Here is a 68,618-nt window from a genome sequence, read left to right on the forward strand (position 1 = left end):
TGCTGCGGCGACGCGAAGGGCGACGATGGCGCTATGGGCGTGGAGAAACGGCGGCGAGATTGAGAGAGGGAGACTGGAGCTTGGTGTGGGGGAAAAGCTCGGCGGCTGGGGGTATTTATAACCCCGGGGGAGCAACGGATAGGGGCGGCGGAGGCGGAGGCTGGCGCCAGAGACGTTGAGCGACGTGGGACGTGGGGGAAGTGGAGGATCTGGCGTGTGCGGGAGGTGGCGAGAGATTCGGCCGGCGGTTTCGGAGGCGTGCGGGTGCGCAGCGGCCGGAGGTGGAAGGTGACGGGCGGGTCCCGCACGTCAGCGGCTGAGGGAGGAGGGCGAGCGGAGCTGGGCCGCAACGGGGAGATGGGCCGGGGAATGCAGGTGGGCCGGGCGAAGGCGAGAGCTGAGATGGGCCGCCTTTGCTGCTGTGGCTGGTTGCTATCGGGCCGAAAGGAGGAAGAGTAAAGGAGCTGCCCCAACAGACAGGTAAAGGAATAGTGTAGTCTAGCCTTTTTAAACTCAATACAAAATTTGGAATTTGAACTAATCCAAATTCAAACCACTCAAAACAATGCACCAGCATGCAATGCATCAAAGAACTCCGAAGGTGATTTAAATAATTCGGAAAATATATGCATGTGCCTAAAAATGCAAAAGAAACCTTAATTCATTTAAATTTAAAATGGTTCAAAATTTAGGGTGTTACAAATCGGATGTTTGATGCTAATTAGGAGCATCAAATATAGGATAATTACAAAACTAATTGCACAGATGCTAATTAGGAGCATCAAATATAGGCTAATTACAAAACTAATTGCACAGATGGAGTCTAATTCGCGAGACGAATCTATTAAGCCTAATTAGTCCATGATTTGACAACGTAGTGTTATAGTAACCATTTGCTAATGATGGATTAATTAGGCTTAATAGATTTGTCTCGCGAATTAGCACAGGGTTCTGCAATTAATTTTATAATTAGTTCATGTTTAGTCCTCCTAATTAGCATCCGAACATTCGATGTGACACTGCTAAAGTTTAGCACCTAGTATCAAACACCACAAGAAATGGGGTTTGTTTATTTCTTCAATGGTCCTATATGATCAGAAAAAATAATATCATTGTGCTCTCTGGGCAGTAGCTAGCTTTAGCAACCATCCAAAAGCTAAGCATCGGGAATATAGCTAGCTAGCCATCGTCTCATCAATCAAGCAGCATTGGAGTTGAAGAAGGAAGACATCGTCTTCTCGAATCATCTGGCACTTTCACACACATTTTTTTAAGGAGATACTCACATTACACTAGCGCTGCACTACACTACACTACAATAGCCATGACGATCACCCCAGAGCTGGAGGACAAGCAGCAGCAGCAGGGCGTCATGGCGGAAACCACACAACAACCCTCCCCCTCCGTCTTCCTTGACGACCTACCCCTGCTGGCACCCTGCATCATCGACATCGACGGCGGCAAGGACGACTCCTCACCTGAGGACGACGGCAACCTTGTGCTTCCCTACATCTCGCGCATGCTCATGGAGGACATCACCGGTGAGTTCTCGGACCGGTACAACCCGGACCACCCTGCCCTCCTCAAGGCCCAGCAGCCCTTCGCCGAGATCCTCTCCAATGCCATCCAAAAGTGCCCCTGCAAGCAGCTCTCCCAGCCGGCGCCGCTGCGCATGGACACCGTGGAGGCCAAGAGCTTGCAGCTGATGACAGACAAGGGCAGCAGCTGCGTGGACGTGGTGAGCATGGCATTCTTCAAAGGCATGGAGGAAGCTAACAAGTTCTTGCCCATTCCCACAGACAGTGATGAGACGGTCTGGCCCAGCTGCAGGCGGAAGAAGAAGAGGCTTGACAGGGATGATGAGACGACGGCGCAGGCACAAGAGGTTGGCATGAGCACCAGCAAGCAGATGGCAGCATCGCTGCAACCAGCTGAGACGGAGGAGGAAGCAGCTGCACGCGAGATGCTGGACAGGTTGATGCTTAACGGCTACGACCACCCAAGCCTTGCCGCCGACATGCTGGAGCCCCCATACGTTGACATAGGGATGATAGGGAAGACGACGCCACCGCGGGGAAGAAGGCACGCAGTGGACCTGCATACCTTGCTCATTCGATGCGCCGAAGCTGTGGCCAGCAACGATTACCGTGGAGCAGCTGACCTGCTGGAGCGGATCAAGCACCACTCATCGCCGACGGGGGACGGGACGCACCGATTGGCGCACTGCTTCGCCATGGGGCTGGAGGCACGGCTGGCTGGCACAGGGAGCCAGATCTACCGGTTGTTCATGGACAAGCTTACCTCGTCCACGGTAGGCGTCCTCAAAGCCTACCAGTTCCACATGACTTCCTGCTGCTTTCTGCTGGTGCAACACCTCTTCTCCAACAAGACCATCTACAACGCTGTCACCGGGAGGAAGAAGCTGCACATTGTCCACTATGGTCTAGGCCGCGGGCTCCAATGGCCAGACTTGCTGCGGTGGCTTGCACGCAGGGATGGCGGGCCGCCGGAGGTGAGGCTCACCGGTATCGACAACCCACAGCCTAGGTTTCGCCCGGCTCAGCACATTGAGGAGACAGGGCACCGGCTCAGTGAATGTGCACGCCGGATCGGTGTGCCGTTCAGGTTCCGTGGCATTGCAAAGAAATTGGAGGCCGTCCAGGTTGAGGACCTGGATATTGATCCCGATGAGGTGCTCGTCATCAACTCCATACTCCATTTGCAGAGTTTGATGGACGAGAGCGTCTTTGTCGAGAGGTCAAACCCCAGGGACATGGTGCTCAGCACCATCAGGAAGATGAGGCCATCAGTGTTCATCCACGCCGTCAACAATGGATCACACAGCAGCGCGTTCTTCATGACACGGTTCCGTGAGGTTCTCCATAGCTACACTGCACTATTTGACATGATGGACGCCATCGCCCCGAGAGACGATGACAAGAGGCTGCTGGTGGAGCGGGACATGTTCGCAGCGTGCATCACGAACATCATCGCGTGCGAGGGCATGGACCGGGTGCAGCGGCCTCAGAGCTACAAGCAATGGCAGATACGCAGCCAGCGAGCAGGTCTTAGGCAGCTACCATTGGACCCTGAGATTGTTCAAATGCTCAAGGACAAGGTGAAGAAGGAATATCACAAGTCTTTCGTGATCAATGAGGATCAACATTGGCTTCTCCAAGGATGGAAAGGACGGGTGCTCTATGCGCTCTCCATGTGGACGGCAGATGATGACAGATCTGTATTGGCACAAACTTGATCATGGTTTATGGTATGTAGTCCATCAATAGCTTTTTGTCAGTGTAACAGCTACTAGTTCCACAAATAAATTGATCCTAAGTTTTCAAAAAAAAAAAAGATGCACGAATTTCCTGCTGCGCGTCCTGAGTGTTCAAGAAAAGTTCATTTCTGAAGATACAACTTTTCTAGTGTAAAATATTATAACTTCATACTTGGGATGAACTATTTAAGAATAACATGCACCAGGTTTTATATCTAACATAATGGATAGAAGGGTGCACCATCACTGTTTTGTATGTACTTTTGTTTCCTCTAGACATTAGAGAGTATATGTATACCATTGTAAATAAAACCAGACAGCACAATAATCCTTGTGCTAAACCTTATGACTCCTCAATTGTATTGATAGACCAACGAGAAGTGGAATACTACTAACAAAAAAGAAGAATAAAAGGTTATGGAACATGCACATACATTTTTCTCCAATCGGGCAGGTCCATCTAAGATTTCACATTCATGGACATTGATAAGAACATTCAATTTTATAGCACCTTAGCACGACATGACTGTGACGTTAATGCAGATGTTCAAGAGAGGAAGCCTTGGGGTGGATAAATAGGTACTTAGAGACAAGGAAGGACAAAGCAAGCGATAAAATGTGGCGAGGTTATCAAACGATGAAATGTTCAAATACACCAAAATATTGAAAGGGGACACAAGACTGACAAGAGCACAAACAGCGCACCAAGTTACAATACTAAGAATCCAACAAGCACCCACCGTATACGAGGGCATGTTCGCCTAGAGCCCTAGACCCAAGGCAATATGACCTAAGACAAACATCAAATGGACAGGCTTGAGGCAGTTTCCATTGAAAACCAAGTATCGCATGGAAAATGGCAACCACAAACTATGCAAGGATGAATGACAGCATGGATGTTTTTACAAGCAATGTTGACTTGGCTAGAGAGCAAAGAGAAGCATGGAGGATGTCCATTCTCCTGGAGTCCAATTTTAGTGCAACTAGGCAATGAGTTCAGAATATTGACAAGTATCAGAGAATGTATTAGACACTAAATAGTCAATATTGTTCGCTTGAAAGGGGTTGCAAACAATTTTACAATTAAAATAAAATATATGTTGTGATAAGCTACTAACCAGTAATTTCTTTTCCTCTTGGTGGTGGTGATGGTTGTTTTGCCATGCATGTGAACCCTGATTGATTATGGCCTGATGGTGGAGCCATCGAGCCTGGAATATGAATATCAATTATACTGATAGACCGTTCAACAAGTAGCTTATCATAAGCATCTTGGGCGTCTGAGATCTCAGAAATCCAATCATGTTCCTTGACACTATAGTTGATAGATAGGCTTTCCCTTGAAACTACCGCACACAGTGGCCAGGAGCCCATGACCTGAAGTAAAAAGAGAAATGAAGGGATAAAGAAAACATTAGCATGGATACCAATTACCAAACAATCGATATCAACACCACTGAATACTACAAAAAACGAAGAGGCTTGACCAATGATAGGTCCATTGGGATATCAGCATGGATGTGCCAAAATATCCAAAATCCACGCAGCATATACCTTAAAAATATTAGTATGGGACAAGAACAAATATGATACCCCAAGTTACAGCCGGAAAAATCCAAGAAACAAGCACCATATACGAGGATATGGTTGTCTGCAGTCAGATGAGCTGACTTAATGAAGATATTTAATGGACAACAGGTGCAGTATTTACAATGAGGCACAGAAAGATTATAACTTGGTACAGACTTCAACTACAAGAGTACAGTAACCCTTAACTCCTTAACTACAGTTAGTAGTTTTGACCATTTTTAACTGTCCTCAAGTTCAAGAGTATGTCAATACTCATCCTTCAGATGGTTCCACAAGAATTTGGGCAGTCTATGCGTCTAATAAGATTTGGTGACTAAGTCGAAATGCAAGTCTTATAACCATGCATCTGTTTGTTTCATTGACAGATTCTTTACAGGGTGTAGAAGTAACAAAAGACAGTTGGGTACTAACACTAGCAAGCAGGAGGAAATAAGATGTAATTCTGGGTGTTAAACTGTAGGTAACAAAAGAATTTCGCTCAAACAATCACCTAGGTGGAGTCGCACAATAATAAGAAAAGGACATCATAGGTAAAGCCACCACAGGCAAAAAAGAAAAGGTACATGCTCCTTGACAGAATTTCATAGATAATGCAGATTCTTTTCCTTTCATTTGTGGAATGGGTCTAGTTTCAGTTATTTACAGAAATCTGCTGCAAGTCCGCAACTGAAGATTTGCATTGCCTATATTGCAATTACCAGGCATTATTCCAGAGGTAGATCTTCTTCACCAAACCATCTTGGAGGATCATACCCATAACCGCCTGCATGTACATCAGATAACACAGGGCTGAAGTCCCATAAATATGATATGATGCAGACCTGAAAATGTCAAACAAATAGTAATAACTAAGCACCAATAGAACAGCATACCAAGAGGATTACAGCGGCACAGACGCCAAGCAGTCAAGATTGTACCCTTTACAACACCATATCTTTTGTATGCCTGCATAGAGTACTCACTGCAAGTTGGCACATAGCGGCAGCTTGAAGGCAGTAAAGGTGATATTTCCCCTGTTCACATGGAGCTCGGCTGATGAGCAATCAATATAGAGATGCAATTGATCTTAAAAGCAAGCAGAAAACCCACTCAGGCTGCAAGCTGCAAATATGAACTTACGTTTATAAAACTTTAGCATGGATAGTGCCACATTGACTCCCAAATCCTTGACTTCCTCTGCTGAGAGTCACATGTGCACAGACTGTAGTCAAACAGACCTATTATATAGTTCTACGCAAAAAACACAACTACGTTTCTAATAAGAAGCAATGTTCAATGTGTTACCATAAAAAATGTCTCTTATATATAACAGGGCGTGCTCCCATTCCTAAATTCATGTTTTAGAAGAGCCTACATGTGCGGTAACTTTAGAGCACAGTTTTCTGTCAGTGGTTTACATCAGATAAGATCCTAATGCACATTAACCTCATGCACATTTTTAATATCCTTGCCATTGATTCACTTGGGGGAGAAAAGCCCAAGCAAAAATAGGATCCAAGCAATACACCTCATTCACTGGAAACTACAGGCTGGACATGAACTACAGTGTAGGTCTAGAATGGAACAATGGAGGCCGGTGTAAGGTAAGCTACTATTGACTAATTAGTTAATCTCAAGATGTCCTCAAAAAAAAATTAATCTTCAGATAGGAAATTAAAATTGTGACCAAAAGGAAATACAGCACCAAGTACTTAAAAAAAAAACCCCATCAGATAACCATTCCTGAGATTTCAGGAAACCTGATGTCACTACACTGACCTTCGTCGTCAGCAGCACATCGGACTCTCCGCGCCGGAATCTTTCTCCTCTTCTGGTACGAAGCACCGAAAGAAACTAGAGATCAAAGACAAAGAAGCAGGCATGAGATTATTATGGAGAAAACTTTGTGTTCTGGAACCGATTGACCGAATAAATCTTTGAACTCGAGTAACCGGAGCGTGGGACGAGGGGTTCACCTGTGATTCCGGCAAGAGGTTGCGCAGCCCGAACAGGCAAGAAGGAGGCGGAGGTGGAGGGGGCAGCGGCGGCCATGGCGACGGCGGCGCGCCGGCGCGGGAACACGAGCGGGTGGTGGTTGGCGATTTCTTGCAGATTTTCCTTTTTTTTTCTTTTTTTTTGGTTCTCTTACTGGATAATAATAACAGAGTTTGGATAGACTTGTTCGCAGGCTTTGGGCCTTTTGGTGTCTCAACTTGCATGGGCCGGGCCTTGCAAAGAATTTTTGGGCCCACTTCGTCGGCTTGGCTGACCGGTGATGAAATTAGTTTTCCTTGATAGCATGACTGAGAAAGCAACGAATACTGCAAGTCAATTGATTAACAAAAATTTTAGATGCACAAAATTTTTTCTGAAATTTTATATGATTCAGTTGATATTTGTGTTAAAAATGTGATCTGGTTAGAGAAATTTCTTCAAAGCAAATAAATAAAAATCATTTTCGCCGCCGCCGTGAAGAATATATATTCTTCAAAGAATATAGCTACTAGTACTCTATATTCTATAAGTTTAGTGGTGGTTATGCATGTGCTGCAAATTGAAGAGTTTGGACTTTCGAAATGGACAAAGATGACTGCCAAGAACTTGTGATTTAATTACAAGTACTTCATTAGCTACTAAAAGTTATCAATCAGGGGTACCAAATCAAGGTTACATTATATGACCTGGCCTTTAATTTGACGTAATCCAAGTTAGCACCTTTCTGCTGGCTAGGATCATGCACATGGCGGTCACCATCAATTGTTTCTAACTAACAAACCCACATGCTAATGTATGATAATTTTCAAATATTACAATAATACATGGTCAAAATGAGTCATCATATTCTCTCAATATATAGTAGTATTATATATGTGCGCTTGAATTTAAGAATCTGATGAATAATAATCATCACTTAAATCCATGTCTCTGCACCAGTCAAACCAGAGTCGCCACGCATCGTCTGACAAATTTTGTCGGTGTCTGGATAAAATATATTGATCTTGCAAAAATTACGATATCAATGTGCATTAATTTATGCATGCTCAAATCACTGTTATCGTAATTAAGCAGGCAGGTCATTCAGATTATAATATTTTCTTATTCTGATCACCATCTATCATAGCATAGGTTGTTTACACTACCACATACATGTAGCATATATCTTGAATGTTTTTTTCACTGTTTGATCCAAATTGAATAATATTTTGCATTTGTTTATGAAAATATTAATCTAATAAGTTAAACCAAGTGCATGCACAATTTTGTTTTAGCCCGGTGCGTGCTTGTGTTTAATTTGCAGGGTAATTAATTAATAAGCTAGTCGCTGTTAATTGTAGGAGGCAGGCAGGCATGTGATGTGGCTTGTGACGTTGGATACAGCAAGTTCACTGAACCCTGCCTGCAGGGATCAAATCAATAGAATGGAATATATAATGATAATGCTGCTTCCTAGGTTCATGTAGCTACCCTCTCATCTCCTTGCTAGCTAGGGAACACCATTTTGGATGCTGCCTGCGTCGTCACCCAGCGATTAGATGGGTGGTGACTGGTGAGATGCCAACTACAACAAATTAGAGAGACCTCGATCGATCTCCAGGCCGGCTATAAATGATCCTTCTGCTAGCTAGTAGCTCGCGGTTGTGTATTGTGTGTCTTGTGTGTGTGTGTGTGTGTGTGAGGAAGGATCGATCGTCGATCGGACTCGGAGCTGATGAGGAGGAAGAAGATGTACGGCGGCGGCGGTTGCAGTCCGGACGACGACGACAGGATGGTGTGGAACGACGACGATAATAAAAAGCTGGCGACGACGAAGCACATCATCAATGGAGGCGGCGGCGGCGGCGAGGAGGCAGCAGCAGCAGCAAAAGGCGAGAAGCGGAAGCTGCGGCGGTCGGTGTCGATGACGACGGCGGTGGGTGGGCGTGTGGCGAGCGCGGCGAGGGAGCAGCGGGCGCGCCTCTACATCATGCGCCGCTGCGTCTCCATGCTCGTGCGCTGGAAGGACTGACTGTTTGGGCTGCTGTGGGTGTGGGTGTGTGTATGGGCCAGGCCCATCATGTTTCTTATGTTTGGGCTGCTGCTGGGTTGCTTTGCTTTTGCTTTTCGAGAGACAGAGAGAGATGGGCCTCCGCCGTCGCAATTCTGTCTGTTGTGTTATGCTTGGGCCGTTCATTGCGTGCCATCGGCGGCGGCATTTGTTTGATCCGCGTCGTCTTCTCTTCTTCTTCCTCCCCACCACCGTACCCCTAGCAAATAAACAGCAAATCAACTCAATCGACTTGAGGTACAACTCTACAAGTATGGCGAGCACCAGCAACGCTAACTCATGTCGACATGGCTGTGAGATCTGGCTGCTGCTAACTGCCTAGTGAAGAAGACGGAAGTGGAATAATGGATCCACCCAACCAGGAAGGAGGTTCGTGTCGGTCTTAAAAAAAATTGATACCAAACAGATTTATGAATGGAAAGAAATAATACTTGGAAGTTCTGGAAAAACAATGGATCTCCCTTTGCAACGGGTAGGGCTCCTCTTTTACAGTGGCTCATGAGCCACTTCACGTTTCGAAAATATCCTTCCTCCAACACTACATTTCTAGTATATGACGTACATAAAGATCATTGGAGGTAACGTGTACAAATTGAATTCCATCTTCTACCGTGTCGTTGGATCGATCATTACTTATGAATTAACGATCAGGTTTCAGACATGGATCGAATCGAGGGAAATGTTTCGTTTGTCGATCATCTTAGCGATATACTTGACTGACAGATCAGATATGATGCTGCATTATCGATGGAATGCATGTTAGCCGACTGACTCACTACGGGATACAGTAGATTCGTCAGGCACTCAGCAAAGCTCAAAAAGTACTTGGTAAAAGATTTTGCCGACTGTAACACTTGACAAACATCACACGACATCTATTTTAACGACAAAGAGTTTTTTGCCGAGTGTTTTTCTTCGAGCATTCGGCAAAGTGTTTACAGAGTGCTAAATCGACTCTCGCTTGTGTTTTCTCCCTCTTTTTTTTTTACCTGTGTTTCACCAATCTCTCTTTCCCCCCTAAAAAAATCAGTCTCTCTTTCCCCAAAAAACTACTAGTATTGGAAATACATCTTCCTTTTTTTTCAATATTTTTTGGTTTGTTCCAATAATTCTTTTCAACACTCCTCAGATTGAGGGCGAAAACGACCAGTACTCTTGACGCTTCCGTTTTTCTTTTGTCGCCTCTCCTCCCACGCGGCGTTCCGGTGAACGCCGACGTCCCCCAGGTCTTCGGTCGCTCCACGCCGGCGAGGCCAAGCCGTGAGCCACAGCCGCCGATGGTGACCGGCCGGAATGGAGAGCCAGGGCATCGAGGGGCGCTGACGAAAACGTTACGATCTAGATCGAGGAGCACGCCGGACTCCACAGATGGAGATGATCACCAATTCCTTCTCTTGATTTTATTTCTCAATTTCTTTGAAAAGAGAGATAGCAAAATCCTAAACGATTTGTTTTCTCCTCCTAATAAGAAACATTAATCACGAGTTCTATATGTACGTTCAGCGTATGCATGTCAGGCTGTGATTGGATGGACGTACTAACACGCTAGCTATAGCATTAGCAGGTGTATACGCGCGAAGAAGAAGAAGAAGCTCATCATCACCAGGAAGCCGCAGCGCCGTCGTCGAAGCAGAGTCGTCGTCACGGCGATGGCGGCGTCGGCCAGCAATAGTAAGAAGAAGGAGGCCGTGGACGAGACGACGAAGCAGACTGAGAGGGTCGACAGGTGGAGGGGCCTCGCCTACGACGTCTCCGACGACCAGCAGGACATCACTCGCGGCAAGGGCCTGGTGGACTCGCGCCCATGGGCGACGGCACCCACGAGGCCGTGCTCTACGAGTACCTCAGCCAGGGTCTCCGTCACCTGGACAACACCATGGACGGCTACTACATCGCTCCGGCGTTCATGGACAAGCTCGTCGTCCACATCGCCAAGAACTTCATGTCCCTGCCCAACATCAAGGTGCCCCCTCATCCTGGGCATCTGGGGCGGCAAGGGCCAGTGCGAGTCCTTCCAGTGCGAGCTCGTCTTCGCCAAGATGGGGATCAACCCCGTCGTGATGAGCGCCGGCGAGCTGGAGAGCGGCAACGCCGGCGAGCCCGCCAAGCTCATCCGCCAGCGCTACCGCGAGGCCGCCGACATCATCAAGAAGGGCAAGATGTGCGTGCTCTTCATCAACGACCTCGACGCCGGCGCCGGGTGCATGGGCGGCACCACCCTGTATACCGTCAACAACCAGATGGTGAACGCCACCCTGATGAACATCGCCGACAACCCCACGAACGTGCAGCTCCCGGGGATGTACAACAAGGAGGAGAACCCCCGCGTCCCCATCGTCGTCACCGGCAACGACTTCTCCACGCTGTACGCGCCGCTCATCCGCGACGGCCGCATGGACAAGTTCCACTGGGCTCCCACCCGTGTGGACAGGATCGGTGTCTGCAGGGGCATCTTCCGCGCCGACGGCGTCTCCGACGAGGCCGTCGTGAAGCTCGTCGTCGACGCCTTCCCGGGGCAGTCCATCGACTTTTTCGGCGCGCTGCGAGCCCGGGTGTACGACGACGAGGTGCGCCGGGTGGGTCGCCGAGACCGGCATCGAGAACATCGGCCGGAAGCTCGTCAACTCCAGGGACGGCCCGCCGACGTTCGACCAGCCCAAGATGACGATCGAGAAGCTGCTCGAGTACGGCCACATGCTGGTGGCGGAGCAGGAGAACGTCAAGCGCGTGCAGCTGGCCGACAAGTACCTCAGCGAGGCGGCGCTCGGCGATGCCAACCACGACGACGACGCCATCGCCGCCGCCCGCAACTTGTACTACGGCAAGGCGGCGCAGCAGGTGGGCTTGCCCGTGCCCGAGGGGTGCACCGACCCAAAGGCCGGCAACTTCGACCCAACAGCCAGAAGCGACGACGGCAGCTGCGTCTACAACTGACGCATGCATGATGCCTCTGCCCACACTCCTCTTTTATCTTTTTGCAAATTAAGTGTAAACTGCCTTCAATTCATGTTTGAAGTTGACAAGAAACAAGAAACAAGTTTGTAATAGGATACAAAATTTGTGGTGCAATTTAGCTAGGATACAAAATTTGGATGTCTCATCCATCCTGCAGGAGGAGGAGCCAGGGACCATGGTCACACCCAACAAAAGAAAAATGTTTGCTACCTATTGTTAGCCCATGGTCAGTAGATGATAGGAGCTAAATCCAACCGCCCAAACCGCATACAGCCACCACGCTAAGATGACAGGATCTCGTCCTCGCTCGCCATGTTTCGTTTTCAATCTCGCAGTTGCAATGGACTCGACGTCTGCGCTCGGCGCCACAGACTCTAGCTCTGCGACTGCGGCGGCATCACGCCGACGATGGCAAATGGTCGCGGCCGTGATGGAGGACAACATCAACAACTCAAACCAAATGTAAGCGAACTATTTCCGATTTCTAATTTATTGTCTCATACTGAGAGAGAGAGATTGAGATGAAGGTCACGACAAATTCGATTATTGATGGTTTCAACTTAGAGCAAAATGCCAAATTCTTGAATCCGTAAATATTGTCTGTTCTAACTTTCTTGGAAAAGTAATAACATGGCAAGTATGATCAAATTTATAAAATAAAGTACTAACATTTATGATACAAGTATATTAGGTTCTTCATTAAATATATTTTCATAGTATATCTACTCGATGCCACAATTATTTGTAATCCTTTGTATAATTTTGGGTCAAACATTAAATAATTTGACTCTCCAAGAAATTTAAAATGACTTAAAATCTGGAACTAAAAGGATATATACAAATAAAGTACCAGTGAATCACAAATAAATTAGAAACTCCCAGAAAACCTGCATCCAGTGGCCTATCAGTGTCATGCAACACAAACCAAGAGATGGTCTCTTACTCTCTTAGGCCCCCTTTGGTAGGGCTTCGGCTGCGGCTTCTCCACCGAGAGAAGCCGAAGCCCTACTAAATGATCTCCACCAAAACGGCTTCGGGGAAGAAGCCCCTCCGAACCCGCTCTGTGGAGCCATTTGACGGAGAAGAAGCCCAAAAAACCGGCTCCCCGCGGCTTCTTCCCGTCGTTCCCACCCTTGCCCTCGGGGAGCTCGCGGGTGGAGGTGAAGGGTGCGGTGGAGGCGGTCTGGCGGCGCAGTGGAGTCGGAGGAGCGAGGTGGAGGCAGAACGGCGTGGTGGAGGTGGCCTGGCAGCGCGACGCGACACTGGAGGCGGAGCGGCGTGGGGACGGAGGCGCGGCGCGGTGGAGGGCAGGGACGGTGACGCTAGGGGCCGACGGTGGAGCGGAGGCGCTGGGGCGGCCGGCGGTGGAGCGGAGGCGCTGGGGCAGCCGGCGGTGGAGTGGAGGCGAGCGGAGGCGTCGGGACGGGCGGAGGCGAGCGGAGGCGCTGAGGCGAGCGGATAAGGCAGGCGTCGACTTGGCGAGTAGATAAGGTTGGCGGAGGCGGATAAGAATTAAAGGAAAGAGAAAAAAAAGGAGAAAAAAGAAAAAGGAAAAAAATAAGGAAGGGTATTATGGACATTTCATATTTTTATCCATGTTACTCATCTAGGAGAAGTCGTTTTGCCAAACGTTTCTCCATCCAGACTAGGTAAAGTTAAAAAAACTGTTTCATCGAAGAAGCCACAACCACAGCTGTTTTAGCCACAGCTGCAGCCCTGCCAAACGAGCTCTTAGTGTTGCCACTGCAAGCAAGCCATCTGCCAAACCCCATCCTCAGCGTGTGGCCTCCGAGAGATGTGGGAGCTGATCCACAACCACAGGCTCTTCGCTGACCTCCGATCCGATCCCGACAACAGGCCATGGCGGCAGCCGCAGCCGCAGCGGCAGACACACGGCCACCACACGTGCTCCTTTATTTGGCTCTCGGTCTCAGTACTTTGAGAACGAAGAGCAGCTAGCGGCGGCGGCGCATCAGTGACAGATCACTCGTGCTTGCCCTTCCTAGCAAGGTCGCCCAAGGAGGAAGAAGAAGAAGCAGCGCCGCGCCGCAGAGATGGCGGCCGCCTCCTCCTCCACCGTCGTAGCTCCGGTGAGTTCATTCTCTTCCATCATCATCTCATGCATCGATCATACGAGAGCCGCCTGACGATTAGAGTGCAATCCTTCATACAGGCCTCCACCCCGGCCAGCTTCCTCGGGAAGAAGCTCAGGCCGACGCAAGCGACGACGGCGGCGGCCGTGAACTACTACCATGTCAAGAGCTCCAGCGGCGCCAACAGGTTCAAGGTCATGGCCGCCCCGACCCCCATCCCGCTAACCACCATCGCCGAGCTGCGGCAGCACCACTCGCAGCTCGTCCGCCTCGGCCTCGCCTCCCACCCTTCCCACGCGCGCCGCCTCCTCTCCTTCCTCGCCCGCGACCCCGACTCCCACTTCCCCTACGCCGCCCGCCTCCTGGCGCACCACCCGGACCCGCACCCGGCGCTCTTCAACCCGCTCCTCTCCGCCCTCCCGCCGCGCCACGCCGCGCGGCTCCTGGCACTCATGCTCTCCCTGCCCCTGCCCCCCGACCACTTCACCTTCCCGCGCATCCTCCCCGGCGCCGCGCCGCTCCTCCTCGTCGCCCAGCTCCACGCGCTGCTCGTCAAGCTCGGCTTCCACTCCCACTCGCAGTCGCTCAACGCACTGCTCGCCGCGTACCTCGCCAATGCGCGCCCCGACCTCGCCTCCCGTGTCTTCCGCGGCGGGGGTGCCCTAGACGTCGTGTCGTGGACCACCATGGTCGGCGGGCTCTGCAAGCTGGGGCTGGTCGACGGCGCGCGGGAGGTGTTCGACGGGATGCCGGAGCGGAACCTGATATCGTGGAACGCGATGATGTCCGGGTACGTGAAGGCCGGGCGGTTCCTGGACGCGCTGGAGGTGTTCGACGAGATGCGGGCGCGCGGCGTGGAGGGGAACGGGTTCGTCGCGGCGACGGCGGCGGTGGCGTGCACGGGCGCCGGCGCGCTGGCGCGCGGGAGGGAGGTGCACCGCTGGGTGGCGCGGAGCGGGATCCGGATGGATGACAAGCTGGCGACCGCGATGGTCGACATGTACTGCAAGTGCGGGTGCGTCGAGGAGGCGCGGCGCGTGTTCGAGGCCCTGCCGGCGAAGGGGCTCACGACGTGGAACTGCATGATCGGCGGGCTCGCTGTGCACGGGCGAGGCGAGGACGCTGTCGAGGTGTTCGCCCGGATGGAGAGGAAGGGCGTGGCGCCAGACGACGTCACGCTGGTGAACGTGCTCACGGCCTGCGCGCACGCGGGGATGGTCCGCGAGGGTCGCCGCTACTTGGACCACATTGTTCGAAGATACGGCGTCGAGCTGAAGATGGAGCACTACGGCTGCCTGGTTGACTTGTATGGAAGAGCAGGGCAACTGGACGAAGCCAAGAAGGTGATCGACGACATGCCGATGGAGCCGGACGTCGGCGTCCTCGGCGCGCTGTTTGGTGCGTGCAAGCTCCACGGCGATGTCGACTTGGGCGAGGCGATCGGGTGGCGCGTCATCGAGCTGGATCCCCAGAACAGCGGCCGCTACGTGCTGCTGGCGAACCTCCTCGCCACCGCCGGCCGGTGGGAGGACGTGGCCAGGGTCCGGCGGCTGATGGACGAGCGGAATGTGAGCAAGGAGGCCGGGCGGTCCGTGATCGAGGTCGACGGCGAGGTCTGCGAGTTCCAGTGCGGGAGCCTGAGCCATCACCAGGCAGAGGAGGTGTACGCCATGGCCAGGGACATGATGAGGAGGATCGGGGCAGAGGGCTACTTGCCCGACACGAGGGACGTGCTGCACGACGTTGCGTAGGGGAGGAGAGCTGGAGCAGGGGCACCGGATGTCCCAAAAAAACTATTCTCTCTCCTCAAAGTGTCTTCCAGCAAAATTGACACAAACAAAAAGTATCCACCAACAAACAGCCAAGATGACGCTGGAGAAGCTGCTCGAGTACGGCCACATGCTGGTGGCGGAGCAGGAGAACGTCAAGCGTGTGCAGCTTGCCGACAAGTACCTCAGCAAGCAACCAGGCAGCTCCGGCCCAGGTAAGCGTGTTCTTTTCTTCCCTCCTAATTCTTGCACTTCACCAGGTAGACATGCATGGACACCGGCGCGTTGCATTGAAGCCGTCCACCAGCGGCACGTCGTAGAAGCGCCGACCTCCACCACGGTCGCACCGGAGCACGCCGCCGCAGTCGCGCACCCGTGGTGATCAGTGCATTCTGAGCTCAGCCTTCAGAGTAAAGGAGGATGCGGTGTTCTTGAAGAGGCAAGCTGATCCAAATGAGCAATCATAGGGTAACTAAGAAGAGGTATATATATCTAACAGGGATGACAAGCTGGAGGAGGGAAGATCTCTGCTTTAGCAACCATCCTCGGGCGGAGCCTGGATTTAGGTCAGGGGAGCAATGCACAAAGAAAAGTAGAACGGATAGCTATGTGATTATGGATTACTTGCGACGGTGTCAATTTGGAGCGTGGCCGCGGTAGCGTCGCGCAGTGTTTCAACTCTCATATCCGGTCTTCCAGTAGCCAGTCCGACAGTACCAGCGCCACGCAGTTGCGGTGTCCGGCGAACTGGTGAAGGAGAAGATCGAAATACCGAAAATGAATAGTTGAACGGACAGAGGCACGACGCTTGATGTTTAGTATTCCAAACAATAATGAAGGGAGAAGGCGAGCAACGACTAGATAGGCTTAAATGGGCTGCTTCTTATTGGGACTAAAAACAATTAACGTTTGGAATGAATAGGAGGAGGCGAGAAGCTGAACACAGCTGATACATACATGTATATTTAGAGTGGCGTGTTTGGTTGCCTGCTTCTCCCGTAGCCAGGCTCTGTAAATGCAACTGACTGCATGCTCCTTTGGTTTACCGTTGGGCAATAATGTGGACGAACAAGGCGGCTGATGATGTCGTCGCCGCTGCACAGCAGCAGTTGGTGACGACGATCCTGTTGCAGCTCCAGCTGGTTTACGACGACGCACCCGGAGCGCGGAGGCGGCGGCGACGACGGAGGGATCAAAGCGGAGGAGCAGCGAGGGCTCCGGCGGCGGTTGTAGTGTAGGAGTAGGGCGTGACGGCGGCGAGGTTTAAGAACTTGATACTTGGGATGAAATGTTTAAGAATAACATGCATGCACCAGGTTTTATATCGATCTAACATAATGGATATATAGAAGGGTGTACCATCACTTTTTTGTATGTACATTTGTTTCCAGCTCGTCAACTCCGGGGATGGCCCGCCGCCGACGTTCCAGCAGCCCAGGATGCATGACGCTGCTCAAGTACGGCCACATGCATGCTGGTGGCGGAGCAGGAGAACGTCTAGCGCGTGCATGCACCAATGAGCAGCCAAGTACGTCATCACCGCCGGTGGCAACTTGTACTACGGCAAGGCGGCGCAGCAGAGGGGTGCACCGCACCGACCCAAAGGCCGGCAACTTCGACGACCCAACAGACAGCCAGAAGCGATAGATCACTCAGCTCGTGACGCTCCTTTGTCGGTCACGTCGCCACATCCTCCGGCTTCCTGGCTTCGGGCGTCTGAGCTCCCTTGTGGTTACTTTCGATCAGCTCCGGCTTGGCTTCATTTGACGTCTCCGTCTCTGCGTCGTTGATGGTGACTGTGCTGTGCGTGAACTGGCTTCGGCCTCAAGCTTTCTCAGGCCTTCGGCTGCACAGTCATGTAAATATGCGACCTACCTTCTCCTTAGGCGCGGTTGCGAGGTTGGACGGAGCCCTTCTCCTTAGGCGCGCCCGAAGCTCCGTTCTTCCAAAACCCAAGTTGGCTCCTGCAGACAATTCAATTCCGTTTTGGCGATCCCCAACAATGCATGGATCGGCAGTCATTTTCTTAAGGAATCATGCATTATGGACGACAGTGCAACTGACGGAATCGGTGTAGCTCTCAGGTCGTCCGGGAGCAGACGACAAAAACCACCAGTCCCGTACGTGCTCGATCGATCAAACTTGCATTAGCGAGCCGAATGAAAAATGATCGATCGAGTAGAGAGCAGTTGACGGGTGAACACGGGAAAGAAGGAAGCTATCAGATAACCAAGTACTTCAAAAAAAAAAACCCATCAGATAACCATTCCTGAGATTTCAGGAAACCTGATGTCACTACACTGACCTTCGTCGTCAGCAGCACATCGGACTCTCCGCGCCGGAATCTTTCTCCTCTTCTGGTACGAAGCACCGAAAGAAACTAGAGATCAAAGACAAGGAAGCAGGCATGAGATTATTATGGGGAATAATAAAAAGGAGAAAAACTTTGTTCTGGAACCGATTGACCGAATAAATCTTTTTAACTCGAGTAACCGGAGTGGGACGAGGGGTTCACCTGTGCTTCCGGCAAGAGGTTGCGCAGCCCGAACAGGCAAGAAGGAGGCGGAGGTGGAGGGGACAGCGGCGGCCATGGCGATGGCGGCGCGCCGGCGCGGGAACACAAGAGGTGGTGGTTGGTGATTTTTTGCAGATTTTCCTTTTTCTTTTATGGTTCTTTTACTGGATTATAGTTGGCCAGCCGGGCCACCCGGCACGGCACTGGCACGGGCACTATCTGGCACGGCACTATATGGCACGGCACTATCTGGCACGAGTACTTAACCGTGCCGTGCCGTGTAGTGCCGCCGTGCCTAACTGTCGGCACAGGCACGGCACTAACAGGCAGTTAGCGTGCCGTGCTGTGCCACAGGGCACGGCGGCACTGCAGTGCCCGTGCCGGCCTTGGCACTAAGTGTGCCTACCACAAGTCCACAATACCACTCTTTTTACACAGAATTACAAGCACAATCCAAAACTATTAAGATTCACAAGTAGTGGAGAACTTATCTTGTTGTATTCACAAATTTGTAACAAAGTCACAAGTCACAACCCAGTCACACAGTCATAGAGATAACAAAATAACATTTTATTGGGAGCTTTAGTGCAATGGCTGCCTCATTAAAAACCTATCTAGGTAAAACTCACCCTTGTGAGAAACCCTAGACAGGAAAAAAGAGTACAGCCCAACTCCAATTATAAAGTTCATCACAGTCCATGAGTCCAGTACTTAATATTACAGTCCCATTACATAAATGATAACTAATCAAGATAAAGTTCTTCAAAAGCTTCTTCAAGTTCCTTGTCCTCCACCATGTGTTGCAGCCTTGCTTCTACAGCCTCCCAGTCTTTGATGCAGGTGAGCATCTCCACCATGTCAGGCTTTAGCTTCCTCCGCCGCTCCTCGATGATCCTGCCAGTCATACTAAAAGTGGATTCTGAAGATATGGTTGAAACAGGAACTGTTAATATATCCTTAGCCATGGTTGACAACACTGGATATGTGAGTTTGTGTTGATGCCACCAGTTCAAGATGTTAAAATCATCATCTAAATGATTCACTGTGTCACAGTCCAAGTAAGAAACAAGTTCAGAAACATTACCACCTGAAGAACTGGCAGCATGCAAAAGGGCAGTTGCAGATGTATCTCTAGCCATGCTTAGAGTAGCAACTAGAGAATGCATGCCACCAGCAGAACCAACATCATCATCATCATAAATTTCATCCCAAGCAGACCTTTTCTTACCAGATAGGTTAGGAGGTACAATCCTCCTCAACCTAACACCTCCATATTTCTCCTCATACTTGTTGTAGACATCAGTAAGTCGAGCTCTAGTGCTAACCTGGTAAGCACTGTAATCTGTACTGGTAAGGGTACCCAACCTCCTGAGCACTCTATTGAAACCTTTCATTTTAGCTCTAGGGTCCAGGATGAATGCAAAAGAATAAAGCAAAGGTATGTCCCTCCAGTATTTGTTATACTTGTCTATCATAGGTTGAACCACATGTCTGATGTGAGTATCATTAGCATAATTCTTTAAGTGCATAGCAATCTTAACAAGATAATGAATCATAAGTGGAGATGTAGGATAGTACACACCAGACAATGTAACTGTAGCATCATAAAAAAGTTCAAGAAATCTTAGCACTTTTTCTGCCATAGCCCAATTATCATCAGATAAAAGTAACTGATCACCTTCAACCCTAGGATATTGAGCAACTATGAAAGTTGTGAATGGGACCTTATGAGGAAACAAATGCTTAAGCATTAGATATGTAGAATTCCACCTAACTTCCATGTCTAGCTGAAACTTTCTAGGCCTAACACCAGTGGCAATGCAATAACTTTTATATGCAGCAATTCTCTGATTAGATGAGTTTAAGAAAGATATTGCAATTCTAAACTTCTCAATCAATGGCTTAAGAGCAGTTAGAGCCTCCTTAACAATCAGATTGATAATATGGCATGCACAACGCTGATGCAAGAACAAAGAATTAATTGAATGTGCATTGTCATCCCTATCATCATCCACAACTTCAATACCAAGATATTTAGAAAGAACAGGTCTAAGCTTTTGCATGGCTGAAACATTAGATGATGCATTGTCCAAAGTAACAGCAAAAACTTTTTCAGTCAAACAATAGTCATCAAGCACAGATGCAACACGATCAGCAATATTTTGACCATTGTGTGAACAATCAATCAGCCTAAGACCAAGCACTCTCTTCTCTAGTTGCCAATCAGAGTTTATGTAGTGAGCAACAACACTGAGGTAGTCCTCTTTGGCATTACCAGACCAAATATCAGAGGTTAGACACACACAATTAACACCAGCAAATTTCACAATCTCAACAAGCTTAGCCTTGCAATCATTGAAGTATTTTAGCAAGTCTCTAGTGGTGGTTTGCCTAGATACTGCAACAAATTTAGGATTATGAGCAGTTCTAATGTAATCTTCAAATGCATAAGATTCACCCAAAGAGACAGGAACATCAAGCCTAGCAAGCAGTCTAACAAGTTGAGTACGGGCAACTATAGGACAGTACTCCCAATTACGAATACTACCATCAGGATTAAAAGAGATTTGTGACTGAGACATGTGAGTTTTCTCACGCCTTCTAGGGCATCTATCCCTATGGCGGGTGAGGTGACCAGTGCCACCACTAGAGCGCCCAGAGTACTCTTTAGAGCAATGGATGCATTTAGCTCCATACCTTACCTTCTTACCGTTCACCATTTTGAATATCTTCTTGAAATCAAGCCACACGGCCGAGGTAGAGGGGCGTGAGCGCTTACCGTTGTTCTCTTCCCCGTCCCCGTCCACTGCTTGGTCATCGCATGGCTCAAGGATTATGGGAGGTTGAGCCACACGGCCGAAGAGCTCGGCGGCATCCTCGCGCATGTCATCCTCGTCATCATCTCCGGCCAACCCGCAAAGCCGTCTCTCTTGGTTTGACCCACCCTGAACCGTCTCGTCGTCGTCGGATCCGGCCATCGTCACACGCCCGCGCCCCGGTTCCTCAACGGCTACACAAAAAGAAGAGTTAGGATTAGCTGGTTAGGGATAAGGGGTCGATTGAGCAAGGGTTAGGGTTAGGGTTTCCTACCTTGATAGCCGGAGCACCGGAGTCGCCGGCGACGTTGACGAAGCACAGATCCAGCGAGACCGACTACGGATCCGGCGAGTTCTAATGCGGATCCGGCAAGATCGACGCGGGGCCAAGACCTGGCGAGGCCGACACGGAGATGACGAGAAGGACGACGCGAAGCGAGAATGCGAGATCAAGAATAGCCATAGGTGATAGGAGTATACATGGCCGTGCCGTGTGCAAGTGCCGGCGGAGGCCGGAGGCCACCGGAGGGGGAGGAGAAGGGCAGAAAGGAGGGGATCCGGGGAGGGAGGCAGAGAGAGAGAGAGCCGGAGAGTCGGAGAGAGAGAGGAGAGCGAGCGAAGAGAGAGAGAGAGGAGCGGCGCAAATGACGGAATGAGCTAGGGTTACCGTCGCGCGCCGTCGGCCTCCCTTATATACGCGCCCCCGCCAACGGTCGGATCCAACGGTCGGATGGAGCGGGGGCGGCGGATCCGACGGCTGATAGCCGTTTGGCCGTGCCTTAAGCGGGCCGGCCCATTAAGCGTGCCGTGCCCGTGCCGGCACTACGGGCCGAATTGGCGGCCCAGACACGGCACTAACGCCGTGCCGGGCCTGGCACTGGCACGATGGTTCACGGGCCGGGCCGTTTTCGGGCCGTGCTTTTTCGTGTCGTGCTCGGGCTGGCCCGTAGTGTTAGTGCCAAATGGAAATCTATATACTGGATAATGATAACAGAGTTTGGATAGACTTGTTCGCAGGCTTTGGGCCTTTTGGGGGGCTTCCTTCATGCTGTCTCGACATACATGGGCCTTGCAAAGAATTTTGGGCCAACTTCGTTGGCTTGGTTGACCGGTGATGAAATTAGTTTTCCTTGATAGCATGACTGAGAAAGCAACGAATACTGCAAGTCAATTGATTATTGATTAACGGACAATGTAATAAAAAATCAGTTATTTTCTCAAATTTTAGATGCTTCAGTTGAGATTTGTGTGTTAAAACTGTCTGGTTAGCGAAATCTCTTCAAAGAAAAATAAAGAAATCATTTTCGCCGACGTGAAGGAAATACCATAGATTTGTGTGTTAAAACTGTCTGGTCATGCAGCGGACGGTGGGACCTTTGCAACCAATCACGCCCTACACCTACTGTTTCTGCTCTGCTATTTATCTACTGTCTTGATGGTTACTTATTTTGTTTAAGGTAAGGCAAAATGCCTATGATGACAAACTTATTTGCCCAATTAAAACTATATGGGTAGCATCAGATGACCTTGAGCTTGTGAGGGACCATGACATTGATGTTGTTGTTCTTGTTGCCAACTAGTAGTGCATGTTCCTTACTTATGCTTGTGCTGTTCCTTAGCTATTGTCCATTCTGCCTATGCTGTTATTTCTGGTGACATTGCTATTGTTTCTGTTGCCATTCTGCTACTGTTATTGGTCTTATTTTCCTGTTCTGTCACTGATGCTCCAACCTCAAGATCAAGTGGAGTTGAAAATTACATCTGAGGCTATTTTTTTTATAACTTACTATATCAGACTTGCTAGTTTACAGACATATACCTATGCATATGGAGTTACCTATCTTGGTTACCCAAGCAATTTGATGTTGTTGCCACCTATCCCTTGGTACTGCTTGTCCAAGCTTCTGTTGTTTCTCAGATGCTGTCCTGGGATGGATGCTCAAAGGTTGCTATTTCTGTTGGCAGTCCTAGGATGGTTTCTGTTGCCTCTGTTGCTAACTGGGTAACCTGTCATGGAGATGGTCATATTGTTTTTGTTGTCGACCTCTTTGGTACTGCTTGATCTTGGTTGTTTCTGGTTGTGCTGTTGTCATACTTGTAATTCTGTTGTTTCTCAGATGCTGTCCTGGGATGGATGCTCAAAGGTTGCTATTCCTGTTGGCAGTCCTAGGATGGTTTCTGTTGCCTCTGTTGCAAACTGGGTAACCTGTCATGGAGATGGTCATATTGTTTTTGTTGTCGACCTCTTTGGTACTGCTTGATCTTGGTTGTTTCTGGTTGTGCTGTTGTCATACTTGTAATTCTGTTGCTTTTCTGTTGCCACTGTCTTACTATTTGTGGTCTCCAATTCATCTAGTTGTCATACTGTCATTCTGTTCCATGCTTTGTTTTCTCATTCATCTGTTGCTGCAATTGAATCAAGTTTCAATTTGCTCCTCTTTGGTACTGCTTCATCTTGGTTTTTTCTGGTTGTGCTGTTGTCTTACTATTTGTGGTCTGCAATTCATCTAGTGTCATTGATGCTCCAAGCTCAAGGTTAAGACAACATGCAAATAACATCTGAGGCCAATAATTTAATTTCCACTTTTTGTTTTCTCATTCATTTGTTGCTGCAATTGAATCAAGTTTCATTTTGTTCCTCTTTGGTACTGCTTGATCTTGGTTTTTTCTGGTTCTGCTGTTGTCTTACTATTTGTGGTCTGCAATTAATCTAGTGTCATTGATGCTCCAAGCTCAAGGTTAAGAGAAGATGCAAATAACATCTGAGGCCAATAGTTTAATTTCCACTTTTTGTTTTCTCATTCATCTGTTGCTGCAATTGAATCAAGTTTCATTTTGTTCCTAAGGCACAATGGCTTGGTACGTTGTGTACCGTGGTAGGAAACCTGGAGTTTATGCAACTTGGGTAACCTGTCATCAGCAGGTCACCGGTTATCCAAACTGTTGCTATAAGAGTTTTAGTTCGAAAGAGGAGGCAATTGCATCTTTTCTAGAGTGCACTGGTGACGGAGATGTCGATATCAAAGAAGCGACCGACGGTTCAAAAAACACGGCAACTGAAGTTAGTTGGGTCCATATCGTAGCCGGGCTACAATTTATAATTATTATTGTACTCCTACTACTAGTCTATTATCTTTGGAAGTAGTCAAGCACGAGATTAGTCTTTGTAATATTAAAACATCTCATGTTCATCTCATTGTTGGTAACCTCACCAATATGGTGCTAGGGTGCTCCGACCTCATCCTGTTCTCTGTACCAAACACAAGCTAGTGACTCCTGTCGTACACGAGAGCGATACAACCAGAACAACCAAACACAACCTCGCATGATTCAGGACGACAGCAAAATGCAACCAAACAAACCTCCCTGTATCACTCTATTCCGTCTCCCACGATCCAGAACAACCGGTCCATTCTGGACGGTCCGGACCGGAGCAACCAATCACGCCCTTACTGGATAATGATAACAGAGTTTGGATGGACTTGTTCGCAGGCTTTGGGCCGTTTGGGGGGCTTCCTTCATGCTGTCTCGACTTACATGGGCCTTGCAAAGAATTTTGGGCCAACTTCGTTGGCTTGGCTGACCGGTGATGAAATTAGTTTTCCTTGATAGCATGACTGAGAAAGCAACGAATACTGCAAGTCAATTGATTATTGATTAACGGACAATGTAATAAAAAATCAGTTATTTTCTCAAATTTTAGATGCTTCAGTTGAGATTTGTGTGTTAAAACTGTCTGGTTAGCGAAATTTCTTCAAAGAAAAATAAAGAAATGAAGGAAATAACATAGATTTGCCTCAATATAGGTAAGTTTCTTTACAAGAATATAACTACTACTCTCTAAGTGTAGTGGTGGTTATGCATGTGCTGCAAATTGAAGAGTTTGGACTTTCGAAATGGACAAGCTGACTGCCAAGAACTGTGATTTAATTACAAGTACTTAATTAGCTACTAAAAGTTATCAATCAGGGGTACCAAATCAAGGTTACATTATATGACCTGGCCTTTTGACGTAATCCAAGTTAGCACCTTTCTGCTGGCTAGGATCATGCACATGGCGGTCACCATTGTTTCCGACTAACAAACCCACATGCCAATGTATGATAACACGATCGGAATTTCCAAATAATACAATACGTACATGGTCAAATGAGTCATCATATTCTCTCAATATAGTAGTATTATATATTCGCTTGAATTTAAGTATCTGATGAGTAGTAATCCTCAATTAAATCCATGTCTGCACCAGTCAAACCAGACGCCACGCATCGTTCTGACAAATTTTGTCGGTGTCTGAATAAAATATATTGATCTTGAAAAAAATTAGATTTCAATTCATCATCGATCAATGTGCATTTATGGATGCTCAAATCACACTGTTATCGTAATCAAGCAGGCAGCTCATTCAGATTATAATATTTTCTTGCGAAAAATACTATTAACATATCTTGAATGTTTTTTCACTGTTTGATTCAATTGAATATTTTGCATTTGTTTATGAAAATATTAATACAATAAGTTAAGTTAAACCGTACGTGCTTGTGTTTAATTTGCAGGGTAATTAATTAAGCTAGTCGCTGTTGTAGGAGGCAGGCAGGCATGTGGCTTGTGATGTGCGATACAACAAGGCGCAGTTGGGCGCACATCACACGATGAATTCAAAAAAAAAAAAAGAAGAACATGCATACACACATCTAAACCTTACATGGATGCCTGCAGGTTCACTGAACCCTGCAGGGATCAAATTAATAGAATGGAATATGTAATGATAATGCTGCTTCCTAGGTTCATGCAGCTACCCTCTCATCTCCTAGCAAAGCAGATCGAGCTAGGGAACACCATTTGCAAAAGAAAAAAAATGTCCATTTTGTAATCTTCATCTATAAGCCAAAGTCTAGCTTCCAATGCAACCAGCAACTAATAAGAAGCCATTCCCTTTTCAACTCCAAACTAATAAAACTGAGCATTAATTCCGGCCCTGCTAGTTTAGAGCAGCTTGTTGAAGTCAGTAAATAATTTTTAAGAAATATGAAAAAGTTTTTGTTGCACATGTATGATTAGGCTCCTTGAACTTTGCTACTAATAGCATATACGAAGATTATGTACACTGTTAATTACCAGTGATAATTTTTAACTAGCCGGTTAATTTACAGACATGAAAGGAAAATGAAGGTGGAAGTGAACTAAAGCATATGCATGCACCCTTGAGCAGCCATGTGCTCCCACAGTAATTAACAGACGCTGAGGCAGCGATTAATTAGATGCTGCCGGCGTCACCCAGCGATTAGATGGGTGGTGACCGGTGAGATGCCAACTACAACAAATTAGAGAGAGCTCTCCAGGCCGGCTATAAGTAGACAGCTGCTGCTGCTGATGGAAGCCGTAAGGCGCCGTAGCCAAAAATATAAGCAAGTCCCCTGCCTCTCGATCCTTCTGCTAGCTAGCTAGCTCGCGGTTGTGTGTTGTGTCTTGTGTGTGTGAGGAAGGATCGATCGATCGTCGGGCTCGGAGCTGAGGAAGAAGAAGAAGATGTACGGCGGCGGCGGTTGCAGTCCGGACGACGACAGGATGGTGTGGAACGACAATAATAAAAAGCTGGCGACGAAGCACATCAATGGAGGCGGCGGCGAGGAGGCAACAGCAAAAGGCGAGAAGCGGAAGCTGCGGCGGTCGGTGTCGATGACGACGGTGGGTGGGCGTCTGGCGAGCGCGGCGAAGGAGCAGCGGGCGCGCCTCTACATCATGCGCCGCTGCGTCTCCATGCTCGTGCGCTGGAAGGACTGACTGTTTGGGCTGCTGTGGGTGTGGGTGTGTGTATGGGCCAGGCCCATCATGTTTGGGCTGCTGCTGGGTTGCTTTGCTTTTGCTTTTCGAGAGAGAGAGATCTGAGATGGGCCTCCGTTGTCGCAATTCTGTCTGTTGTATTATGCTTGGGCCGTTCATTGCGTACGTAGGTGCGTTGGCCGTCTGAATTAATCATCTCAATCGGCTATTCTCTGTGCGATCCAATCGGGGTTTTAATTTCTTGGTTTACAGCAACGTAACCTACCCATATATAGCTAGCTACCTAGGTGCAACGACGGAAGTGGAATAATGGATCCACCGTACAAACAGATTTGTGAATGGAAAGAGATAACACTTGGAAGTTGTGGAAAAATAATGGGTTACAGTGACCCGTGAGCCACTTTACATTCCGAAAATGTGCTTTCTCAAACGCTACATTCCTAGTATATGCTGTACATAAAGGTCACTGGAGGGTAATGTGTACAAATTGAATTCCTCCGCGTAGTGACGTTTCTCACACCTCCATCCCTCTAACCTTGGGACTTCGCCTTCATGCCAGATCAACTTGTTAGCTTCGTATCATCACCCTCAGCCCGAGATAAATGCCCAACCTCGTGGCGCCCGTTAGCTCCCCTATAAAAGGTGGGGTGCGGGTCACTCAGGGCTACCCTCGCATCTTGCTGTGAGTTTGCGCGCTGTTTGCTGGTGCTTTGAGATTCGTGCTTTCCTCAGTTGTTTTTGTCCGTCTTCATAGCTTCGAAGGTATTGTTCTTATGCATATTTTTCATTCTTGTTTAGCTCTATTGTTTTGCTTTGATTTATTGTTTATGTGTTATTCAGCTGACTCGAATTATGCAAACCGTGAGATTGATGACTCCTGAAGAATTAGCATTGCATGGTCACGCTCCCGAAGGACAAGAGCCTCGCGAGGGTTCTGATCATCTGGAGGAAATCATGCCATGTGTCCACATGCTGGCCATTGATGTCTATGGAAATTACGCGGTCCAGAAGGTTAAGTTTCTCCAACTCAATCCAATATATTTGCGGCATGGTTTCTATTTAACTAGAATTTGCATTGTGAAGCATGTACAAGAATATAATAAATTGAGCATCAAGTCCCGTATTAATTAATCCATTATTTGTTTCACCATCAGGTTCTTGAGTATGGACCGGAATCTTACAAGAGGAAGCTCATCGGCTATCTTATTGAGCATGTGTTACCTACCCCTAAGCTTTCATATGTATGGTTGCCGGGTCACACAGAAGGTAAACCAATATTTCATATTCGAAAATGCATGTGTGTGTGTGTGTGTCTTGTTCTGTTCCTGTGTCAGAGAGTGTTTTCCTACTGCAACAACCTGGAGATCTACGACACGTTGGCGGCAGAGATCATCGAGTCTGTTAACAAGCTGTCTCGAGAGAAATTTGCAAACTACGTGGTGCAGTACCTGCTGGAGCACGGCGGCCAAGCTAAGCGGTCCATGATGGTGAGCAATTTTGCCGGGTACGTCGTGAGCATGAGCTACAACAAATTTGCCTCCAATGTGATCGAGGCATGCCTGACCTTCGGGAGCCAGGAGGACCGGCAGCTCATCACCAACGAGATCATCACCAGGAAGATGGTGTCCGTTGCGGAGGAGCAGCAGGTGGGCGTGCTAGCTGGTGGATGTGGCCAGAAGCAACGTGGCCTATCTAGTCTGATGAGGTTTAAGTATGGCGAGCACGTCATTGCCGCCATCGAGAGCTTCCTCAGCGCCAAGGGTAAGACGCATTCCCTGCCAAGCTAGATGTTCCTCAGCACCAGCAACGCTAACTCATGACATGGCTCCTCCTCCACTCCCGCCCCAGTGAGATCTGGCTGCTGCTAACTGCCTAGCGAAGAAGACGAAGAGGAGGGAGACTGCTGCATCATCCATCTTGTACCGTGTCGTTGGATCGATCACTACTTATGAATTAACGATCAGGTTTCAGGACTTGGATCGAATCGATGGAATGTTTCCTTCGTCGATCATCCCAACAGCATACTGTGACTGCTGTCAGATCAGATGCTGCATCATCGATGGAATGTTAGCTGACTGACTGACATGCAGTGACCGTTGTGGTAAACTAGTTGTTATATATGTCATTACATGATCGATTAGGTTCAGATGCTACACGTATATAGTCTATAACTCTGAACAAAAAGCTTAAAGCACGAACAGAAGATACATAGAGCACAAGGGAACATGCATGGATGAGTGTACTAGCAGATGATGAACTATTTATTTCCTGGATGTGGGCGGCGGGCAGAAGGTGATGAGGTATCGGCTGGCCTTGCAGCGGTTGAGGGAGGTGGCGTCGTCGTAGGCGTAGCTGTAGGCCTTGGGACAGACGGCCTTGAAGACGTGGGCGAAGATGGTGGGGCGGCACCTCTCCGGCGACGCGTAGTCCCCCGTGCAGCAGTACCTGTCGCCTCCCATGGCCCTGCACGCGCTCCGGCACCCGGCCACCTTCCCCTCCCTGTCCCTCACCTCCAGCGCCGACGGGCAGCAGACGTTCATGTCCGCCTGGCACCCGGCCACGCCGCACCCAGCGCCGCCGCCCACCGGGGACATGGACACCGGCGCGTTGAAACCGTCCACCAGCGACACGTCGTAGAAGTGCAGCGCCGACCTGGGGGTGCCCAGCGTCATCTCCACCACGGTCGCCGGCGTGGCGCCGGGGCGGCCGTCGCACCGGAGCACGCCGCCGCAGTCGCCCGTGGCGCAGCTGCCCCGCCCGCGGTCGTCGAAGGAGCAGCCGCGGCGAGGCCACACGCGACCGGACCAGCCCAGCGGCACGTCGAAGGCGGTCTCGTCGCCCGGGGCCAGGTGGAAGCCGCCCGACTGCGGTGTCGGGTGCCCGGCGGTGCCCAGCAGGCCAGGCCATATCGACTCCGCGCAGTTGTTCACCAAGATCAGCTGGATGCCGCCGCCACCACCACCACCACTCGCGCTAGTCACTAGTAACGCCGCCATGGACAGGAAAATGCTGAGGAGCTGGAGCTTAGCCATGGTGCTCTCCTGATCTGTCAGCTATAGCTGCTGCTAATCATATCGAGTCTGCGGTGCTTATATGCATCTGCAAGGTGCAAGATGCTACTCTACGAAGAGGATTGTTATTCATCGCTACACACAGAAAAGATACAAAAGATGCAAAGCATTGCGCCGGCCAGGAGCGAGCTATTACTTAAGTAGTGATCTTATCATCAGCTTTGGCAACTAAAAAGTTTTGATTCTGGCAATGCAACAAGCAGTGTAGTGGCTCCCATGATTCTGTCGAGCCCCGACTCGATCGTATCGATCGTGCAGTTAAAGATAGATGCCAGAATATTACACAAGACAGAATTGTGGTTTCCTGCTTGCATTAGTTGTACTTGCCTCGCTCTAAAGTTTTTCAGGTAAAATCTGATGAATTAGTTTATACAGGATTTTTTTTCCCACCATGACGCCAATGTAGACTATATAGCAGTCCATGTAGGACAGAAGTCAGTAGCAGCTACCATACTACCAACAATGAAGAACTACTCAGCTTCTTCAGTCAGTCAGTGATGAACTTCCTATACATGCAACCGACATATACATTATACCTGCTGACATAAAGGTCAGAGAAAGCAAATTAAAGGAGAGGAACTGCTGGCATAAAGTGGTGTGTTGCCCTCCAACTTAGGACGTCCGGAAGGGATTGCAATGCAATCTCAGGATCTATTCCTTGCTTTGGACTGGGGTTAGCTTCTACCTCGCGTATGCATATATAGTATTTGGATAACCAAAAGAATGAGCCCAGCAGCAAGTTGATGCACGGATCGGACACTTTCCTTCCTACAAGGAATATCTGCCTGCTCCTCCATCTCTTTTGCTTTTCCATCGCCATGCTTTTGTCGAGGCAATCTTGTGAAAAGGGCAAGTGTGTTGCTTACACATCTGATGAAATCATCATGCATGTTTGCTACTGTTATGAACCTTGCTTGAAGGGCCAAATTCCAGCTTGACCGGCCCGCTGACAAATTGGGCCTCTCAATTCTAGAGTACTTTTGGCCCAAAGTATAACCTATAGTACTTTGCTCACTACTAAATAGTGACTAGTATTCTCATGAAAGGAAATCAACAAAGTAAGGTGGCCAACGTAAATTACACAAGAGATTTATATATAATGAAATGATCCACACATAGTTCCTTGTACAAAAGATTAAGAAAAAAAGAAGGCTGAAAACTAAACAGCACGCACAACACAAATACATGTGCGTGTGCTTGCAGTTGCATTGTAGTGATAAGCAACCAATGCAAGGAGATTGCAATGAACGAATGCAATAGCTAATACTATATAGTACAGTAGTAGTAGTACACACAGGTAGCTAGTTAATGTGCAGGTAATCAATAAGTTTGTGGGATTAGCTAGTTAATTACTGGTAGTAAATTAAGTAAAGGAGCAGTAAAATTAAGAGTAATGTGTGTGAGATGTACGCATGTCTTGATGATGCATCTCGTGTGTGTACTTGATTTTAATTTGGTGCGTCAATTATTACCACCATCGTCGTCCTGTGTAGTAGCAGTGCTGCCTTCTTGGGGTGGTGGTGTTGACGATCCTCCGCCGAACAAGCGACGACGGCTAACCGCCGACCTGTTGATGGCCGTATTGTGTGTCACTGAAACTGGGCTACACTGCTGCTCGAAATCCAAGGAGCAGGATGCGTAGATTGCCTGCATCATCCTCAAGCACTCATCGGCGTCTTTCTCGTCCTGCATTGCATGCATGCTAGTATTATATTGAAGAAACAAAAATGCAGTACTGATCTACTGTACATAGTTGAACGGAGGTAGGTGCTGAAGAATGATCGATGGTTTACCGTTGGGCAATGTGGACGAACAAGGCGGCTGATGATGTCGCCGTGCAGCAGTTGGTGACGATCCTGCTCCAGCTGGTTTACGCACCGAAGCGCGGAGGCGGCGATGACGGAGGGATCGAAGCGGAGGAGCAACGAGGGCTCTGCGAGCGAGCGGATGAGGAGGCGAGTTGCGCAGCGAGCGGTGGTGGCCGTAGTAATAATGAGCTGGAGGAAGGAGTAGGGCGTGACGCAGGCGAGGCGCCATTGGAGCGCCTTGAGCAGCGCGAGCTCCATGTCCCGCACCGTCGCCGCCCGGAACCAGTGCCCAAGCACCTCCTCCATCTGCAAATAATCATTTATTCAGAAAAAAAATGTCATGCATACAAGCAAGCAAGCATGGGCATGTGAATGCATGCAATGCGGTCATGTACGTAATAGTACCTGGAGATCGTGGAGCGATGGGATATTGACTTCGTCCAGCTTGCACGCGATGGACAAGCAGGCCACGCTCACCAGTTCAACCATCCACGCCTCCTCCCACTTCTGCTTCATCAATTCATTCAGTCGTTCGTTGCATTGCATCAAGATCGAAGAAGAGGAGGAGGAATGAATGAAATGAACTCGTCATCCGGCAAGCTAAGCTAGCTGCAGATGATTACTTACCAGATGGCAGTTGATGGAGAGGAATCTGTCCAGATAGTTGACTGCGTTGAACGCCGTGGCCGCCGCCAGCCCCAACCGACCAAATGCCTTAGCAAATTGAATTGCATTCGTCAGAAATTTGAAGCAATAATAGATGGAGATAGATAACGTGTAATTGAAAAAGATCAATTTAAAGATAATTACACATTATTACATAGATGATGTAGTGCACTCCTCTTGAGCGAGCGGCGGCCACACCTGCTGCACCCTGCTGCCGCCGCAGATGCTCCAGGTAGCCTCTGCTCGGCGCGTAGCATCCCTGCCTGCCCACCATGTGCTCCAACAACGCAAGAACCTCCTCCTGTTCTGCTGCACCTAATTCCTCCTCGTCTCCTCCGACGACTGACGCCGCCGCCGCCGCCACCGGCCCGCCACCATTACCATCAGCTGGAGGAGGCGTGGAGACAAGGAGAGGGTCCTCGTCGCAGTAGAGAAGATCACTAGCGTCGTCGTGGAGCAGCATGCTCCCCTCCTCGTCGTCTTCCATCCCTACCGGCCCTACATATGGTATGGCTCTCCCCGGCCGAATCGAATCATCCATCAATCGATCGACGATCCGGCCCCCTGTATATACATGGCAAGAACGGAACGGATCGGAGGAGTTACCCTGCTCGTGCGTACGTCGTGGATGGTGGATTGGTGGTTGGTGCCTTAAAGCCCGGGAGAGCAGCCTCATGACCATCCATGACCGCCGTGTAGGCTATAGCTGCATGCATGGCCATGGCCGGCCGCCCGCGCGCACTCAATGCATCATGCAATCCGTCCTGTACGTACTGCATACTCCTAGCTGGTGTATATAGCAGGATCGACGCGCATCCACGTACGTACATCCACTTGCTCTGCCATCACGTACGTGCATGCATACCAAGAATCATGCACTATTGTGCAATCAGCCAGGAAATACTTAATGCGCCCGGCCATTCAATGCCATCCATCCATCTACCTGGAAGAACCAAGCTGCTGCTGTCGTTTAATGCTTGCATGCATTCTGTTCCTTCTGACCGCCGCCGGAAAAGGAAATATCACCGACGTACTGCCATGGCAGGCAGTCATTCAGTGTCAGTACGCCAGTCTAACTCATATCAGCTTGCTGACCAGACCAACAACGCCCATCCATCCATTTACACCGTACTTAGCTTTTACCATTACAATCCCTCTAACGTGCATGTACTCATGTAGTACATACTAGAACAAGCCATATATCATCGATATAAAATAATCACTGGGATTCAAAAATAACGACGTCTGCCTAAAAACAACAATAATGTCGTCTACTTCATATATTATATATATGTAACCTAAAATTTACTTTTGGCAGTGTTGTCACAGCTTATTATTGTTCAACCCTCCGGACCTTTTTTTTTCATCTTTTCCCTCCCCCAACCCCTAGGACGCAGGACGGGCGCTTTGTGTATGTGTTGGCTGCAACGAGTGGGGATGTACGGCACGCGATGTGCGAGGGATCACAGGGAGAGGTCTCGTTACATATGCAGGTGTTTGGTTCCATGGACTAAAGTTTAATCCCTATCATATTAAATATTTAGATACTAATTAGGAGAACTATATATGATCTAATTATAAAACCAATTGCACAGATGAAGGTGAATTCGCGAAACGAATCTATTAAATCTAATTAGTCCATGATTTGGCTGCAACGAGTGGTGATGTAAGGCACGCGATGTGCGAGGGATCACCAGGAGAGGTCTCATTCCATATGCAAAGCTGATTAACTAAGGTCAAAGGGGTCAGTATGGAATTATGGAATGAGAGCTTGGAAATCTTGGTTTCACTCCTCGCTAATGCACTTCCACGGCTTGCCAGAGGTACACCCCTATTTAGTCAGTCGCCGTGATGTTGCTTGGGGACACCACTACGTGCGAGTGCGCTACAACTCTATCTAAGGATGCGTGAAGTTGGAAAATTGCATGCAGGGTTAGGGATTTGAGAAAGGAAAATTGATTTTGGGATAATCAAATAGGGAGATGTGAGAGCCTGAACCTGAGTGGGATGCGATGCGAGCCATGATGAAAGAAGTTGTTGTGTCCACAGTTGGCACTTTTGGTGGAACGAATTAGGACTTAGCATGGATAAGGCTGGTTGTCCAAGATGCATGTAGCTTGTTTTATATCAGGGAAACAAGAATAGCTGAATATCTTCCAATACATTAGTATACACATGTATATAGCACATACATAATTGATTCTTACTGGAAAAATCTTGGATATTCCCGAGAACACAGAGGCATCAACGTGCCTCCGCCCCTGCCGTATCCTCTCTCTTTTGAGGAGAGTGAGAGGGATAAAAACACTACTAGGAAAAATGCGATTAGTACCGGTTAGGAAACCCCTTTAGTACCGGTTTCGCAACCATAGTTCGGTACTAAATGTTGGAGGTATGCCCTAGAGGCAATCATAGAGATGATGATATTCCATTTGTATCCATGATTTGTATATTGTGTTCATTGAATATCCATTAAAGGCTACTTGAATTGATTTGCAATTATGTGAATTGTATGTGAAACTCTTTACTTGTATGGTTATTCTAAAGTTGTCCCTGGTCGGAGTTCATGTGAGGACACACATGAATATTAGACTAGCACATGTATTAGTTGATGACTATGTTTCACAAGTCATGGACATGGAGATGTTGAACTAATAATGTGGACACATGTGGAGACATGTGTTAGGACTGACCCAACACGAGAAGTAGTTCTCTCTTTAAACAACATATACGCTTTGTCCTTAGACCTGAGATTGTCGCATGTATTCTAGATGTGGATTGACCTACTTAGGGGCTATCAAACGCTACACCGTAACAGGGTAGTTATAAAGGTAGCTTTCGGGTTTGTCAAGAAGCATGCTATGAGACATGGTCAATCAAGATGGGATTTGCCCCTCTCTGATTGAGAGTGATATCTCTGGGCCCCTCGAGTGATCGGATCCGAAAATGCATGGCCATGCTACGTACGGTTAAGAGTTAACCTACAAAGGGATTCCGAATCACAGGATCGAGAAAGAGCGGTCGGCTTGAAGCTAGACCAAATATCGTGAGGCAAAGGGAATAGCATGTATATTATGTTGTGATGGTTCGTCTGATATGATCTTCGTGTGCGTATAGGAGTTGGCACGTCTTGCTAGAGGCCGCTACCGACTATTGGACCGAGTAGGAGTACTCGGGCCATGTCTATACGTATCCGAACCCATAGGGTCGCACACTTAAGGGGCTGGAAGCCCAATTCGGATCTGATCCGAGTTGGATTAGGTTTAGGAGTACTAATGGGCCTCGGATCCAGAGGCCCGTCAGGAACCCCTATAAATAGAGGGGTGGGGGCGCCCTAGGGTTTACACCTTTTGGCTGAACACACTTGCCGCGCCTCCCACGCCCTCGCCTGTTGCAACTCGCGGATCTAGCAGTCCGGCTTGCGACGCTTCCTCCCTGCACGTGTGGATACCTTGGAGGTGTTGCGCCTGCAGCACTTGGACGAGCCATCGACGAGCCGCCGACGAGCCACGACGAGCCGACGACGAGCCGCGGCACCGGAGGCGATCTTGCTGTGCACGTGGACGAGCTGCTGAGGAGCTGCTGGACGTGATCGACTACGTACAACTACGTTGATCGACTACGTACGACTACGTGATCGTCTTCACTGCACCGACGCATATCTACATCTTCCGCACCAGTAGTGCGTCGAGTGGTAATCCCGTGATCCTCATACAGCAGTTCTTCCTGGTTATACGCGGTAGAAATTTTGATTTGCGCTAGCGTAGCCTACCTCGTATCCCAACACTAAAGGGGGACCTTTAGTAACCGGTACTAAAGGAATATTAAAAAATAAAAAAAATTGAAATCCCCACTGAGGCCTCGCCGGCCCTGCCCTCCCCGGTCCCCGCCCCGCCGCCGGCCCTCGCCGCCCCCCAGCCACCTGCCCGCCGCCGCTCCGCGCCCGCCCACCGCTCCGCTCCCACCTGCCCGCCATCACTCTGCGCCCGCCCGCCGCTCTGCTTCCGCCCGCCCGCCACCACTCCCGCCATCGCCGCCACGCCCCGATGGCCGCCGCCGCCGCGCCTCGCCCCGCCACCGCTCCTCACCTTAGGCACGAGGTGAGGGGCGAGCGGAGGGAGGAGGAGAGGGGAGGCCGGGGAGGGAGGGGGCCGGTGGAGGGAGGAGGAGGGGCTCCTGGAGGGAGGGAGCTGAGGGAGGATGAGGGAGGCGGAGGGAGAGGATAAGGTGCTAAGGCGTGCGGGAGAGGATAAGGTGAGGGAGCTAGCGTGCGGCAGAGGATAAGGTGAGGGAGGCGGAGGGAGGGAGAGGAGGCGTGGATGGTTTTAGTACCGGGTGGGAAGCCCACACGGTACTAAAGGGTAAAGGGGGGGTCAAGGGGGGCTCCTCGGGGACTATCCGTTAGGCTCGGTACTAATGCTCATATTAGTACCGAATCAAAATGCAACCGGTATTGAGTCTCGGGATGAATGCTCATTTTTCTAGCAGTGAAAGGACTGAGAAAAGATAATTGGGAAAGATGATTAGTTGGAGCTGTAATGTTTGGCCTTAGAAGATTAAGGAAAAAAAAAGAGATTGGGAAAGGAGGACAGGTGGAAAATCGTAGGCAAGAGAAAGAAATGGACAGAGGTACATGGGCTGCAGATTAGCAAAGTGTGCGCTGTCCTTTGTTGCACAGGTTCTCCTCAGAGGCCCAACGCTAGAGAGGCCAATATCTAGGCCTGCGGATCAAATTCCCCAACGGGCCTCAGCGAATAAAGCTGGGCTCGGTAATTGGGCCTCCTCTTGGTCCAGCAACGCTTCCGTATCTCACTCAACAGATCGAATCGTAGCCGCAATCTCCCGATCCAACGGTCAGAAATACCCCAGGCCGGGACGGTAAGTGAAATACCGTTCACCCCGAGCCTCTCTGGCGCGCGCCACGGTGCTCGCCGCGCCGTCGCGCTCGGCATCGCCGGCGCCCGCGACGCAGCAGCACCCTCCCCTAGTGTCATCTCAGCAGCCTTCGGCCCCGCCTGCTCCCCTTGCCGCGCTCCTCCACTCGCCTCCACTTGCGGCGGCCGATGTCTTCCCGCGCCGCCCGGGGCGACACCGCGCAGCCCCGTCGCGCTGCGCGGCTGCCTGCTGGTGTGTGGCAGGTGGCGAGCAGTTGGGCAACCGATCATCGCATCGCCGGCCGACTGGCGTGCTTGGTCTGGATCTGCGTCTTCTTCCTCTGTTTCCTTCCTTCCTTCTTCTAACGGCACCCTGCCTGTACTGTGCGCAGGTCGAAATCAGTGCTCGCGTTGCGCTGCATGCTGGGTGTTTGTCAGAATGCCTGCCTGGCGTCCTCCCTTTTCAGCAGCAGCACTAGCTAGCTGGGGCTGAGAGAAGCAAGGGCACCCGATGGCCTGCCGTCCCAGACCATGCATTTTCATCTCCTCCAATCGGTACATTCTCGTCCTCACACCAAAATTGATGGATGGATTTGATGATCTCGAATAATTTCATTTGGCTGTCACATCCATCTCGTTCTAGTGCCTTCCAGTGTGCAGCAGCATCAACCTTAGCTAGATCAGTAATTTACGGATGCTTTTGCATTCAGGACAAAACTACAGTTGCATTGTGCCCACAAAGCCTGCCATAACTTGCTTGTTCAGTTAACAACCACAAACACATATCAAATTTTGTGAATCACATAGTGTGAATGTTCCAAGGAAACAAACACTGCCACCAATAATGTTCTTGCCTGCTTCTTGAAAACATATATAGTTAATAGCCAGTGCTGCCCCCAAAATTGTGTGGCTGCGAGTTGTAATTCTGAAAATGAGCTCATGGAGCTCTTCTTCCGATATATCTTTCCATGTTGGACTGTTGGTAATGGGCTTGGTCATTAGACGACCTTGATAACCAACTGGTTTCAATTGTAGCATAAAATTTACTGCCCTCCCTTCCCTTTTCTGAAACTGGAGGTGATGTTTAGTTATATGCCACATGATTCATCTGTGGAGCCTATTCCTTTATATCTGAACCTGAAACACCAATATCCACCTGGTTGGCTGGTTTCATTTATCTTTGACCTCTAGATTTTGTTGGTTCTCACTGGGTTTGAAGCACGCTGTTGTTTCGTTATATAGTTTGGTTTCAGAAATCTTCTGAATTCAGTAACAAGCAGAGTTCACATAGGCGTTGATATGATAGACGACATTATGTTATACTCTTTTGTACATCATACCAAATCATTAATGTAGCTTATATATGTTGAGTTATGTAAGTTAGCAAATAAGTAAGAGTATAGAGACTTGAATGTAAAATTGTTTATAAAAGGGGGAAGAGGGGCACCAGCTCTGGAAGCTCTGAGAAATTCCCCCATTTGCTTCTCTTCTATCTCATCTCCAAATCCCCATTGAATCTCTCTAAATCCAACAATATATATCTTTACATTGACAAAAACTTTTCATGCCCAGCTATCACTTGGCCAGATCTGGTATCTTAGTACAAAGGGTAGAACATAGATCGGATATAATAAAAATGGCAAGCTTGAAAGTTGTAAAGCAGCTGCCACCGTCGATCCTCGCCGTCGGGTCCAAGTTGCATTGGTGGCACCCGGGACGGTGCAACCTTGGGTACGGTAGACTTGCAATTCGCTGCTTTACCTGGAAGATATGTAGCAGGCTATTAGTGTCGTATATTGCAGTACCATACTGTATAATATAGAAAATTGAAGAAATTAAAAGAGAAGACCAAGTTGCATTATGTGTATTCACCTCCTCCTATGCCGGCCGCCTAGCTATAGCAAGAGGGTGTGTGTGTCCTGGTTTTCTACTTGAAGAAGGCGCCGGTCTTCATGGCGTCCTCGTTGGCCTCACCAAGAGCCGCCTCGCTGAGGTACTTGTCAGCAAGCTGCACACGCTTGACGTTCTCCTGCTCCTCCACCAGCATGTGGCCGTACTCCAAGAGCTTCTCGATCGTCATCTTGGGCTGGTCGAACGTCGGCGGGCCGTCCTTGGAGTTGACGAGCTTCTTGCCGATGTTCTCGATGCCGGTCTCGGCGACCCACTTGCGGACCTCGTCATCGTACACCCGGGCACGCAGGGCGCCAAAGAAGTCGATGGACTGGCCGGGGAAGGTGTCGACGAGCTTGACGACGTCGGCTTCAGGGACGCCGTCGGTGCGGAAGATGCCCTTGCAGACACCGATCCGGTCCTCACGGGTGGGAGCCCAGTAGAACTTCTCCATACGGCCGTCACGGATGAGCGGCGCGTACAGGGTGGAGAAGTCGTTGCCGGTGACGACGATGGGGACACGGGGGTTCTCCTCCTTGTTGTACATGCCGGGGAGCTGCACGTTGGTGGGGTTGTCGGCGATGTTCATCAGGGTGGCGTTCACCATCTGGTTGTTGACGGTATACTGGGTGGTCCCGCCCATGCGACCGGCACCGGCGTCGAGATCGTTGATGAAGAGGCAGCACATCTTGCCCTTCTTGATGATGTCGGCGGCCTCACGGTACCGCTGCCTGATGAGCTTGGCGGGCTCTCCGGCGTTGCCGCTCTCCAGCTCTCCGGCGCTCATCATGATGGGGCTGCGTGTGTGTGGGGAAGATGGTCATTTATCTTATCTGCTGTATATATGAAATCAAACCAAAATTAAAGATTGTTGCTTACGTGATGCCCATCTTGGCGAAGACAAGCTCACACTGGAAGGATTTCCCTTGACCCTTGCCTCCCCAGATACCCAGGATGAGGGGCACCTTGATGTTTGGCAGGGTCATGAAGTTCTTGGAGAGGTGGACGACGAGCTTGTCCATGAAGGCCGGGGCGATGTAGAAGCCATCCTTCATGTTGTCCCACCCGGTGTAGTCCCTCAAGCCCTGGCTGAGGTACTCGTAGGAGCTGAGCACGGCCTCGTGGGTGCCGTCTCCCATGGGTGCCTGGAAGAGGGAGTCGACGAAACCCTTGCCCCTGGTGATGTCCTGCTGGTCGTCGGAGATGTCGTTGACGAGGCCCCTCCACCTGTCTTTGTCGGTCTGCTTGGTCTCGTCGACATCCTTGGCGGCCATGACCTTGAACCTGTTGGCGCTGGAGCTCTTGACATGGTAGTTCACGGCCGCGGTCGCTTGCGTCCTGAGCTTCTTCCCGAGGAAGCTGGCCGGGGTGGAGGCCTGTATGTACGTTGTCAAGGATGCACTTTAATCGTCAGGCGGCTCTCGCATATACGATCGATGCATGAGATGATGGAAGAGAACTCACCGGAGCTCCGACGGTGGAGGAGAAGGCGGCCGCCATCTCTGCGCTGCTTCTTCTTCCTCCTTGGGCGACCTTGCTAGGAAGGGCACGAGTGATCTATCACTGATGGCCGCCGCTGCTGCTCTTCTCAAAGTACTGAGGCCGAGCCTTGCAAGGCATTAAATAAAGGAGCACGTGTGGTGGCCGTGTGTCTGCCGCTGCGGCTGCCATGGCCTGTGGTCGGGATCGGAGGTCAGGGAAGAGCCGCAAGCCGCGTGGTTGTGGATCAGCTCCCACATCTCTCGGAGGCCACACGCTGAGGATGGGGTTTGGCAGACGTGGCGACATCCCGGCGGGCCAATGGGATGGCTTGCTTGCACTGGCAACACTAAGAGAGTAAGAGACCATCTCTTGGCTTGTGTTGCATGACACTGATAGGCCCCCGGGCCACAGGAAGGCTGCTCCGCCTGCAGGATGGATGAGGCATCCAAATTTTGTATCCGCATGCAGGTTTTCGGGAGTTTCTAATTTATTTGTGATTCACTGGTACTCCCTTAGTTTCAAATTTTAAGTCATCCTAAATTTCTTGGAGAGTCAAGCTATTTTATATTTGATCAAAATTATATAGATGATTACAAATATTTGTGGCATCGAATAGATATACTATGAAAATATATTTAATGAAAAATCTAATAGTACTTATTTGGTATCATACTTTATTTATAAATTTGATCGTTTATACTTTCAAGAAAGTTGGAATAGAAAATATTTACGGATTCAAGAATTTAGCATTTTGCCCTAATTTTTCACGCAAGCATGCGCTAGCTAGTACGACTATAGTAATTATTATGCAACTACAATAAATAAAAGCGAATAGTTTATGAAAGTGGTCAATGTATCTTGATCATTTAAATTTCACTGCGCGATCCTTCACCATATTGAAATCATCAATAATCGAATTTGTCGTGACCTTCATAGCAATCTCTTTCTCAATATGAGACAAGAAATTAGAAATCGGAAATAGTTTAGGAGACATGGATTTGCCTACATTTGGTTTGAGTCGGAGGAGGAACATCAAGAGCAGAATGCGCGGTTGATGTTGCCCTCCATCGCGGCCGCGACCACTTGCCATCGTTGGCGTGATGCCGCAGTCGCAGAGCTAGAGTCCGTGGCGCTGAGCGTGGATGTCGAGTCCACTGCAACTGCGAGATTGAAAACGAAACATAGCGAGGACGAGATCTTGTCATCTTAGCGAGCGGCTGCAGGTGGCTGTATGCGTTGGGCAGTTGGATTTAGCTCCTATGATCTACTGACCATTGGCTAACAAAGGGTAGCAAACATTTTTTTTTTGGTTGGGTGTGACCATGGTCCCTGCCCAGTTCCGGGCCACAGGAAGGCTCCTCCGCCTGCAGGATGGATGAGACATCCAAATTTTGTATCCTAGCTAAAGTGCACCACAAATATTAATATTAATATTCTCGTATATATGCCTATTACAAACTTGTTTCTTGTTAACGCCAAACATGAATTGAAGGCAGTTTACAATTAATTTGCAAAAAGATAAAAGAGGACTGGGCAGAGCATCATCAGTTGTAGACGCAGCTGCCGTCGTCGCTTCTGGCTGTTGGGTCGAAGTTGCCGGCCTTTGGGTCGGTGCACCCCTCGGGCACGGGCACGCCCACCTGCTGCGCCGCCTTGCCGTAGTACAAGTTGCCGGCGGTGATGGCTTCGTCGTGGTTGGCGTCGCCGAGCGCCGCCTCGCTGAGGTACTTGTCGGCCAGCTGGACGCGCTTGACGTTCTCCTGCTCCGCCACCAGCATGTGGCCGTACTCGAGCAGCTTCTCCAGCGTCATCTTGGGCTGCTGGAACGTCGGCGGGCCCTCCCTGGAGTTGACGAGCTTCCGGCCGATGTTCTCGATGCCGGTCTCGGCGACCCACCGGCGCACCTCGTCGTCGTACACCCGGGCTCGCAGCGCGCCGAAGAAGTCGATGGACTGCCCCGGGAAGGTGTCGACGAGCTTCACGACGGCCTCGTCGGGGACGCCGTCGGTGCGGAAGATGCCCTTGCAGACTCCTATCCTATCCTCGCGGGTGGGCGCCCAGTAGAACTTGTCCATGCGGCCGTCGCGGATGAGCGGCGCGTACAGCGTGGAGAAGTCGTTGCCGGTGACGACGATGGGGACACGGGGGTTCTCCTCCTTGTTGTACATGCCGGGGAGCTGCACGTTGGTGGGGTTGTCGGCGATGTTCATCAGGGTGGCGTTCACCATCTGGTTGTTCACCGTGTACTGCGTGGTGCCGCCCATGCGCCCGGCGCCGGCGTCGAGGTCGTTGATGAAGAGCACGCACATCCTGCCCTTGCTGATGATGTCGGCGGCCTCGCGGTAGCGCTGGCGGATGAGCTTGGCGGGCTCGCCGGCGTTGCCGCTCTCCAGCTCGCCGGCGCTCATCATGACGGGGTTGATGCCCATCTTGGCGAAGACGAGCTCGCACTGGAAGGACTTACCCTGGCCCTTGCCCCCCCAGATGCCCAGGATGAGGGGCACCTTGATGTTGGGCAGGGACATGAAGTTCTTGGCGATGTGGACCACCAGCTTGTCCATGAACGCCGGAGCGATGTAGTAGCCGTCCATCATGTTGTCCAGGTTGTACTGACGGAGACCCTGGCTGAGGTACTCGTAGGAGCTGAGCACGGCCTCGTGGGTGCCGTCGCCCATGGGCGCCTGGAACAGGGAGTCCACCAGGCCCTTGCCGCGAGTGATGTCCTGCTGGTCGTCGGAGATGTCGTGGGCGAGGCCCCTCCACCTGTCGCTCTTGGTCTGCTTGGTCTCGTCCACGGCCTCCTTCTTACTATTGCTGGCCGACGCCGCCATCGCCATGACGACGACTCTGCTTCGACGGTGCTGCTTCCTGGTGGTGATGAGCTTCTTCTTCTTCTTCCCAACGCCGAGGAAGCTGCTCGGCGTCGAGGCCAAATTTAAAGCAGCAGCAGCAGCAGCAGCAGCCATCTCGATCGATCGATCTCAAGATTATTGGACGTACAAATTGAATGGGATTGAAGATGATGACGATGAGTTGTAGTATATATAGCAGGGTAAAGATATGTAGCTGCTAAATGGATGAGCAGGCAGTAGCTAGTGTGGTCTGGATGCTTCCCGATTGCTCACTGGATCTCCAGAACGTTAACGAACAAGTGTGCAGTGGTGGCCTGGTGGGTACGTGAGGCTGATGAGTGGCCAGCATGTTAGTACGTCCATCCAAACACTGCTATCCCAGCCTGACATGCGTACGCTGTCGATCGGATGGGCCGCGTGGGCCCCCACCCTGGATTTAGCATTTGAGTACCGCTCTATCCATCCATCCTGTTTTAGCACAGCTTTTTTAAGTGTTTATAAATTCTTACTATATATCTTGTATGTCTAAGAAAAAAAATAAAACAAACTACAATTTAAAATGGAGGGAATATTTAGAAAAAAAATAGGCCATGTTTGGACCGCATATACCGGCTCCAGGGATCGCCAAAATGATTGAGCAAGAACCGAGGTTTTACTGAACCCTTGCATTAACCCTCAATCTATGAGCTTAGTGCGCTAAGGTCGTTGGGTTGGGGAAAAAACTCATCTTTAGTCGTACTTGCATTGGATGGTTCTTAGCGATTTCAAGATTAGCCGCTAGACGATCGCATAACCTTTGATCTAACGGATGACCACCGGGAGCCTTGTTTCTACTCTTCTGTCACGTTTTAGATACTTGAGTCTCGAGGCTTTTGTCAAGAGAGAACGAATTGAAGGATCCATACAGCTTTTACAAAGCATGAGAATCGAAATTGGCGATCATCTCCACGTAAGGGGAGAAGACGACAGGGTATGCATGGCGAGCTCAGCAGCTGGCTGCAACGAGCTCTCTGCCGCAGCACGCAGCAGCTGGCGTGCTCCTCGATCTAGATAGATTGTAACGTTTTCGTCAGCGCCCCTCGATGCCGCCCTGGCTCTCCATCGGAGTTCCTTTCTCCACTTCCGGTCACATCAATCTCCATCGGCGGCTGTGGCTCACGGCTTCGCCGGAGGTGCCGGAGAGTCCATTTGTCCAGGCCTCGCCGGCGTGGAGCGAGCGAGCGACCGACGACCTGGGGACGTCGGCGTTCACCCGGAACGCCGCGTGGGAGAGGAGAGGCGACAAAGAAAAAAAAAAAGAAGGGAAGCGTCAAGAGTACTGGTCGTTTTCGCCCTCTATCTGAGGAGTGTTGAAAAGAATTATTGGAATGGAACAAACCAAAAAATATTGAAAAAAGGAAGATGCATTTCCAATACTAGTCGTTTTTTTGGGAAAGAGAGACCTTTTTTTTGAGGGGGGAAAAGAGAGACTGATGCTCTGAGGAATTGAGGAAACACAGGTACCAAAAAAAGAAGAGGGAGAAAACACAAGCCGGGCCTTAACGGGCGGCCAGGCTATGGCCCGCTAAGGCACGGCCCGTTAAGGCCCGCTCGGGGTCCCCATCCCACCACGCGCCCCTCCCAAGCCCATGGGTCGTGGCTGGACTTATGGGGGGATCATTCATGGGGCAGCAGCTTCTCATTTCTAGGACTCTGTTTCTGATATTGTTCCCGCTGCATCTGCTCATCCCCATGGTGAATGTTGCTGTTGATCTGTAGATTGGATTTGTTGGTCGGTAGTTTGATTAGATTTGTGCTGAATCATAATCTCTGCCTGTGATATTTTTCTTCATTGTGGATGTGTGCCGAGTATTATCCCCTTTGTTCATTCTGTTGGCTTGCTTTCATTGATCTTAAGATAACTGGTGTCATAAATTCACACTAGCTGATGCACTTGCAGATAGCTATGTAAATATGAAAAAGAAGTATTTTTTTATCCTTTTGTTTTTTTTGCATCATATCTGTTTAAAGGTACAGCATTAGGATTTTTTTTTGTTTTTGGGGAATCATATCTGCTTAAATGGTATAGAAAATGCTGAGCGTACTGTCAAATAGATTTTCCAGCAGTTTGCTTTCAGTTGTTTGCCGCGCATTCATTGGGGAAGCACGCGCCAGGCATCACCAGGCTCCTCGTGCCCCTGCTCTGCTCCAAGGACTCGGTGCTTCGACGCGCTGCTTTCCCTGTCCGGCGGGCGGGAACGTTGGGAGATGAACGATGGAGGATGGAGCTGACCCTCCTGTACACGGTGCCGGTGGGGAGCAGGTCCACGGGCGGCGCCATTACAGCAGGTGCAGGCTAAGGGTAATGAGCAGATCGAGGCGATGGAGGAGGACCCGCACGAGGTGCAGCTTCTTCGCCTCCTGCGCCAGGTCAGCGCCCAAGCAGCCGCTGAGGGACAGGCCGAGGCTTAGCTCGATCTCATCCGACTAAACGGTGGCTGCACTCCCACAGTCCCACTGGTGCTCCTCCCTTCTGTCCGAACCCGCCGAGGAAATCCCTCGATGCCATGGGTCCCGGCTGGACGACTACTCCTCCCACAGATTGACTGAGGAAGAAGAGCTTCTCAGTGTCCAAAAATTCAGTTACACTGGAAACAGCAACCAATTACGTTCTTCCGGCTCAGCCAAGCCCCAATCTCTTGCTTCTGTGCGCCCCTGCTAAATATTCCAGAAACCAATCTGGTTAGTTGTTTTTTCACATTTTCAGTGCATGCCGGTGCTGCTGTGTGCGGCATGGAGTTGTCGTGGGAGTGCACGGTGGCTTAGCTGGTGCGCCGGTGTGCGGGCACGAACACAACGGTGAAGATGGCAGAGCCATCTCAAAGCTCCTGAGCACCTGCACGCGTCGCTGAGCAGGACATGCTGCGACGGTGGGCGAGCGCTGCTAACGCCCTGGGGAAGAGCAGTGGGTGCAGAGAGAGGGAGCGAGGGAGAGGGGTTCTTGTATATGTTTGCTAACGTGGCACCGTTTACGGTGCCCGCCTAAGTGGCATTCACGTGTCATTCATCCCAAATGGTGTTGCAAGGTTGAACCTATTGTGGGAGGCTTTTGGTTTCCCTTGACCAAGTATCACCAGTGATATCACTGCGTTCTGGTTATGTATGAAACACTTGTCCTTTTAAAACCTTTCTGAATTTAGAAACGAATTTGAAACATTACCCTCATTTCCATGTTTTTCTATCTTTTGTCCCTGTAAAATCAAACTAAATTTGAATTATTATGTTCAGAACTACAAGCTGATTTACTTGTCCCATTTGCTAATAACAGGGCCTTGTGATTTCTAATGAACATTGCAGAGCATGTTATAAAGCGTATGCATGAACACCAAGGGGATGAAACCATTGGTATATTTCTCATAACCTTTTGAACTTATCATTTAGCATATTTGTGTTCTAGTGTGACGTTTCAGCCACGAGACATGAGAAATGTTAGCTATGGATTTTGGTTATTCATCATGGGTTCACAGATTTGTTTTTCTCTAAAAGAATTGGGAAGTAGCTTTCTTTCTGGGTATATGTGGGGAAAATGCATATGCAATCTTTTATTTATTGAGGTGACTGTAAAATTCTTGTCTGACTGAATATGCGATTTCAACCTACATGCTATACTTAGGGAAATTTGTGAATCTCCTAATGTCTGCTGCATGGCATGAATGCATATTTTACTGGTCCATAATGTGAAGTTCTGTATATAAACTTCTCGTGTTGACCCTTTAGAACATGCTAACTGGAGAGTTTTCTAGAGTAGTTAAACAAGAGATTTAGTTAAATCTGCACACATAGGTGGGGCCTGGCATACCCTAAGAATCGGCCTAGCCGGCCAGCCCATTAGTAAAAAAAAAGCACCGCAGTCAGCAGTCCCCACGTTGGTCTTCCTCGAGTCGCGACTCGCGAAGCTCCCATCCTCCGAGTCCAAGATGGTGGACTGTGTCGAGCGCGGGGCGGGCGATTAGTTGCCCGGCCGCCGGCGGGGGATGGCCGGACGGCCAGATCGCCGACTCCTCTAGTCCTCCCTCCAGCCTCTGCGCTTCTTTCACAGTGGAGCTAGCGGCGAGGCGCCCGACCGACACCCTTCTTCCCAAATCCCGGCAGCCCTGCCTCGATTTGGCCTCCTCCGATCATTTGATAATCAATTTGATGAAATTAATATGGAGTTGCTTTCTTGTATGGTTGCCTTCAATCCTGCTAATTCATTTGCTTCATTTGATGCACAAAAGATACACAGACTTGCTATATTTTTATCCACAAGACATCACAAGCACGGATTTGCTAAAACTTGAATTCCAGCTCGATATTATATTGATGATGTGAGATAGGATGATAGTTTCAAAGGCCTACAAGATCTTGTTAAGTGAGACTCAGTTAAGCTTGTTGAAACAAACAGGCATAATATTTATGACTTGGTTTACTTGCTTCTCAAATTGGTATTGGTTCTTCCTGTGGCGACAGCTAGTGTTGAAAGGGATTTTTGTGCAATGACTTTGATCAAGAGTAAGCTAAGAAATAAGATGGGTGATAGTCTTTTGGATGATTGTCTTATCACATTCATTGAGAAAGATATTTTCTTTGAAGTGGATGAAGAAGATATAATTAAGACTTCATATCCATTAGAAATCGTAGGCTGGAGAAGAAGTAATATTTTAATTTTCTTTGAACGTTAGGTCTGTAAGCTTCTTTTAAACTATCTACATTATAATTTATGGACCTTTTAATTTAACCGTTGAATTCATGATATTATGAGATTTTTTTATCTATGTTATTATTGTTTACCGATTTATTACCAAATTATTAGTTTGATCTTACAATATTGTATTTTGGATGATTGGCTCGGCATACTCTAAGTTTAAATCCTAGCTCCGCCACTGTTTGCACATTAATGTGGCTTATATGTGTGGAGTCACTTAACCTATGCACTTGGACCTCCACTCCCTTAGGTTTTATGAACCTAATTTGACAGCCTGCTCGTCTTTTATTTTCTACCAATCAGCTAGGAACGAACATGGTGATGTTTGCATCTCTGCCATCAATGGCTTACATGTCATTATGTATCACATTAGCAAGTCTTGTTTTGTTATTGGCTGGGATGACGGGGACTCTAGCTGGAATTGAATCAAAGTGGTAGATCACAGGGTATTCATTGCCATGTATTTCTGCAGTTGCATGGACTTGCATCAAACGGACCTTCCTACTTATGTGATTGTCCTATATGATCTCCTTTGATTTCATTTGCACACTGTAATCACATTAGCTAGAACACTCGCTTTTTGCTTCAAATTTGAAATTCATATCATGATGGACTAGAACGCTGAATTTCTTGATTGCTGAGTTACTAATCACATTGTGGCGCTGCCAAAGAAGCTGGACTCTTCATTGTTGTTGCCTTGTGGGCTGCCGTGTGCAAAGAACAAGAGCGCACGGTATTATAATAGCAGAGCTGAACACAGACAAGCGACAAGGAGCGGAGCAGAGCAGAGCACAGCCAAGCACAAGCAGTAGAGTAGAGCAGAGCAACCGGGAGAGGAGAGGGCACATATGCAGAGTAGAGCAGAGCCAAGCGCAAGCATTCATGCACTCAAGCATGCAGCAGAGGTGTAGCAAGGCAAGCACAAGCAGCAGAGCAGAGGGAAGGGAAGGCTGGGAGATGAATAGGCGAATAGTTACCTGGACAGAGCAGAGGGAATGGAGATGATGCAGATGCTTCCGGAGACTGGAGATTTGGAGAGGAACAAGGCCACGTTGTGAACAAGGTCTCCTTTCTCTTCTCTATTTCCCGTGCAATACTCGTGCATAGTGGCTGCCTCATCCTCCAGGACGCCCACTTCAACCTGAGGCGGGTGCCACAGATATCCTGGCTAGGCGACGGCTATCCCCAGCACGCCCCAGCGCCTTACGAACTATGATCCTAATACTATAAATTGTCACGTACTCACCTTGTAATCTTGTTTCAAGCATGCTCTATATGTCAACCTGTAAGGTTAACTTCGTTTTTCCTTTTCTGGGTAGGGAAGTGGATATTGCTGTTATTTATGTTATGTTGATATTGGTTTCCACATGGCATTCATCCCAAATGTGTTGCAAGGTTGAACCTATCATCGGAGGAATTTTTTTCCCTTGACCTTTATATCACTACGCTCTGGTTATGTATGAAACGCTTGTCTTCTTAAAAACCTTAATTTAGAAACGAATTTGAAATATTATCTTCGTTTACATCCTGTATATGTGTTCTCTACCTTTTGTCCTATATTACCTTTTGTCCTATATGATCTGCTTTGATTTCATTTGTGCATAGTTTTTTCAATTCAGACCTGGTGATTTCTGAGGTTGATGTGTCACACCCGATTTTAAGAGTGCATTAAATACATGTGCGCCAGGATCAAGTTACACACATGTACGACATAAGCAAATATCAAAGACAGTGCCATAACGAAATAAAGAGAGTATTAATCATTATTACATGATCGAAAGTCTCAAATAAACCACAAAGTCTATTTATTATGCAGCGGAACTCCTAAGATAGCAACGTCTCCATAGGCAGCTGACTGAAGAACTGTACGCCTAGAACTCCTCAAAATCGTGCAGGTACTCCTCCAAATTAGCTTGGTCTGAATAGCGGTTTTGCAAGGGTGAGTACATTTATGGTTGATACTCAACAAGTCGTGGGAAACAGTGTAGTGTAAAGCAAATCAAGGTATGGCTAAGGCTTAAACAGCATCAGCTTTTAATTTAGTTGGTAAAATTTTATTAGCAATTAACTAGATGTAAGTTTATACCACCCAAAATTAAACAAGAACATGAATAAAATAATAACATAACCATAAATGAAATGACAACAATTTAAATCCATCTTTCGATAACATTATCATGTGAGCAATTTTTTCCCCTTGACCTTTATATCACTACACTCTAGTTATGTATGAAACACTTGTCTTCTTAAAAATCTTAATTTAGAAACGAATTTGAAGCATTATCTTCATTTACATCCTGTATATGTGTTTTCTACCTTTTGTCCTATATGATCTGCTTTGATTTAATTTGTGCATAGTTTTTTCAATTCAGACCAATTTCTGAGGTTCATGTTGTGCTGATAAGCAGCCTACTATTCAATAACACTTTCATGTGGCATGTTCATGTTAGCTAGCTAGAAACACTGTGCTTTTAGCTTCAAAATTCAAATTCATGATATTATGGACATTGACAATGAATTTCTTGATTGCTGAGCTATGTACACTGTAATCAAATTGTGGGGCTGATAAAATAAGTAGCGTTGAGACACATAACAATTAAGATTGAATCTTAAGCTTCACACAGAATCTGGACTAGTCATCCTCATTCTTGTCATGTTGGAAATGTCTTTGATACATTTCAATCACAGGCAATTGAATTCGTACTGGGGAGGATGGCAATGGTGCGTGAAGAGAGATCAATGTGGCAAATCTCACACTGTTCATTACCAGGTATCTCCGATTTCTGGTTATTTTAAATTTACCTTGACATGTGACTTATTGAGGTAGTGTATTTCATCTAATGGTAGTTCTGAATTTATGGTAACCTTGGATGGGGTTTGTCACTTTATCCACGCACGGACTTACAAAGGACAGCAAATGACTATTTTTAGAGGGCTCCTGTCTAACCATGGACTATACTTTATGTACCCTTTTTTGACATGGTAATTTGAGGTTAATGGAAAAGTAGCATATTTTCCCTGTAGTTACCTTGGGTTTACTTTCGCATTGTCTTTTTACAGAGTTTGCAACCAGTGTTTCATTATCAGATGAACGCAAGCAGAGGGTATCACTCGTGGAGAGCCTTGGCGTTGCAGAGCAGTCCCACTCCAACTTGTAGATAGTATATATTCCCTCTGTTCTAAAATGTAAGGTATTTTGATTTTTTTAGATATATAGATTCTACTATGCTAACCTGATAACCCCATAATCCATCCTGAGGAAAAACCAGGCTAAGAATAAGTGCTTTCATGACATTTAAATGTCCTGGAAAGTCTTGTTTTGTTTATATGCTTAAGCAAAGTAGCTCTGGAGGGCATGAAAGAAAAGCATCGTGTTGATGAGTATTGCCGGATGTTTAACTATTAGTATGGTATATTTAACTGAACAAGGCCTAGGACAGCACAAGGATGGCCTTTAGGACAGCATTGCTTTCTCGGCCTAATTGGCGCCTTACATTTGGCGACCATACACGGCCCGTTAAGGAAATTTATGCCCAAGTTTGCCGAAGCATTTAAGGCACAAATGTTTTTGACTTCTGATGGCCTGTTTTTGACCTCCCATGGCCCAGTAGCGACCCTAGTTTTTATCAGCAATGACCAAATGTTAGCCCAGTTTTGCCCCATCTTAGGGTCTAATCATGGACCAATAAAACATGTGCTAGACTTCATGGCCACCGGATGCGTGTTCGGCCACGTAATCGTGTGCTATAGCTCACGGGAGGCTGAAAATGGCCTGAAGGGGCACAGTGGATGAAAACGTTAGGGACGCTCGGAACACAAGAAAATGACCACCAGATACATGTTTGGCCATTGTAACTGTGCGCTATAGTTGATAGGTCGAAAGCAGCTTGAAGAGGCATCAGTGATGGAAACATGGGGGATGGTCGGAACACTTGAAAATGGCACTGGATAAGTGTGCTTATTCCTTGCGGGATGCTGAAAATGGCTTGGAAGGGTCATCTAGGATGGAAACTAGGTGGACAATAAGTGAAAATGGGCAGCGGACACGTGTTCGGTCATGTAACCGTGTGCTATAGTCCACTAGAGGTCGGAAAACTGCCCTAGGGACTCTAGAGATGAAAATGTGAGGAACAGCTGAAAGGTTACGTGTTTGGCCATGACAGCCCTATTAGGAAGCGATAGAAGTGGAAAGATAGCTGGTTTCATATTGGCATCCCATCTCTGAACTTTTGCTTCCCCCTTCCCTCCGTAATCCCGGGGCATCGAATTAAAAAGTATACAAATCACTTTCAGATGTAATTGAGGGTAAAGAGGGGAGGTTTCACGAGACTCTACAATGTTCAAATCATTCGTTCGTTAGGATGCCTCAGCTTCATACATTGTTGCACTTCCACTTGACACCTATTTAAACGGTTCGTCTCGCTGCTACAAGGTATCATCAGATATAGAAGAATCAGAGACCGGGGGTAATAGCAAAAAAGGAATATAACTCGTCTGAGGAAGTGGGCGCAGGGGCAGTGGGGTAAGGTAATTGAAGTAACTAGCCAGTTTCTTCCCGAAACTTTCCAAGAAAAATTCCGAATTGGATCCAAAATTGACGGATTAATCAACCAAAATAACCGTGAGCAGCCACAATGTTATAAATGTTATAAGTCCCTTCTTCTTGACCAAATTTGTAACTCTTATTAGCAGACTCATTTTTAGTGATTTCCCTGATCAAACTAGAGGTTACCAAGGAACCGTGTGCTATAGCCCACAGATGCCTGGAAACAGCTAGGAAGGGCTTCGGGGATGGAAACAACGTGGACGGTCGGAACACGTGAGAATGACCACGGGATACATGTTTGGCCCTGTAACAGTGTGCTATAGGAAGCCGGAAATGGCTAGGAGGGTCACCAGGGATGAAGATGCAGGGATGGATGGAACATGTGAAAATGACCACTGGCAGGTCTAGAGAGATATCTCATCAAATTGGTGAGTTATATCCGGTTTAAACGAGGATAAAAATGGGTGTATTTTCCACTCATCATATTGTCTTTTCGTAGCTGTACCGCCTTTCGTGTGTTGTATTGTTCCCCAAACACTAAGTCTCCGAGGCTTGAGAAAATAAGGAAAGTGATAGCAGCCCAAAAATTGACCAAGTTTCTTTCCCCCTCTGGCTTTCTACTAGGATTCAGAATCCTCTTTTCCATGAAAATCTTAATTATCTCCCATACTCCAAAACTCACAAAAACATCAAGAGTCCGCTGAGAATAAATTTAAGTAAAAAACATGCACACATAGATCCACATCCAATGGCAAGGAAAGGGGCGTCAGACAAAGCCCAATGGCAACTGCTGACATGCGATTAAATTCAGATCCACATCCGGCCATTCAATAATACGGTTGGAGTTGTGGCACAGATATATTATTGCATGATCATCAAGATAAGATCGTACAGTGACTGAGTGAGACAATAAATAGCCAAGTAAACTATTTTATCCTGCTGCAAGCTGCATTCATAAGTTTATTTCACCTTTGATCACAATACTCTTCACACACGTACGTCTCAGGGAGATCTCACTTCCGCTGTCGTCGGTACTGCCAAAGACATAAGCTCACATCTGCTATTGCGGAGCAGGCCAATTTGCTGCGGAACTTCGGCGACGACCTGAAGGACATGAACTCGGTGCTGGAGTCCATCTCAGCAGCGCTCTAGGACGCTGACACCGGTAGAAAAATGACCTTCCATCGTCAACAAAAATCCCGGTAGCTTTTTTACTCGGTACTAAAGAGGTTTTAATCTCGTGCAAACACCTTCAGTCCAGATTGTTGTTACCACGCAACCCGGACTAAAGCGTCCCCCGCGAGTTAGTATATAAGGATTGCATCCTTTACTCAGTCAGATATAATATGTAGGTGAGATGGTAAGGAAGCTATGCGTGAGGCTTAAGGTTGTGGGTTCGAATCCAAGTGGGTGCAGCTGTGGCTTAAGCGGCTGAGGCACGCCGCCATAGACATCTCAGATTTGCTCGAAGACTACCAAGACACTAGTGAACCCTTAACAGTAAAGGTGAGTACTTATGAATGTCAGCATCCATGTTGTCCATGCTTCCAATGTAATAACAAGATGGACTACTCTTCCTAGCGGACTCTTCACAACCACTCGTAAAGCTATGCGTTTCTCAATGCAATTTCGTAGAAGCCAATCGATCCAACCAAGTGACTAAATCATTCGTCCTTTCCAATGATGTGCATCAGGTTTTCTATATGAAGGGCATGTCTAGCAAACCTAAGATTTCAGAAGAAAAAGAAAAATCATTGGAACCAAAGAGCCACATAGTTCTTCTAGGAAAAAAATCATGGGAGTCGAGAACATATCAAACCAATCAGGGGATTATGGTCAGCTTAATGGCATGCCTCCATTCGATGTCGAAGTTCACCCAAGCATCATGTTAGCCAAACATCAAATGTTCGTGCGTTGTTACGGTAAAGATCAATTGTGTTTTTTAAACTCTTGGAATTTTTTTATCTAAGTTTTTATTTACACTTATTGGATGTCTACACATTTGCTAGAAAACTAAAATAATTTGGACTTAATTATTTCTTTCGACTGAAGTACTCACTAAATTTCTACCTTTTTATTTAAGCAAGAGAGTTGCTAAAAAAATGGATACGTAACCATGTTGTATCATACAAAGTAACCACGTTTCACATATAGTCCGGCTTAGCAAACACCATTGTTTTCTGAACATAGCGTACATGAGTTAACAGACATGGATTTATTTCTATTGCAAGTAGCATAGCGTACAACCTGCCTGCACCGATGCAGCTCAATATGCGATAATTTTTATCTTCCCATGTAATTTTTCTACTCTAGTACATATTGAACTCCACATTAATGTCATGTTCTTTCGCGCCCCAGAAGGTTCCTAAAGTTGGGAAACTTAATAGATAGCCAGAATTTTTTTTAAAGATATTTATATGGATACTTGTATGTTCTTTCCAAACTAACAATATTGTTTACCAATATCAGAAGGAATATGGTTAGGAGCCATTGCCGCATATGGCAGGTGATGGTAGATGGCGTATGGGGTTTCGTTAATTTAATGGTATAATAAGCTGAAATACATTTTCTATTTGCAAATGAATCATAGCTGAAATTGGTGGGATTGTTTTTTCGCCGGTTTAGCATCCTGTGCACCAGTTCAACCGGAGGGAAGCTGTTTTTTTTCTTTGGTTTTCCACCGGTTCACCGAGACCGATGACAATTTTATGGCAGAATCATTACTTGTTTTACTATTAGGTGAAGATTTTAGCTTTTAGGTATCTCACATTAAACGCAACTTCAACAATCTATTTCTAGTGTATAATGTAGGAGACCCCGTAAAGCGTCTACACACACATATATGTTGACTATGAATGTAAGTTTGTTGGTTTTATGTATGTTCGTTTGGAGTTTATATAAATTTTACATTTTATAGTTTTGTGTATATGACGAAGATCCATGACTTGCATTAATTTAGCCTTTCTTCCAACAACTCTTATGCATGCTGTTTCTAGGCGAGCGTACTGGTTGCAATTTTGGTCCCCGATATAGTGTGAGGACTTAAGGGACACGTGCAGGTCGTAACCTTAGATATTTTTGCTGAGAATGGATGAAAAAGCAATAATATACTTTGCTTCTGATTTTCTCCATGTCATTTGCTTACTCTTATCCCTTTTATTTATCATTATAAGATGAAAATATTGTAAAAACTTGGCTACGTGCGGTCGCAGAAGCTAGAGACTAAAGTGTCCCCCACGAGTTACTATATAAAAGGATTGCATCCTCTACTCAGTCATATGTACTGTGTAGGTGAGATGGTAAGGAAGCTATGTGTGAGGCTTGAGGTTGTAGGTTCGAATCCCACGCACCGCGTGCGCATGCGCATATTTTGCGTGAAAAATCGCATGACTTGTGGTCGGCCAAGGAGAAGTGCGTGCGGCCGAGGCACGCCGCCATAGACATCTCGGATTTGCTCCAAGACTACCAAGACACTAGCGAACCCTTAACGGCAAAGTTGAGTACTTACGCGTGTTAGCATCTATGTTGTCCATGCTTCCAATGCAATAACAAGAAGGGCTACTCATCCTAGCGGATTCTTCACAACCACTCGTAAAGCTATGCGTTTCTCAATGCAATTTCGTAGATGTCAATCGATCCAACCAAGCGACTGAATCATTCGTCCTTGCTAATGATGTGCATCAGGTTTTCTATATGAAGAACATGTCTAGCAAATCCAAGATTTCAGAAGAAAAATAAAAATCATGAGAACCAAAGCACCACGTAGTTCTTCCAGGTAAAAAAAACAATCATCCACTGGGATGACACACAGTAGCGATCCAAAACGTCCATATTAAGACTTTTTGATAGCAGAAAAAACATGAAAATGTCTAATATTTGTAGTATTAAAAGGAAAAATAATATATTCACTTGACCTTTTTTTCGTAGCAACGCACCGGTGCGTAGTTAGACTTAGGCCACGTTTGGATACTCCCTACTAAAGTTTAGCACCTGTCACATGGGATGTTTGGATACTAATTAGGAGTATTAAACATAGGCTAATTATAAAACTAATTGAACAGATGGAGTCTAATTTGCGAGACGAATCTATTAAGCCTAACTAGTCCATGATTTGACAATGTGGTGCTACAGTAACCATTTGCTAATGGTGGATTAATTAGGCTTAATAGATTCGTCTCGCGAATTAACATAGGGTTCTGCAATTAATTTTATAATTAGCTCATGTCTAGTCCTTCTAATTAGCATCCGAACATCTGATATGATACTGCTAAAGTTTATCACCTAGTATCCAAATACCCCCTTAATGCACGATGCCTGTGCATCCACTGGGCCTACCCTCGTGGATCACACGCTCGTGGATCACGCGCACCATGACATGGCTCATTAGCTAGTCGTGCTAATCCTTACCACCAAATTAAAAACTAGCATGTGTTGTGTGTTTGTGACCCTAAACGACTACCACCTTCCCGAGTCCACCGGAGTTGCCAGTTCACCACTAAGCTGACTCTCCGAGCTTCATGTCACTGTCACCGCTCCAAAGACCTAGATCGGTTCGCTGTGCACCCCGCTTCGTCCTGAGCTAAATCCCATCACGAAAGGTGACCGGATGCTCGTTTTCGAGCGAATTCTAGCGAGATTGCCACCACCTTTCCCCTTCCAGCCGATCGCAGCTGTCTGATCACAAACCGACAGCCCAGATCGGATTTGACCAGGTCAATACCGGTCAAGCTGAGATGCATGCTGCTTTTGCAAGAAGGCCCCTATTTTTCTCTCTTTTTGCACTTGAGGTCCTACGCAGTTCAAAAGTAATTAGATCTAGATCCTTTTTCTTCTGTTTTAGCCCTGTTCTTTTATAAAATCCCACCCGCCATCCTGTTTGGTATTTTGACATGTTAGACCTTCTATTTATATGTTTAATTAGGTTTTAGCCCTTGGTTTCTTTAAGTTTAGCTCTTGGAAGTTTAGTTTTCTCGCAGTTAAGCCCCTGAACCTTGTTTAGTTCATATCTTTAGCGTTTTAAATTCGTTTTAAGAGATTCTTACGCCCATAAGTTCGTGTTGATGCATAGATTAGTTGACTTATACGGACCTTGCTGATTCAGCTCCTTCATTGTGCTTCAGATCTCGCTAGTGAAGAATAATGGATGGGCTTTGGTTGAGCTTGTAGATCGACCTGCAGTTGCAGTGAATGTGCTGAGGACTGGCGGTACCAATAATGGGAGGCCGCTGCTCTGCTTGCTACCAAGGCCTGCGACGCTTGGACGCCATTCAGAGTGCATAATTTCCAAGGATCTCAAGGGCTCCACACCACGTTCCAAGTGTTTTTTCTTTGCCGAGTGTTTTTAGCTCGGCATTTGGCAAATAGCTTGTTTGCCGAGTGTCCGAAAAAAACACTTGGCAAAGAGAAAACACTCGGCAAATTTGATGTTTCCCGTAGTGATGTACTATTCAAACTTGAACTGGGATGCAGGCTTCAGTACCAAAGAGAGCTCTGGGCGCGGGTGAGCAGTGAGCTGGCCAGGCAGGGAGCGCCGCGAGCTCACCACGGTGGCATGGCGCGGCTGGAGCTCCAAAGCGACAGCAACAAAGAGAGAAATGCTAAGAGTAAGAACGACACACGAGGTCACTTCACATAGATAATAGCAGTACGAACCATACAATATCCTCTCTCAGTTTCACTCCGCCACCATGCATGCCGATTTCATATTATTAATATTATTTTTTGGATGGTTGTTGAAACTATATATATAGTTAGTCCAATCTCACGTTTCCGATTATAAAAATCAACGTAAAGAGATCGGAAGGGAGAGCCGGCATAATGAAGCCGACGCGTGTAATAAGCACCAGAGCCGGCATTTATACAAACTGGTACGAATAGTAAAAAACTAGAATTTATAAATAAAAAAATGATTTGCACATCTATGCAATAATTAGGGGTTAGTGGCAGGTCTAGAGAGATATCTCATCATTATATCCGGTTTAACGAGGATAAAAAAGAGTGTATTTTCCACTCATCATGTTGTCTTTTCGCAGCGGTACCACTTTTCATGTGTTGTATCGGTCCCCTAATACGGAGTCTCCGAGGTCCGAGAAAATAAGGAAAGTGATAGTAGCCCAGAAATCGGCCAAGTTTCTTTCCCCTTTGGCTTTCCTACTAGGATTCAAAATCCTCTTTCGCATGACAATCTTAATTATCTCCCATACTCCAAAACTCACAAAAACATCAAGAGTCCGCTGAGAATAAATTTAAGTAAAAAACATGCACACACAGATAATAATAATAATCATGTTTCCATAAAATTGCTAAGGCCAGAGATAATACATAAACATAGTAGACTGTTCATGACACATATCACGGTGGACAGTGTTTGTGTCCTTATTACAAGCAACGAGAGATGCTCGTCACCACACACGCGCGCGCGCAGATGCACGACATACATATAGTAGAGACCAACAGATGGTCGTCCCATATGGTGAACAATTTATTGGAGATAAATATTAACGTAACTTGGCCATAGCTTGAAGCATAGCAACATATGCCTATGAGTGGCATTCATGCTATCATTTTAGGCTTGTCCAGCTCCTTCCATCTTAGCAAGCACTTCCATTTCTACCATCTTAGCAGCAACTGTCAAATTGAGATACGGAAATCCCATTAGCGCATGAGTTAATTTTGCAGTGGAAATAGAGTACAAGATGTCTTCATGATGTAAGTAATATGCCTGAAGTTGTGAGATGGGAAGTGAAGTCAACAAATTACATTAATGGAAATGCATGGAAGGCCACACATACGTATTAGTCCATGATATGCTACAAAGCTTGTATGTACATATAGCAAATTAAATGCATTAATTGAATAGAGTGTGTTTAGTGAATTTACCAGAATCGTCCAGAAAACATGGGAAACAGCAAGTGTTCTTGCAGACTGCGTCGGAGGCACCCGCACGAATACAAAGCTGACAACATAGTTTTGCCTGGGCGGATGCGCAGCAGCCGCACTCCGCCGCGGTGGGGTTAACATTGAGGCTCAAGATGACCAGGCACATGATCACCATCAAAGTGGTAGTCCTCTTTCCCTCCATTGCCTCCTCTTAGCTTGCTGCTACCTTCCTTGGTTACCTAGCTAAGTTTATTGGTTTTGTGTTGAGAGGTGTGATTCTTGAATGGACGTTGCCGGCGGCAATTTATAGGCAGCTGAGCTATGTGATGATATGGACTAGGTGCAAATGGGTGGTTAATGGCAAGGAAAGGGGCGTCAGACAAAGCCCAATGGCAACTGCTGACATGCGATTAAATTCAGATCCACATCCGGCCATTCAATAATACGGTTGGAGTTGTGGCACAGATATATTATTGCATGATCATCAAGATAAGATCGTACAGTGACTGAGTGAGACAATAAATAGCCAAGTAAACTATTTTATCCTGCTGCAAGCAGCGCTGCATTCATAAGTTTATTTCACCTTTGATCACAATACTCTTCACACACGTACGTCTCAGGGAGATCTTACTTCCGCTGGACTGCTCACTTCCGCTGTCATCAGTACTGCCAAAGACACAAGCTCACATCTGCTATTGCGGAGCAGGCCAATTTGCTGCGGAACTTCGGTGACGACCTGAAGGACATGAATTCGGTGCTGGAGTCCATCTCAGTAGCACTCCAGGACGCTGACACTGGTAGAAAAACGACCTTCCATCGTCAACAAAAATCCCGGTAGCTTTTTTACTCAGTACTAAAGAGGTTTTAATCTCGTGCAAACACCTTTAGTCCGGATTGCTGTTACCTGTTACCACGCAACCCGGACTAAAGCGTACCCCACGAGTTACTATATAAGGATTGCATCCTTTACTTAGTCAGATATAATGTGTAGGTGAGATGATAAGGAAGTTATGCGTGAGGCTTAAGGTTGTGGGTTCGAATCCAAGGAGAAGTGGGTGCAGCTGTGGCTTAAGCGGCTGAGGCACGCCGCCATAGACATCTCAAATTTGCTCGAAGACTACCAAGACACTAGTGAACCCTTAACAGTAAAGGTGAGTACTTATGAATGTCAGCATCCATGTTGTCCATGCTTCCAATGTAATAACAAGATGGACTACTCTTCCTAGCGGACTCTTCACAACCACTCGTAAAGCTATATGTTTCTCAATGCAATTTCGTAGAAGCCAATCGATCCAACCAAGTGACTAAATCATTCATCCTTTCCAATGATGTGCATCAGGTTTTCTACATGAAGGGCATGTCTAGCAAACCCAAGATTTCAGAAGAAAAAGAAAAATCATTGGAACCAAAGAGCCACATAGTTCTTCCAGGAAAAAAATCATGGGAGTCGAGAACAAATCAAACCAATCAGAGGATTATGGTCAGCTTAATGGCATGCCTCCATTCGATGTCGAAGTTCACCCAAGCATCATGTTAGCCAAACATCAAATGTTCGTGCGTTGTTACGGTAAAGATCAATTGTGTTTTTTAAACTCATGGAATTTTTTTTCTAAGTTTTTATTACACTTATTGGATGTCTACACATTTGCTAGAAAACCAAAATAATTTGGACTTAATTATTTCTTTCAACTGAAGTACTCACTAAATTTCTACCTTTTTATTTAAGCAAGAGAGTTGCTAAAAAAAATGGATACATAACCATGTTGTATCGTACAAAGCAACCACATTTCACATATAGTCCGGCTTACCAAACACCATTTTTTACTGAACATAGCGTACATGAGTTAAGAGACATGGATTTATTTCTATTGCAAGTAGCATAGCGTACAACCTGCCTGCACCGATGCAGCTCAATATGCGATAATTTTTATCTTCCCATGTAATTTTTCTACTCTAGTACATATTGAACTCCACATTAATGTCATGTTCTTTGGCGCCCCAGACGGTTCCTAAAGTTTGGAAACAAAATAGATAGCCAGAAATTTTTTTTAAAATATTTATATGGATATTTGTATGTTCTTTGCAAACTAACAATATTGTTTACCAATATCAAAAGGAATATGGCTAGGAGCCATTGCCGCATATGGCAGGTGATGGTAGATGGCGTATGGGATTTCGTTAATTTAATGGTATAATAAGCTGAAATACATTTTCTATTTGCAAATGAATCATAGCTGAAAGTGGTGAGATTGTTTTTTCGCCGGTTTAGCATCCTGTGCACCGGTTCAACTGGAGGGAAGCGGTTCACCGAGACGGATGGCAATTTTACGGCAGAATCATTACTTGTTTTATTATTAGGTGAAGATTTTAGCTTTTAGGTATCTCACATTAACAATCTGTTTCTAGTGTATAATGTAGGAGACCCGTAAAGAGTCTACACACACATATATATGTTGACTATGAATGTAAGTTTGTTGGTTTTATGTATGTTCATTTGGAGTTTATATAAATTTTACATTTTATAGTTTTGTGTATATGACGAAGATCCATGACTTGCATTAATTTAACCTTTCTTCCAACAACTCTTATGCATGCTGTTTCTAGGGGAGCGCACTGGTTGCAATTTTGGTCCCCGATATAGCATGAGGACTTAAGGGAGACGTGCACGTCGTAACCTTAGATATTTTTGCAAGAAGCAAATTATACTTTGCTTTTGATTTTCTCCATGCCATTTGCTGACTCTTATCCCTTTTATTTATCATTATAAGATGAAAATATTGTAAAAACTTGGTTACGTGCGGTCGCAGAAGCTAGAGACTATTTCTTTTTTTAAAAATACACAAGAGGGAGAAACTTGGTAACAGCTAGACAGTGAAGATCGCATTTCATAAGAAAGATGGTGCACGTTCTTGTTTGGCTGTTAACGAAATGACTTCGTTTCACCACACCACCAGAGAGCCCCATTGCACTTGCAGCAAAAGCGTGGAGCCGCTTTCAACCAGCGTGCAATAATGCAGTCCCGCGTGTCTTGGTCTTACAAGATATTTGGTTCTTTAGTCCGGACTAAAATTCATGTCGCATAGAATATTCAGATGTTAAATAGGAGGACTAAACATGAGCTAATTATAAAAATAATTACACAAATGGAGGCTAATTCCCGAGACAAATCTATTAAGTCTAATTAATCCATCATTAGCACATGTTTACCGTAGCACCGTATTGTCAAATCATGGACTAATTAGGCTTAATAAATTCGTCTCGCAAGTTAGTCTCCATCTATACAATTTGTTTTATAATTAGTCAATGTTTAATACTCTATCTAAACATTCAATGTGACTGAAATTTTAGGAGGTCCTAAAGAACCAAACACCCCTTAGTCTCCGCCTGAACTATAGCAGGTGCTGGCAGCGGTAGCAGGGTCGTCCATTATATCTATGGATGGAAATGATCTGATTCGGATGGAATCGAATTCGAATAGCACTTTTTACCACATACTAATCTGAATTGGATGTTCTCGAATGTGAATGCAAAACGGATAGTTCAAATTTGAATACTTTGCGGATTTTTGCATAATATTAATCGAAGAGAATTTGTTAAATTTAGCCGGACATAAATTTTTCTAAATTCAAATACTTTGCAGATTTTCGAATGCAAATTTTTTCATACGATCTCGGTTGAATACAAACTTTATATCAAAGTTGTATATTTAGATTATATATAAAACTTTGTAGTTGACCTCCTTTTCATTTAAAATTTTTTAATAGCTCAAAACATTATTCTAAGCTTTCTAATTTCAAAATCTTGAATTTTAAATTTTTCAAACGACCTCGGATGCAAACTAGCTCTATATCAAAGTGGTAGTGCTTAATGAGATATAAAATTTTGTAGTTGACAAGTTTTTCAGTTGAAAATATTTAGTTATCACAAACATACAAGTTCTTCATTTGATGTCGAGGATTGGAAGTGTTGAGTTTGAAGAATATATTCTTTGATTACAAACTTTTCCATATGATCTTGGATGAATACGAACTTTATTTCAAAGTTGCAAATTTAGATTAGACCAAAAACAGTATAGTTTACAATTTTTTCATTCAAAATTATTTAGTAGCTCAAAATGTTATTCTAAACTCTCTAATTTTGAAATCTTGAATTTTAAAATTTTCAAATGACCTCGGATGCAAACAAGCTCTATATCGAAGTGGTAGTTCTTAATGAGATATAAAATTTTGTAGTTCCATCTGAGATCATTTAACAGTCACAAATATACAAGTTTTTCATATGATGCTAAGGATCAGAAAGATTAAGTTTGAAGGCTGTATTTTTTTAATACAAATTTTTGCATACGATCTCGGATGAATACAAATTTTATATCAAAATTGTAGAGCTCGATGAGAATTTAAACTTTGTAGTTGATATATTTTTCATTCGAGAATGTTTAGTGGTCCAAACATGTATTATAAGTTCAGAGAAGAAACACACAATCGGCCACGTCATCAATTGACAACTTCCAAATTGAGCATTCCTATTGGTTCACACCTTTCCCTTTCAACTCGTCAAGCTTATCTCCTCCCACTCCTCCATCGTTCACTCCCCCTTCCCCTTCCTCTCTCCCTCCCTCCCTCCGCTCCAGCAGTGGCAGCCCGACCTGCCTCCTAGGACGGTGGTGTGCGGGGCTCGGGCATCCCTGGCCTCTAGTGGCGTGGCAGGGCGGCCTCCAGCAGCGATGGCGGAACTCGGCCTCCGGTGGCGCACAGGCAGCGCAGCCTACCTGGTCAAAGGCGGCGCAACAGGGCGACCTCCCCAGCCTCCGGTGGCGCGCAGGGCCTCCATGACCTCCCCGGCCTCCCTTGCCAGAGGTGGTGCGCGGGGCTGCGCCGACCTCCCCAACCAGAGGTGGCAAGGCCCCAGCTTACGGCGGCGCGTGGCTCCCCAGCTAGGGTGTGGTGGGGCGGCGGCAAGTCAGGCGTGGCCACGTGGGGGTGGGGGGAGGGGGTTGGGCTGGGCGGATTCAGATAGTATCCATTTAACCATCCGAAATGTGGATATCCGTTTAACAATCCGTTTAGCAAAACCGAATTTGGATACTTCCACTTAAGTATCCAACTAGGATTCGAATGCGGATGGTCCTACCATATTGTTATTTCAGCGGATACGAATATGGGATAATTCGAATAACGACTTACCCATCCCTGATTATATCCGTGTAAATAAATAATTGCGGCAGCAGGTTCCCGTCGCCACGCCCCCGTCAAACCAAACAATTGCTTGCGCGACACCGTGTTACTAGATCTTGTACAGTACTCCCTCCGTTGCAGTACTCCCTAATGAAAGTTGAGAATCGATCGACAACCACGGCTAGTTGCTATGCACTCGATCAGATGGTCCAGGCGCCCGCTGGTAATCAGGTCGTGGTTCACGCGCATCAGGCCAGCTATGACGTTGCCAGCAGTGCTCAGTACACAAATCTAGCTATCAGTCGGATCCAATTGGGCAGGCATTTGCACTGTGGTTGTGTTTGAACCTGGAGATGTCGTTGTCATTATCAGGCACCATACATCCTCTCTCAGAGGGTGTTTCACCCCCTAAACTTTAGCCCCTCTCACATCGAATGTTTTAGATACTAATTAGGAATATTAAACATAGAATATTTACTAAACCCATTACATGGATGGAGGGTAAACGACGAGACAAATCTATTAAATCTAATTAGTCCATGATTTGACAATGTGCTGCTATAGTAACTATTTGCTAATGATGGATTAATTAGACTTAATAGATTTTTCTTGCCGTTTAGCCTCCGTCTGTGCAATTAGTTTTATAATTAATTCATATTTAGTCCTCCTAATTAGTCTCCGAATATTTGATGTGACACCGACTAAACTTTAGATAGCACACCAGGGACCGACACCATGCATGCTGATTTCATATCATAATTAAGGAAAGTGATATCATAATTAAGGAAAGTGGTAGCATCCAAGAAATCGATCATGTTTCTTCCCCCTTTGGCTTTCCTACTAGGATTTGGATAGCGGGCCTTCCTACTAGGATTTGGAATCCGCTATCGCATGACTATCTTAATTATGTCCCATAGTCCAAAACTCACAAAACATCAAAAATCCACCGAGAATAAATTAAGTAAAAAACATGCGCACACAGATAATAATAATAATCATGTTTCAATAAAATTGCTAAGATTAGAGATAGTACATAAACATATTAGATTGTTCGTGACACATATCATGGTGGATAGTGTCTGTGTCCTTATTACAAGCAGCGATAGATGCTTGTCACCACACACACGCACGCACAGATGCACGACATACATATAGTTGAGACCAACGGATGGATGTCCCATAGGGTGAATAATTTATTGGAGATAAATATTAACATAACTTGGCCATAGCTTGAAGCATAGCAACATATGCTTATGAATGGCATTCATGCGGGTAGCAATGCTATCATATGCTTTTAGGCTTGTCCTTAGCTTCTTCCATCTTATAGCAAACACTGCCATTTCTTCCATTTTAGCAGCAACTGTCAAATTAATTGAGATATGGAAATCCCATTAGCGCATGAGTTAATTTTGCAGTGGAAATAGAGTAGAAGATGTCTTCATAATGTAAGTAATATGACTCTGACATAGGGAGTGAAGTCAACAAATTACATTAACGGAAATGCATGGAAGGCCACGCATATGTATTAGTCCGATATGCTACAAAGCTTGTATGTACATATAATAAATTAAATGCATTGAATAGAGTGATTTTAGTGAATTTACCTAAATCGGATTAAAAAACATGGGAAACAACAAGTGTTCTTGTAGGGCTTTGTTTAGTTCCCAAATTGGGAGTAGCAAAGTTTGCATTTTACCATAAATGCGCAACTGTAGCATGTAGCATTTCGTTTGTATTTGTGAATTATTATCCAAACATTGACTAATTAGGCTCAAAAGATTCATCTCGCAAAGTACAACAAAACTGTGCAATTAGTTTTTGATTTCGTCTACATTTAGTACTCCGTGCATGTACCGCAAGTTTGATGTGATGGGAAATCTTGCTTTTCAATAGTGACAAAGTTGGGATTTCGGGGGGAAGGCCTGTGTCGGAGCCACATGCAAGAATGGCTGACATTGAGGCTCAGACAAAGCCCAATGGCAACTGCTGACATGCGATTAAATTTAGATATCCACATCCAGCCATTCACATTTATGAGATATGGACACGGTGCAAATGGGTGGGGTCCTGATATGGAGGTGCGAATGGCTGTCTACTTGTATAGTGTAGCTCCAATGTACGTATATGTATCTTATGCATGTATACAGTTGCACAAACTCTGAACCAACTCTTCATAACAGGTCTTTGTTACCAAGTAACTTTACTTTTGCACGTTTCAGCCGAGAGGTAGAAGAGAATATTTTTGCATTTTCCATGTGCGTCAGTGGTAGAGAACTAGGAATTAGTTCCGGATGGTAGGGCACAAATCTTCCAAACAACTATCCGAAATTAAGCAATCGAGATAAAGGGTGCCATCTATTCTCTCCGAAAAACACAGGTACCAAAAAGAAGAAGAGAAGAGGGAGGGCCTCCCGTTAAGGCCCGCTCGGGGTCTCCATCCCACCACGCGCCCTCCCAACCCAAAGCCCATCGTTTTCCCTCCGTCCCTCCCCTCTCCATTGCCGCCGCTGCTCCCCTCATCCGAGCTCGATACGGGTGGTCGGCGGCCCCTCCTCTCCGCTCCCGCCCCCGGCCTCCCTTTGACCGCCGGGCGCCGGCATCACTGCCGCGGCCAACCCCAGGGCGCAGCGCGTGCCTCTATTTCTCTCCCCCGTTCAAGGGCCCTTTGATGGCGACGAGCACCCACCCACCAGGTATGCCCTCCCCTTCTCTTCCTAACCCTAATATATTCGGATCTCACCCAGTCACAATATATTACCTAATAGCTTCGATTTTGTTTGCAAAAATCATCACGTGCGCACCCATGTCCGCTAGATTCTTGCGCCTGATCCTGTGCTGCTATGGTTTGGGCGGGGTAGACTAGTTGATTCGTGCACTTTTGGGTGCTTGTAGTGCTAGGTTTTGGAGGGGGATAGCCCAGTTGATTCCTCCGTTTTGGGTGCTCATGGTGATAGGATTTGGATGGGGATAGCCCCAATGATTCGTGCGCCTTTGGGTGCTGGGGATAGTTTTGGGTGCCTGGATAGTCCAGTTTCAATGTCAGTATATGCGTATTTTGGGGAGAATTTTGTTTTGGGTGGTTCTGGTGCTAGAGTTTCTGATGCTTAGTAGCCCAGTTTCAATCAAATTCCCCCATGGGTCGTGCACTACGGGAAACAAGAAAATTGCCGAGTGTATTTTTTTTGCCGAGTGTTTTTTTTCCGAGCACTCAGCAAACAAGCTTCGCCGAGCGCCAAGTCAAAAACCCTCGGCAAAAAAAAAACACTCGGCAAATCGGGGCTTTGCCGAGTGTCAAATAAAAACACTCAGCAAAGAAGGGGGTTTGCCGAGTGTTAAAAAAAACACTCGGCAAACAGGAGGGTTTGCCTAGTGTTTTTTTGACACTCGGCAAAAAAATAATTGTTTTTCCTCTTTTCACCTTGAAATTTTTTCTACTCCCCACATACAACACGTGGTACTCCATGTTAAAATTTGGTATATTTTTGGATTTATTTGCTATATTTATTTAATTAATTGCATTTCAAGGAAATTTTTGGTATAAGTCAAATTTGAACTGCAAGTGATTCAAATTGTGGAACAAAATGAGTAGAAAAATGATATTCATGTTATTTGGCTCAATTTGAGATCTGACCCATGAAATGAAAAGAAGTTTCGAACATCTTGTTCAGGAAACACGACAATGAACATGTGGCGGTAGTATTTTTAAATTGTAAAAAAACAAGCAAAGTCTGAAAATCATGAGATTTGTAGTTATGTGATGATATAATACGTGGAAGCTGTGGAAAAAAATTGGAAAGGTTTTGCACATTTCATCATGTACGATGATTACA

General features: G+C 46.9%; 8 protein-coding genes, 2 long non-coding RNA genes and 1 pseudogene across 15 annotated transcripts; 5 read left to right on the forward strand and 6 right to left on the reverse strand.

The window, feature by feature from the left end:
- Positions 1-1,257: 1,257 nt before the first annotated feature.
- LOC101772109 (scarecrow-like protein 9) lies at positions 1,258-3,256 on the forward strand. Its single transcript, XM_004980026.3, has one exon. It carries the CDS (start codon positions 1,325-1,327, stop codon positions 3,254-3,256), a length of 1,932 nt encoding a protein of 643 aa, XP_004980083.1. The 5' UTR covers positions 1,258-1,324.
- Positions 3,257-3,875: 619 nt separating this feature from the next.
- Positions 3,876-6,987, reverse strand: LOC101770651 (UPF0161 protein At3g09310). Of its 3 annotated transcripts, none has more exons than XR_215733.2 (7): positions 6,823-6,987; positions 6,626-6,700; positions 5,987-6,046; positions 5,740-5,880; positions 5,566-5,630; positions 4,396-4,654; positions 3,876-4,067 (listed from the first exon to the last, which is right to left on the reverse strand). XR_215733.2 is itself a non-coding variant. In XM_004980023.3 (6 exons), exons 1-5 carry the CDS (start codon positions 6,896-6,898, stop codon positions 5,572-5,574), a joined length of 411 nt encoding a protein of 136 aa, XP_004980080.1. In that variant the 5' UTR covers positions 6,899-6,987; the 3' UTR covers positions 4,175-4,654; positions 5,566-5,571. The 3 variants fall into 3 exon arrangements, 1 of the variants encoding a protein (XP_004980080.1); XR_215732.3 differs by lacking the exon at positions 3,876-4,067 and adding an exon at positions 4,128-4,260; XM_004980023.3 differs by lacking the exon at positions 3,876-4,067 and having other exon boundaries at positions 4,175-4,654.
- Positions 6,988-10,540: 3,553 nt separating this feature from the next.
- On the forward strand, positions 10,541-11,825 carry LOC101764983 (annotated as a pseudogene).
- Positions 11,826-13,632: 1,807 nt separating this feature from the next.
- On the forward strand, positions 13,633-17,959 carry LOC101773208 (pentatricopeptide repeat-containing protein At5g66520). 3 transcript variants are annotated; one of them, XR_215738.4, is made up of 3 exons: positions 13,633-13,936; positions 14,020-15,923; positions 17,100-17,959. XR_215738.4 is itself a non-coding variant. In XM_004980027.3 (2 exons), the coding sequence occupies exons 1-2, from the start codon at positions 13,901-13,903 to the stop codon at positions 15,688-15,690; spliced, it is 1,707 nt and encodes a 568-aa protein (XP_004980084.1). In that variant the 5' UTR covers positions 13,633-13,900; the 3' UTR covers positions 15,691-17,028. The 3 variants fall into 3 exon arrangements, 1 of the variants encoding a protein (XP_004980084.1); XR_215737.3 differs by lacking the exon at positions 17,100-17,959 and adding an exon at positions 16,208-17,028; XM_004980027.3 differs by lacking the exon at positions 17,100-17,959 and having other exon boundaries at positions 14,020-17,028.
- An 8,648-nt stretch (positions 17,960-26,607) lies between these two features.
- On the forward strand, positions 26,608-28,610 carry LOC101766610 (pumilio homolog 1). Its single transcript, XM_004980876.2, has 4 exons — positions 26,608-26,805; positions 27,664-27,834; positions 27,978-28,064; positions 28,158-28,610. Exons 1-4 carry the CDS (start codon positions 26,608-26,610, stop codon positions 28,608-28,610), a joined length of 909 nt encoding a protein of 302 aa, XP_004980933.2.
- A 309-nt stretch (positions 28,611-28,919) lies between these two features.
- Positions 28,920-30,003, reverse strand: LOC101774025 (thaumatin-like protein). The gene has a single exon (XM_004980028.2). It carries the CDS (start codon positions 29,853-29,855, stop codon positions 29,085-29,087), a length of 771 nt encoding a protein of 256 aa, XP_004980085.1. The 5' UTR covers positions 29,856-30,003; the 3' UTR covers positions 28,920-29,084.
- A 1,014-nt stretch (positions 30,004-31,017) lies between these two features.
- On the reverse strand, positions 31,018-32,886 carry LOC101767023 (putative cyclin-D7-1). Its single transcript, XM_004980877.2, has 5 exons — positions 32,523-32,886; positions 32,330-32,416; positions 32,108-32,209; positions 31,688-32,008; positions 31,018-31,580 (listed from the first exon to the last, which is right to left on the reverse strand). Exons 1-5 carry the CDS (start codon positions 32,853-32,855, stop codon positions 31,356-31,358), a joined length of 1,068 nt encoding a protein of 355 aa, XP_004980934.1. The 5' UTR covers positions 32,856-32,886; the 3' UTR covers positions 31,018-31,355.
- A 4,019-nt stretch (positions 32,887-36,905) lies between these two features.
- Positions 36,906-38,201, forward strand: LOC111258214. Its single transcript, XR_002678815.1, has 2 exons — positions 36,906-37,560; positions 37,635-38,201. It is a non-coding gene; the product is annotated as an uncharacterized LOC111258214 (long non-coding RNA).
- Positions 38,202-38,646: 445 nt separating this feature from the next.
- Positions 38,647-40,807, reverse strand: LOC101774429 (ribulose bisphosphate carboxylase/oxygenase activase, chloroplastic). Of its 2 annotated transcripts, XR_001393311.2 has the most exons (4): positions 40,597-40,807; positions 40,012-40,508; positions 39,115-39,929; positions 38,647-39,003 (listed from the first exon to the last, which is right to left on the reverse strand). XR_001393311.2 is itself a non-coding variant. In XM_014805686.2 (3 exons), the coding sequence occupies exons 1-3, from the start codon at positions 40,630-40,632 to the stop codon at positions 39,170-39,172; spliced, it is 1,293 nt and encodes a 430-aa protein (XP_014661172.1). In that variant the 5' UTR covers positions 40,633-40,807; the 3' UTR covers positions 39,114-39,169. The 2 variants fall into 2 exon arrangements, 1 of the variants encoding a protein (XP_014661172.1); XM_014805686.2 differs by lacking the exon at positions 38,647-39,003 and having other exon boundaries at positions 39,114-39,929.
- A 1,226-nt stretch (positions 40,808-42,033) lies between these two features.
- Positions 42,034-43,595, reverse strand: LOC101774958 (ribulose bisphosphate carboxylase/oxygenase activase B, chloroplastic). Its single transcript, XM_004980030.4, has one exon. It carries the CDS (start codon positions 43,578-43,580, stop codon positions 42,159-42,161), a length of 1,422 nt encoding a protein of 473 aa, XP_004980087.1. The 5' UTR covers positions 43,581-43,595; the 3' UTR covers positions 42,034-42,158.
- A 15,411-nt stretch (positions 43,596-59,006) lies between these two features.
- Positions 59,007-59,899, reverse strand: LOC101775367. The gene is made up of 2 exons (XR_001164703.2): positions 59,615-59,899; positions 59,007-59,362 (listed from the first exon to the last, which is right to left on the reverse strand). It is a non-coding gene; the product is annotated as an uncharacterized LOC101775367 (long non-coding RNA).
- Between the last annotated feature and the right edge of the window lie 8,719 nt (positions 59,900-68,618).

Source organism: Setaria italica, chromosome VIII (genome assembly GCF_000263155.2).
Source record: "Setaria italica strain Yugu1 chromosome VIII, Setaria_italica_v2.0, whole genome shotgun sequence".
Lineage (NCBI taxonomy): Eukaryota > Viridiplantae > Streptophyta > Magnoliopsida > Poales > Poaceae > Setaria > Setaria italica.

Excerpts from the sequence above, each read along its gene's own strand:
- LOC101774958 (XM_004980030.4), bottom strand. The coding sequence starts at position 43,580 with ATGGCTGCTGCTGCTGCTGCTGCTGCTTTAAATTTGGCCTCGACGCCG.
- LOC101774429 (XM_014805686.2), bottom strand. The coding sequence starts at position 40,632 with ATGGCGGCCGCCTTCTCCTCCACCGTCGGAGCTCCG. Across the intron at positions 40,509-40,596 it reads CCTCCACCGTCGGAGCTCCG|GCCTCCACCCCGGCCAGCTT; the intron begins GTGAGTTCTCTT and ends ACGTACATACAG. Across the intron at positions 39,930-40,011 it reads TTCGCCAAGATGGGCATCAC|CCCCATCATGATGAGCGCCG; the intron begins GTAAGCAACAAT and ends ACACACACGCAG.
- LOC101766610 (XM_004980876.2), top strand. The coding sequence starts at position 26,608 with ATGGTGTGGAACGACAATAATAAAAAGCTGGCGACGAAGCACATCAAT. Across the intron at positions 26,806-27,663 it reads GCCGCTGCGTCTCCATGCTC|CTGACTCGAATTATGCAAAC; the intron begins GTGCGCTGGAAG and ends TGTGTTATTCAG. Across the intron at positions 27,835-27,977 it reads GAAATTACGCGGTCCAGAAG|GTTCTTGAGTATGGACCGGA; the intron begins GTTAAGTTTCTC and ends TTTCACCATCAG.
- LOC101770651 (XM_004980023.3), bottom strand. The coding sequence starts at position 6,898 with ATGGCCGCCGCTGCCCCCTCCACCTCCGCCTCCTTCTTGCCTGTTCGG. Across the intron at positions 6,047-6,625 it reads ATGTGCTGCTGACGACGAAG|CAGAGGAAGTCAAGGATTTG; the intron begins GTCAGTGTAGTG and ends TGTGACTCTCAG. Across the intron at positions 5,631-5,739 it reads GTGCCGCTGTAATCCTCTTG|GCGGTTATGGGTATGATCCT; the intron begins GTATGCTGTTCT and ends ATGTACATGCAG.
- LOC101774025 (XM_004980028.2), bottom strand. The coding sequence starts at position 29,855 with ATGGCTAAGCTCCAGCTCCTCAGCATTTTCCTGTCCATGGCGGCGTTA.
- LOC101767023 (XM_004980877.2), bottom strand. The coding sequence starts at position 32,855 with ATGGAAGACGACGAGGAGGGGAGCATGCTGCTCCACGACGACGCTAGT. Across the intron at positions 32,417-32,522 it reads GAGTGCACTACATCATCTAT|GCATTTGGTCGGTTGGGGCT; the intron begins GTAATAATGTGT and ends CAATTTGCTAAG. Across the intron at positions 31,581-31,687 it reads TTCGTCCACATTGCCCAACG|GACGAGAAAGACGCCGATGA; the intron begins GTAAACCATCGA and ends CATGCAATGCAG.
- LOC101772109 (XM_004980026.3), top strand. The coding sequence starts at position 1,325 with ATGACGATCACCCCAGAGCTGGAGGACAAGCAGCAGCAGCAGGGCGTC.
- LOC101773208 (XM_004980027.3), top strand. The coding sequence starts at position 13,901 with ATGGCGGCCGCCTCCTCCTCCACCGTCGTAGCTCCG. Across the intron at positions 13,937-14,019 it reads CCTCCACCGTCGTAGCTCCG|GCCTCCACCCCGGCCAGCTT; the intron begins GTGAGTTCATTC and ends TCCTTCATACAG.